This window comes from Phlebotomus papatasi, chromosome 2 (assembly GCF_024763615.1).
Source record: "Phlebotomus papatasi isolate M1 chromosome 2, Ppap_2.1, whole genome shotgun sequence".
Taxonomy (NCBI): Eukaryota; Metazoa; Arthropoda; class Insecta; order Diptera; family Psychodidae; genus Phlebotomus; species Phlebotomus papatasi.
The window spans coordinates 100,523,618-100,595,706 of record NC_077223.1 but is presented as its reverse complement, the minus strand read 5'-3'; the positions used below and the strand labels follow the sequence as shown (position 1 = coordinate 100,595,706).

At 32.7% G+C, this 72,089-nt stretch overlaps 2 protein-coding genes and 1 long non-coding RNA gene across 3 annotated transcripts in view; all 3 read left to right on the top strand.

Moving 5' to 3' along the window:
* The first annotated feature begins 13,103 nt into the window (after positions 1-13,103).
* Positions 13,104-47,554, top strand: LOC129801104 (cuticle protein 8-like). Its single transcript, XM_055845866.1, has 5 exons — positions 13,104-13,115; positions 17,445-17,645; positions 17,723-17,944; positions 46,230-46,340; positions 46,614-47,554. The coding sequence occupies exons 1-5, from the start codon at positions 13,104-13,106 to the stop codon at positions 47,076-47,078; spliced, it is 1,011 nt and encodes a 336-aa protein (XP_055701841.1). The 3' UTR covers positions 47,079-47,554.
* Positions 47,555-51,745: 4,191 nt separating this feature from the next.
* Positions 51,746-54,667, top strand: LOC129800421 (uncharacterized). Its single transcript, XR_008751626.1, has 3 exons — positions 51,746-51,782; positions 52,061-52,119; positions 54,147-54,667. It is a non-coding gene; the product is annotated as an uncharacterized LOC129800421 (long non-coding RNA).
* A 17,214-nt stretch (positions 54,668-71,881) lies between these two features.
* Positions 71,882-72,089, top strand: part of LOC129800412 (cuticle protein 19) — an 8,007-nt gene continuing 7,799 nt past the window's right edge. The window contains exon 1 of the mRNA XM_055844764.1: positions 71,882-72,088. Within this exon, the coding sequence (XP_055700739.1) occupies positions 71,987-72,088 (102 nt within the window). The 5' untranslated portion in view covers positions 71,882-71,986. The remainder of the gene's footprint in view (position 72,089) is intronic.

Below are 72,089 nucleotides of genomic sequence, written 5' to 3'. Positions count from 1 at the left end.
ATTAATTTATGTTAATAGTGATTTGTTCATTTGGCCTGAAATGGGATTTGTCTTGTGAATTACGTTTTTCGTGTAAGAAATGGGCAATCGAGATTCACCAAACATGTGATTCTTATTGGTTTGGGTCTTTTTCCTCGATTTTTTTTTTAATTTTTACTTTTTGTAATTAGTAGGTTGTATAAATGAATAAAGAATCAAGGGAACATTGACTCTACGAACGAGGTAAAGTGCAAAAAGTCCAAAAAACAAGGAAAGTCGTAAATTCAGGTGTAAACGTTGTGACGGAGTCAACTCTATGAATTATATGTATATGGAATTTCCGGGATCTTTGGGACAGCCTACGGTTTCTTCTCATAAACCAGAAGAGGACTTTGCAAGTTAGGTTCTTGAAGTGGACAACAATGGGCATCCTGTTGAGATTGATTAGCTGTCCAAAATTACAAGCAATGTGTCCAAAATTACAAGTAAACTGTCCAAAATTATAAGCAAGGTGTCCAAAATTAAGTCAAACTCATCTCTACATATCAAATCATTTTTAAACATGTTGATATTAATTTTGGAAAAAGCAAAGACGATAAACTGCTTAGTGATAAGGATAAAAGTCAATTGTAGAATTTTTTAAATATCAAGATTGTAATATCGGTCTCAAACTCAGATCTCTTGTTCTATAATAAGTTTTTAAGTTCTGGAGTAAAAGGCTTCTGGAAATTGAGTAATAGAATTTAATAAATAAAATTTTTGTAGTTTACTGGAATTTATATTCATTGACTTCATTCATGCTCACCGTATCTCGTTAATTTACGCATTTTCATCGTAAGGGCAGAATCACATTGACAGTAAAATACTCGCCGTAGTCTCACCGTATTTTGTTAATTTACGCACTTTCATTACAATTCTTAAGAAAATTTTCGATTACCGTATTACCTTATCTCATACTAGGTAGCACTATGTGAAAATAATATAAGAAACTTGAAGAAATAAAACGAAAATTCGATAAACGGTGAGCAAAAAAAACTGTACGATTAATTTCTCTTACATTTTTTTGCTCATCGTTTATCGAATTTTCGTTTTATTTCTTTAATTTTCTTATATTATTTTCACCTAGTGCCACCGGGTATGAGATAAGGTAATACGGTAATGGAAAATTTGCGTAAGAATTACAATGAAAATGAGTAAATTAACGAAATACGGTGAGGTTACGGCGAGCATTTTATTGTCAATGTGATTCTGCCCTTTAATAAAATCTAATGATGAATAATTTTATTGCTCCCTCTGCAAACTAGTGCTTAGGGATAATAAAATCTAAGATCGATTTCGAAAGATAAATAAAATATTTATATTTTTGCTTCTCATTTTGACCGTTTGGCTGAAATAATTTCTGTTCGAATTTAAAAGTCTTTCGAATGTCAGTCTTCACTATGTCGTCAGGAAAATGAAAGTAATCAAGCTCACAATGTTCTTGAATCTTTATAATTACCCTTATAATCGCTTTTTATTCTTTCAAGAGTTTCTTAAAGTGATTTAATAAAATTTTTCTACGTTGTGCGAAAATTTAGTTTGAAAATTCGAAATTAATTTTGAATTTTCTGAGCATTAACAACATTTTGTGTAAAGAGTCCCGTTTACCGTCTATCAAAGTCAGTCTGTAAATGGGAAGAATATCTATATTTTTATATTGTTTAGATAATTAAAACACTTCTCTGGGTGTAAACACAAATAGATTTTGATTCTCCATTAGTGTCTTGGATAAAAGGTAAATGGAACTCTATTTGAACAAAAAGTCGTTAATGTTCGAAGAGTTGAAATTCAATTTCGAATTTTCATACAAAATTTTCGAACAAGGTGGAGAAAATTTATCAAGTATCACACTAGAAAGCTGGCAAAAGAGTTAGTCAGTAATTATGGAGTGACTAAATAATGGGACAAGAACAGTATAAACGTCGTTGTTCTGTTTTTTCTCACAACAATGTGAAGTCCGTCACATTTTGACACTTCAGTACTTCGAAATTCGAACAGGATGTATCTCAGTCACTTTGCAGAATTATCAAAAAGTAAGAAAGTCTATTTTTTGGATCTTCAAATAGATTTTCGAATTTTTCAAGATCTACTTGTGGATGGTAAGTCTGAATTCATTACCGATTAATATTCGTTTATATCAACGAATAGGTTAGTCTAAAAGGCTTAAATGGTTTGACTTGATTTTGTTTTTTATTTATTTCGGATACCCGATGTTACCTGTAAATGACACAGGGTGTATCTTTTAAATAAAATCCACTTGATGGAGTTTCAGTATATTTGTCCTAAAGAAGACTAACCTATAAATACGTATGATGAACGCAATTAGTAACAATCTCCAATTGATGGAGCACACAATGTTTCCCTAATGATGGGACTAACTTTTGGAATTATCCATGGACACCCGAGATATCCAGTGAGTTAAGGAGCAGAGCATTCTCGTTAGGATGTAATACCGGCTTCAGACTGGAGGTTTAGCCCAGTTCCCGAAGATCTCAAAAATCCTAATAACAAGCAATTTTATTGATTTTTCAAAATCTAATCAATCATTTGCCCTTAATATTCAATCTTAAACTAAAATTTACTAAGAAATCATGTTTGATGAGGAATTAACGGAGTTAAGCCAGATAGCTAAGCCTTAGGTCTGAAACCCGTATAAGGGTCTGCATCTCTTTTAGTTTACTGAAAATTTTCAAAATTTTGCTTAGGACCAGATGCCGTTACTGCCATGGTTGATGAACTTCTAAGAGAGGTTCACGTTAGAAGCTTAAGTGTTGGCAAGCAGACAATAATCTGTACTGTAAAAGCCTTTGATAGTTCTTGCACACCTTTCCACTTTGCATTTTACAATCTCTCATTTTGATCTTCTTTGGAGCATTAAAGATAAATTAATTCGGCTGGAAACACTCCAAAAGTATATTGCTCAATTTTTGGTCCAAATTCACTCAATTATCCTCCTCTTTCACCCATTCTGTCTGATGATCATTAATTGTTTGCATTCAATTTCTTCCCAGTCACTGTGAAACACACAATTTTGCCATGGTGATTAAAATCTCTCACATAACAACCAACAATTTGCAATTTTTGGCCAGAAATCACTCGTCAAGTTGCTCAATTTTGTGGTTCTTATTGCTCCAATTAATTCCCCCAAAAAATAATAAGTATTTTCCGATAATCTTTCTCTCACTTCATGGATTGCGAATTTCTGCGAATTTAATCGTTTGCAATATCTTCAACAGTTACTGTTTGGTCACATAATTTTTGAAGAGGTATATAACACCAATTATTCTCAATAACAATGCATTTGAAACACATTGGATTCATGTTAATTTTGTATTACAAATAATATAACAATAAATAGATGGTATTTCTGTAGCATTTTCTCTAGCAATTCCATCACAAAGAATCTCATTGACTATAATGAGAAGAAGATTTTTTTTTCTGAAGACATTTTGATGACTTTAACACGGTTTCTTTCGTCACTGAGAGAGATATTCATTTTGTGGGTTAAATATCGAAAGATGAGAATTTTAATTTCTTCTCTTAATCTGCAACAATTTCAATGAGATTCTGGTGCTTGCCAAAAGATTCGCATCTGAAAAATTGTGAGCAAAATTGTGAAATATAGTCAATTTTTCTGCAAATGATGCAACAAATATCTCCAAGTCTCACACAAAACTTCAAGTCAGACTCATGAATCACAAAACCATTCACTTCATGCATTTTAATATTAGCTCAGCAATTAGAGTGCAACACTTGTATTTGAACATTAAAAAAAATGCCCAGAGAGATTTAGTGGTAGCAATAATTTATTTTTCACCCAAAAGACATCAATTGAATTTCTTTTTGATTGTTGAATATATTGCTGGATTGCTAAATTTTTTCTGTCTTTTGAGTCAATTCATTTTTTTAACTCCCTTTGATCATTATATCGCGAAAGTTGTCGCTGTTCTTTCAATCAAGAGGGAAATTATTGAATTTTCCAGAGAATTGTGACTCAATGAGGGACACTTACCAGAAAAAGTGTGTCTTTTGTTGAAGGAAATTATAAAAGATTAATTAGACTTCTTCAATCACAACCATTAGATCCAGTCAAGAGATACTGTAAAATAATCTTTTCCGGTATTATTTTATTAAATTTTACTACACGGCTATATCGATTTTTTAAATACTGTCGCTCTCACTATTTTTCTCTCTTTTCTTCCACCGTGAAAATCCAATTGATAATCAACAATTGATTGATGAGACATTATATCTACACTTCACGATTGTAGATAATCAATTAATTAAATGTACAGTGTATCGTCTTCTTTATTACAAAGCGAACTTCATTGAGTATTTCGGTTTTGCGATGTTTCGATAAATAATGCTTTGAAATAAGTATATTTTTAACAAAAAATTTTAAATAGGTTTTTACTTGCAAAAAATAAACTAATTTCATCTACGTAGAGGCAATTTTTGATATAGGGGAAAGGCTCATAATTTTGTCCAGTTTCTTATTTTGGACACTTTGAGGATAAAGTTAAACACTAAAAATAAATTGATTAAAATTGTGGATTTTTATTCCAATATTTGATGAATAATGAATTCTATTTAAATATTTGTTCTTTTTGGAAGATTTTAACACTAAATACGTTAAATTTTGAATATGATTTGAGTTGAAATTGCTTTATTGAAAATTCACTGTTAGCAATTGCTTACGAGAAATATGACAGAACTTCGTGTTTACTTCAGTCTTATTTAGCTGTGGTGAAGTACTAACAATGTTTCTTCGCTTTTTTTCGAGTGATATTCATTGAAAATTGTGTTGATTCACGTTAGTAGTGATTTGTACATTTGACCTGAAGTGAGATTTTCCTTGTGAATTAGATTTTTCATGTGAAAAATGGGAAATTTTCTACGAGGTTCACCAGTGAGGTGATACTCCTTATTTTGGACAGGTGTTTTTCTCAAGAAATTTCGTGAAGTTTTAGCTTTTGTGATGACTAGGTTGGACAAATGCCTAGAGAAACAAAGGAGCATCATCTCTACGAAAGAGATGTAGCGAGAAAAGCCTCGAAAGGCTCCCGGAAAGGCCAGGGAATGAGCGAATCCGCACGTACTCGGATTGCCGAAGTCAACTCACTTTAATGAATGATATGGAAAGTTTCCGGGCTTCTTGTGACATTCTACGTTTCCCTTACATGAACAGGAAGAGGACTTGGTAAGATTGGTTCATGAAATGAAGAACAATGGCCATCCTGTTGAGGCAGATTAGCTGTCCAAATTTACAGCCAAGTTGTCCAAATTAATAACCAAGTTGTCCAAAATAAGAGTCAAATTCACCTCTACATATCAATTCATTTTTAAACGTATTAAAACTAATTTTAGTAAAAATGAGATGATAAATAGCTTGCCAAGTTTCTAAACAATCCTTCTGAAAAGAGAGTAACAAAAAAAGTCAATTAGTATTGAAAATATCGCACTTCAAACTTGGAACATCGATGCTTATAAGCAGACTGGTCAAAATTATGAGCCCTTACCCTATTGCCCAATCTAATTAATTTATATGATTTTCTTTATTATTCGAAAAGTGGAAACTCTTCTTACAATACGGTCCATATTGAACAATTTTTACATTTTACATAATTTTTACATTTATTAATTTTAAGATTTACTTAAAGATTTGAAACATTGAATCTCATATATTAGGTCAAGTATAAAGTGAAATTGAATTGAATTGAAATCGATAGATAGACACAATTTTGCGAAAAATCTGCAGATCGGAATGAGATTCACAGATTAAGACGAGATCAACAGATCGGCACCATATTTGAAAAATGAACTCGGCAGGGTTTGAACCCTTTTCGCATGATTTCTTTAGTGAGCAATATCTCTCGATATAGAAATCGAATCGGGTCATACTAAATGGTGTTTGCAAGGTGCCAACGTGACAAAACACTTCAAAAGGCTCACTGACAGTTTTGTGTATCAGTTTTACAACAACAAAACGGTGATTCAAACGATTTGGTTCTGGTAAAATGGCCGTCAAAGTTGAAGTACGCTCTGGTAGGCCGATTGTCGAAAATGTCGATAAAATGATGGAAATCGATGAGTTGGACCGGCACAAGAGCACTTATTCCATTGCCCAAGAACTGTAGATTAGCCAGGAACTAGCTTGGTACCATTTTTCCATGGAATAGCTTGGTGTATGAAAAATGAGCATATTCTTTAGCACTTTACTGTTCTCAAGTGCTTCTACATTATCGTTTTTTTTATTGGTTCCTGTCTCGACTATTTCGTAGTTTTAGAATACGATGAGAACTGTGGGAAAATAGTTTAGACAGGAACCAAAAAGAAGAAAAGTCGATAATGCAGTAGGACTTAAGAACAGTAAAGTGCGAAAAAAACATGTTCATTTTTCATTGAAATAGCACCCTGGCTTGCCCATGCTTTCGGTGGATCTTCATTCATATAAAACAAATAAGTCACAACCCCAAGAATACGATGGGCACTGATTCCGTAAAATAATTGTTACGACTGTCAATTATTTGATTATTTCTATGTTTAAATTTTTAAATCCTTTTTCTAAACACAATCAAAAGTCACTGCGAGTTTCGATAAAAATATTCTTAGAGACACGCCCATGAAGAGACCACGCCCATATGCAGTTTACGTTTTCCTCAGTAAGAACTAAATTGATCATTTCAGAAAATTGATAATTATATTGCTGAGTTTTCTTTTATATGGGTTTTAAGTGAAAAACTTTTACTTATTTGTGGGTATTTTTAAAGTTTTCATTCGAAAGGCTTAAGGACAATGTGACCAAACTTTTTATACAGCAACCTACCCAAGAAGCAATTTTTTTTTAATATAGTCTTATAGAATTCCTTAAGTAAGGCACTATAGAACCAAAAAACTTTTTATTTGCTTATAACGCTCGTGGTTCCATCACTGAGATTACTATAAGTAAAGTGGCGCACTCTTAAGGATCTTAAGAGATTCTAGAGGAATTTCAACAGAAAATTCTCACTTTAAGTCTTTTAAGAGTGCACTAAAAGACTTGTTTAATACTTGGTTCTATAAGGCACCTATTTTGCTTCTTGGGTATCAATGTTTATCAGTATAAATGAAATAGGTGACTCCAGTGATTTGTTATGATTGTTCAATAGTTTTAACTGTTAGTCAATAAATGTTAATAAAATAATTATAATTGAACCCTTGGTTTACTTACACTGAAAGGATATTTTCATTAAATTTTCAAATAATATTCAAATATCATTCTGCGTATTTTCAATTTAATTAATTTATTACACTTTAAACTGTCAGACTAAAAATTAAAAATTATAATGCTCTTGTAAGTAAACATTTAATTAACACTCAAATATTTTAATGGTATGAAGTAAAATAAATTGAAATGTTAAATGTGCACCTAAAATTCGAAATTTGCTCTAATTTACAAATGGCGACATTTATCTTGAGTACAAAATTTATGATACCTGAAACTTCACTTTTTGATTTGCAAGAAAGTGTGAAACATGACCTAAAGGTGCCTTCCTAGTCACCTCTATCACTAAGTTAGTAAATCAATTTTGCAAATTCCGACGAGACAAAAACAGCCAAGAGCATCGGAAGCCACGTGCAAAAACCAATAAAATAAATCAGGTAATTATCTCAAATGTTAGCAGTAGTTTAGTTAATGGGAACAATAGTTTAAGACCGACAAAATAAAGCTTTGAGTACACAACGGAAAATGGTTTTCGTGTTTCAATGAAAATATTTCATAACAAACATAAATCATAACATTTCCGCTGCAGATGGAGATTAAATTGAATAACAATTTTGGAGAAAGCCAAAGTAGAGCGAAAATGTGAGGTTTTTCGAGAAAATCCACTTCTTTTTTTTATCTTTAATGTCTCAAGCTCTAAATCTCACTTTTCCTCTAGGTTCAAACATCTTAAGTGATTTGTTGGATTTTTCACGTGAACAAGAGTGAGATGGGGAGATAATTAATACCAAAATTGTGGATATTTATTGCAAATACTATTTCAAAGGGAGTGACGGAGCATAGAAGTTTTGCTGAATGCTCGAATTCGTGCTTTGGACACTGCGCTTTAAAAATTGATATTAGATTAATTGTTTGGACGAACAAAATTAGGGGACAGTGGAGAAGTTTTTAATATGCATGGTTTTCGAAATATGCTGTACCTTTTTAAAGAGCTTATACTCAAGAGAAACTAGCTGGACTTAGCCTAAATAATACAGACCGTAATTTTTTGATAAGAAAGTCTTGAAAAATATTTATCTGTTGGACACTGCCATGTTCTTCTCTAAGTAATAATAATAATAATAATAATAATATAATAATAATAATGCTGGCACAACATTCCTTTAAGGAACCAGACCGTCCCGCGCAATAACAAACACGAATTATTATTTTTTTATACGGGATGAGGTTCAAGTGCAATGTGGAATCAAGTGCAGTGAAGCTCACTGGATGCAATACGAACCGGTGGCAGCCAAAATCCCGAAATCCAAAATCCCGAAAGTCAAAATCCTGAATGTTCAAAATCCTGATAGGAATAAAATTATATGGAGGAAAATGTTTAGAATAATTTTCCAAGACACAGAAGATTTCCCTTTGCCTCCAGCAAGCGCGGGTACAATCGTGGGAGTAGCTATAACACTTTTAAGAACGGGATTTTGGCTTTCGGGATTTTGGCGTTCGGGGTTTTGGCGTTCGGGATTTTGGCTTTCGGGATTTTGACCGGGACCCAATCCGAACACCTTTAAAGCCAGAAAATTTCCTAGTGACCTAAAGTGGATTCAAACCCCGGACACTTGCATTATAGAGCGAATGCTCTACCACTTGACTCATTGTGTGCCCGTCTAGGTACCAAACCAGTACTTATAATCAGGTTTTGAAAAATATTTTAAAATCATAAGGATTAATCCTTTGACGTTAGGATTTCCAAAATCCTGGGATTTTTTAAAGTTTGGGATCCTGGGATTAAAATATATTATTAATTTCGATTTTGGTGTCCCGAAAGCCTAGGTTTTTAAAATGCCGGTTTTATGGATCCCGATAGGGGAATGTAGGCATGGTTCGCACAGAGTAAACTTTCAAACGATGCGAATTTTCTCGTTGTTCCCAAAGAGCTGACTTATCATTTCTCGTCTTGTCTCATGAGCTTAATAATTATCTCTCTTATGACTAAGAAATGACGAACTAGCTCTTAGCAAATAAAGAGAAGATTTGCGTTGTTTGAAGGTTCACTCTGTGCGAACCATGCCAACATTCTCCTACCAAGAACCAATCTATTTTATCATTGCTTCGATTCCGTGATTAATTCCGATGCTAAAAAATGTTGACATCCCAGCATTTCGGTAGGGTCGAGTCTACACATATGGACAGATTAAGGGTATAACGGTTTGTAATTCGTTTTCTTTTTGACTAAATAAAATGAAATTTTAAGTGTAAGTTCTTTAATATAGCTCCTTTCGATAACCACCAGCGAATTTATTAAAATATTCCCCTAAGCCCCCCAAATAATTTGGATCTTCTGATCATATCAAATTCTCCACTTGTGGACACTTTTACACACTTATGGATGCTTATGTACACACTTATGGACACGAGTTAAAAAGTGTTAGAAATCCAAATTAATGATAATAAAAAAATTACTGATAGGAAATGTTAATAAAATACTATAATTTTAAGCAAGTTCATCAACTTTTATTCATTTTTTTCTTTAAATTTGTTTGAACAGTTAATTTTCTTTTGTACCTCTTTTCTTTTTATCTTTTTATTTTTTTAAGTTTTCTTCTTTCTTTCTTGATCTACTTTTCTTCATTTATTCGTCTTCTGTATATTTCATCTTCCTCAATTTTCTTGTCTCACTTGTTTGATCTTTGAACAACTTCCGGATGCCTCTTTAAAATTCTGTAGAATGATTGATTTGATGGTCTTGCGTTCTTAAAACCCTGTTTGGAATTGCGTCACTGAAATGATTTTTCTACTGTGGCTAGTATCATCTTTAGTTATGGGATAGGTTAGCAGAATAGAAAATCCACCTCACAATTTCCTCTCGCGTTTTCTTTTTCAAAGCACTGTGATATCCTCCATGACCAGATACCTTATTTGGAGACTTTCTGTGTAGTGTTGTACAGGAATGTGCTGAGAATCCTTCGTCAAGTTCATTCCATTTACAATATAATGACCTTTAAGGCCTTCGTTACCCTCTGGCAGGAATATAGGTGCTGTATTTTGTTGTTTTATTTGCACTTTTAGGAGGTGTCATTGTTCTTGAAAACAAAAGTTAGGTTATGTTGAAAAATATACAAACATTTAGTTTAAAATCTACAATTTTCAGACAATCTTTAAATAGGATTATACACAACACTTTTCCACTTGATATCAGACATTTACCTTAAATTTTACTTGATATTGTTTGCCAGAAATCTTTTTCAACACCATGGAAAAAACGTATCACAACGATTGACAATGCTTCAATAATAAAATTTCGTGAGGGCGCCACTCGTAAAATATCACGTCCATAAGTGTGTAATCTCCTCAAATAAATTTACGCTTATGGACATCTCTTAATTTAATATTTCTATACCAAAATATCTAAAAAATCAAATAAAAAAGGAAAATTAGTAACTAATGAAAGAGTATCAGAAGCAACATTAAATATTTTCGATAAAATATATGAAATTTTGGCATTAAAATTTACAAGTGCGTTAGCAAATATCTTAACAATTTCATGTATTTTTAATCAATTATCGCATCAGCAAAATATTTTTCTTAAAGCAATTAGAATTGTGATTAAATATTAAAGGAAATTAGTTCTCAAGTTGTATTTAAAGATAAACCATCAAATAGTGTTAATATTGTAATTTTCCAACATTTATTTTATGTAAAAAATAGAGATTTCTACGAGCTGTCCATAAGTGTGTAACATCCACAAGTGTAGACTCCACCCTACCCCTGGATCCCGTATTGAGGTCCAGAAGGTCACCGGTCAAAAACAATTCTTTTCACTGATTATTAAGAAAGAAAAATTTACTGTAGTTAAAACAATTGTTTCTGTTTTTAGGTCACCAGTAACACACTGGTCCTTAGAGGGGTGAACTGAAGTTTTAATATTTTAATAATTATGGTAATTCTTGAGCCCCCTTATACGGGCTTCAGACCTAAGACTTAAGCGGTCTTCAGACTAGAGGTTTAGCCCAGTTCCCGAAGGTCTTAAAATCCTAAACAGCGAGCAATTTTAATTATTTTTCATAATCTTATAGGTCAATTATCTGTAATAATCCCCTCCTAAGTTAAATTTTTCCGAAAAATCGTGATTGATAAGAAATTATAGCAGTTAAGCCATATGGCTAAGCCTTAAGTCTGAAGCCTGTATTAGGCCCTTGACACACTTACGACTTAAGCCAAGAGACGGCTTAGTGGAAAATGATAGAAATGTGGTTTAACCATTATTTCGAAGATAATTACGCTTAGCCGTTTCTCGGCTAATCCTCAGATCTGTCAATGCCTTTAACCTTCCGATTTAATTTCTCTAATTATTTATCACTCAATTTTTTTTGGAAATTATGTTTTAGGTTTGGATAAATAAACGCAAATAACCTGATCAAATTGTTAGTATTTAGGATTTTCAGACCTTCGGAAACTGAGCTAAACCTCTAAGCTAAAGACCACTTAATTAGTGCATAATACGGGCTTTAAACATCAGACTTAGCCATATGGCTTAACTGCTCTAATTTTTTATCAATCATATTTTTTTGGAAAAAATAATTCAGGACTGGATTATTAAAGATAAGTGACCTATATATTCTCAAAAAGCAATAAAATTGCTCGAAATTCAGGATTATGAGACATTTGGGAACTGGACTAAACCTCTAGTCTGAAGACCGCCTAAAGGTTCAAGACTCAGGCTGATCCTCAAGAATAAGATTAAGCCCAAGCTTCGATACACTCAGGGTTTAGGATCGTCGATTATTGATCCTTTACATAAATTTCCTTTACTTAATCCTTTAATGCCAAATTTTACAGGCTAAATATTCTTAAGGATCAGCCTGAGTCTATTTGAGTCCTAACGTTACTTGCAAGGGTTTGAAAAATCAAGGATTAATGTAAGCAAATTTTCGGATTAAATCACACAGAAGACAGTGTTTCTTGAATTACTGTAGAGTCTCCTAAATTCGAACGCTCGGGGGGTATTTTTGACATTTCTCACCTCCCAAATTCGAACGATTTTTTCAAAAATAACGAAATTTGTGTAAGATTAAATTGTACTTTGAATCAAGTTTTCGCACTTTTTCGCAAGTTTTAGTGGTAACATACTTCCTTTTCATTTTATACAATAATAATGTATGCAAACATTCAGGAAGAAGCACATAAATATGATTTTCATTCACCTAGAATACGAACTTTCTAACATAACCTCACAAATGACATTTTGAATCCAAACGGCGTTCGAATTTAAGAGATTCAGATTTGAGAGACTCTACTGTAAATCAATTTCTCTAGAAGATTTCTAGTTTTAAGAGTCCTTCGATGACCTAATAATCGTTATCGCTAATGTTAGACCTCTGGATCTAATAAATGGAAAACTCAGTCTATATTTTCATCAAATTTCAAAATATCAAAATTGTGCGTTAAAATTAAATCTGTTGAGGAAAAGGGGTTTGGGCGGAAGTTTCAAGCTATTGAAAAATAAATAGATTAAATGTATTGCTCTCTCCGTGAAGTTCGAGCAATAAAACAATGTTTTATTGGGAGAGGGAGTGAAAGACTGGGTAATTTTGAAGCTGCAAAACCGTGTAAGAAACATACCCCACCTATGGTCAGGGGCCATTTCTTCGGACGCCCCAACAGGTGAGGAGAGTTTAGCATGGGATTTCGCTTTCTTTCGTTTGGGTAAAAAGTATATAAGACGCCAGGTTACCATCTACCATCATCATTCAGTGCTTGAAAGTTGTGAAGTGAAGAAGAAAACACAAGTTCTTGGATTACTCCTCAGCTGTTTTTTTATATTTTGTGCAACAACAACTTTACTTTCTTTTTCATCCTCCCACAAATCATAAATCAATCCATCAAGATGGTGTTCAAGGTAATACCGCGGGTCTAATGATGCGTGATTCGTGAGTGTTGAGCACATTAATTTAATGAAGAGCACCTGTTGATGCGCAAATATTGCGCCAGGTAAATCAGGCAGATAAACAACTGAGACACTTCCTAAAATCGGAGAGAATGGATTTAAACCTCTAGGCTCAATGGTGTGTGATTTCTCGTGCAAGCATCCCAAGAAAGTGCACCAGTAAGAGCCATCCAACTTGGTGCAACACGAAAGGCAATTAAGGAGCCTCTCCACCAAAGATGAAATTATTACTCACAATGTTGCGCGTGCGATTGAGCAAATGAAAGTGAACTTGACTCGAAACTCGTTCGTGGGGCATGTTGTATGTTCATTGGCCTCTTCTGGCTATCTCAACATGGGGAGACGCCAGCTCAAGAAGTGTTTTGAAAATGCCTTGAAGGCCACGGATTCAGAGCGTGTGCTTGACAAAAAAAATTGAAAGTCTTTTCACTTGGCAGTGTTTCCGCAGAAATTGCTCATTTCAACCGATTGCAAGTGGAAAAGTGCAATTGCGATCATGAAAAGCCAGAGACATTTCCGGGATCATTGGGTGATGGATTTACATCTAACTTTGTTCAATCGCTGTGGTTGAGTTGAATTGGAGATCATTGGATTAAGACAATGGGCCGACTTTCAAACGTATTTGGATAAATGAAAATTTTAATTTGACCGATAAAATCCGTTAGATTGAAAAATACCTTCGGTATCGAAAACTTACGTTTGTGATTTCAAAGTAAATGTCCGGGTTTAATTTTGATTATATTTCTTGTATGCTCTTAGTAATTTCGAAATCCTGGACTTTAAATTCAAAATCTCAGGACAGAATTACACCATATTTGAATTTACTTTAAAATTAATTTGGACAATTTGGAAAATAAAAAGGTTTTGACCGTTTTGTCCTTTAGAGGTTTACAGTTGATCACGAAATGAATCATTTTTAAATTCTGAATCGAAAATCTGGATTGTCATTGAAAATTTGTTTTGATAAAATGCTCGTAAATCGGAAACATTCGGTCAATTTAGAGTAGATAAAAATAATAATTTATTTAAGGTCTACGTTTTTTTCTCAATGTTTCAACTAACCTTCGCAGCCAAACGGTAGAAAAGTTTCACTGGATATATTGCCTCTATAGTTTTTCACTCAAAGCTTTTCGTATAAAGTTTATAAAGAAATGATCAAAATAAAGTCAGAAATTGTATTTAATTTTCATCTTACTGTTAATCAATCTAAAATTCAAAGACAGTCAATAGGTTTTCGCAAAAACCTTATTAATTTTTTAAAAACGTAATTCGATAATTACAATTTTCATTGTTTTTAACGGTTTTAAAACGGTTAGCGAAACTTGTAAAAGTATTTCAAAAACGAAAATTCCAAAATTTTAGTTTGTAAGATTGAGTATTAGATTTTACTTCAAAACCGGAAACTTTTAACGTATCATTCTTAAAGATAAAATTTGCCTTTTACCTGAACTACTTTTTTAAGTTATATAGGACTAGAAATGTTAAAATCGTATTTTACTGCATTCTAAAAATTTATATGCTCTTTATCTATGGGGGAGCTTTCAGGCTTAGCACACAATCTGGTTTCGAACATTTCATACTGTTCCCATATTCCTTTAATGAATCTGGCCTAATAGCAATATATTTTAATAGCCAATCTTGAGTCACAGATTTCCTAAAAAAAATAGGTCAGATTCTTTAAAGGAATATCGGAAAATTATGAAATCTTCGAAGCCAAAGTATGTCCGATGCCAGAAAGCCCTCCCCTACTGGTTTTATATAAAATTCTTAAATTTTAATAATTTCTTTTTTAATATTTTTTTGAGAATTTAATGTTTTCAAAATTTCTTTTCTCGCACTAGAATATTTCCCTCATTTAACCAATGATTTCTGGTTCAACCCCAATGTTAAGTGTCCGATCTTCTATTTTTTAACCTCAAAATATCAATAAATTAATTTTCATTTTTTTCATAGATAGATTTTCATAGGTAATCCTTTAATCACAAACAGAATCATCCTTTTTCCTTATCTTTAATTCCGATAATTCCTGATCTTAAAACCAAAACCATTTGGTTTAAGTTAAATTGTTAATTTTGAAGGACAGTTGTATACTGATTAATTCATATTATTTTCATTAATTTATCTAAAAGCTGTCAGTTGTCTATCAGTTGTCTTCAGTCAGATTACTTCTGTAAGCCTGAAATACTGAACTTTACCCTTTAAGCTTCTGAACCTGGGAGCCTGTCTCGAAGTGATTACCTTAATCGTTATTTATTAGAGGGGGATGATTTTACTGAACTCCATTTATCCTGGCGCTAGAAAGTTTTAGGAAGGTATCACTACAATTTTTCAGACCAAGAACACTTCAGCAACCATTGCTGTGTTTTTCTCTTATCTCCTATTTATTATTTCTTTAATGTGATTCATTTTAGCCACGCTATCTAATAGGGACGTATCTTGTGTTTTATGTTTAAACTTAAACTATCAATATTTTTAATTTACTAAGGAGAGGAATAGATAATTTTCAAGACGAAATTTACAAGTGCTTTTGTTAACATTTCTAATATTTCTAATTTTTTTCAAATATTTAAACAGCGGCTACAGACTTTGACCCTGTTAGAATTTTAACTCAAATAGTTTCTAATTAATTGGAAATTCAATTTTTTTTTAATTAATAGGAAAGGAAGTTATTCCTTTATAAGTTGATTTCCTTCATAAGTTGAGTTAATATTCAATGAGCCTTAATTTATAAAAAAATCTAGATCGAAAACCGTCTGAATTTAGTTAGATAAAGCTTAACCTTTTAAGGACAATTGGGTCACCGGTGACCCAAAAATGAAATTTTTCTTACGGCCTTCTAAAGTTGTATTTTGGTCTAAAAAGTTAGAAAAAATGATTTTTTTTGACCCCCAATTTTTGATCTTCTCGTCCTTAAACGGTTAAAACTGGTACGCAATGGGTTAACCGTTATACTGCTACACAAATCGTGTGTCCTAGGTTCGAATCTCCTACAACTCGTCAAAAATGTTCTGGTATTGAAGGTGCTTGATACACATTCTAATGTAAACTACCGGTCGGATTCTGAAAGGGGTGATATGGATTGAGCTCTCTTAAGCAATTAGCTGCCACATTTTCTAGCACCCAGCCAGATTTCCCTGAGAGATCCAAGACCACAAGTCCTTCTTCTCTATAAAGCTCTAGACCGGACTGCCTCTCATGGCTCTCCCTAATAGTTAGACAGTGACAAAGACCCAAAAGGCAATGACAACGCAACGGCTTAGAAGCGGCCCAGGAAGGATTTGAATAGTAACGTTTATAACAGTCAGGACTTTTGGAAACGTATACAATTCATTGGAAATAGGTTTACACAATGGGCTTTACTGATATAAATTCCATACCAAACCCATCCTTTCTTGAATTTTGCTAGAACTAAAATTTTGCTAGAAATTGTGCTAGTTATTATGTATGTACTTGTTTGACCGGTGCTACAACCAAATGAAGGTCTTATGCCCCAGGCAGGCTTATGGTTTAAGCCGAGAGATGGCTTACTGGAAAAATTATTGGAATATAATCTAATTATTATTTTAAGGACTAAATTAATGGCCGAAAAGAGAGCGTTCATGTGAAGAACGGGGCAGTCTAGGAAAGCATGTGAAAGGGAGAGTACCGAGTTCTGTGTCCTGGGTTTTGGAGACCGAAATTTTGATTGTTCCGAGCCCCAAGATAACATAATTACATTAAGAAGACTCTCGGCTTAAACCGTAGATGTGACCAGCATAAAAATGAATAAGGACTCGTTACTGTTACATATGTCTCATACTGAAGAATTATCCCGATTTCCTAATAATGGACCATTTTCTCTTAATATACAATTCTCAATCAAAAATTTCCCAACAGTCTTGCCTGATGAAAAATTGGAGAGGTTAAGTCAAATGAGTAAACCTTAAGCCTTAAGCCCGTATTGGGTTACTCGATTGAGCTCAAGGTCCAGCATAAAGTCTAATCGTCATCATCATTTTTAACCACCTCCCTATTGGGGTCGCGGGTCCATTACATCAAGTTTGGCAGACCATGCCTGTCGATCTTCTACTACTTCAGGAAGATGTTCAGATTCGATCCCAAGGCGCTCCAAGACAACATTCTGAATTTAATTCAGCCACCTTGTCCTAAGTCTGCCGCGATGTCGAAGTCTCCTAACAATGGCTTGCATAGATTTTACGGGGAATCTTTCTTCCAGCATAAAGTCTATTCGTGTGAAGTACTCAAGCCTTAATTAATTCGAAATTTATTATATCCTTGCAGTTCTTCGTTTTCGCTGCTGCCGCTACAATGGTCCTCGGCTACCCTGGATACGATTCTGGCTACCATTACGGTGGAGAGGAGCAAGGCCATGAAGTGAGCTACGAGTCTGACTATGGACACCTTGCCTCCGAGCGTGTCTCCCTCGACGGACACCACGATTACGGACACGGACACCACGAAGACGAGCTCGTTGACTACTACGTAAGTAACTTAGTTCGGGTACCCCGACAAGACTGAGAATCAAAGGCTAAATCTTCGATACATCTTTCTTGGTTTAGGCTCCCCCTAAGTATGCTTTCAAGTATGGAGTTAACGACTTCCACACCGGTGATGTTAAGTCCCAGCACGAGACCCGCGATGGTGATGTAGTCAAGGGCCAGTACTCCCTGGTGGAGCCCGATGGTTCAGTCCGTACTGTTGACTACACCGCCGACAAACACAATGGCTTCAACGCTGTCGTTCATACCACAAAGGCTCTGCACGATCATCACGATCACTACTGAGTTCCTCCTTCCCTGCCCCTCCAAGCAAGCATTCTTAGTCACAAACCCAAGAATTTCGCATTAACTTCGTAACTCCTCTTGAAGACTTTAACGTTTATGCTTAGTTGTTGATAATAATGTTTTTAATTTGAATCTCGCGAAAACATCTTCGAGAGCTTCACCTGTTGACTGTTGAAGGCGATTGCTCGATACCAAAAAGAAATGAAAAAAAAATACTGCATTATAAAAGACAAAACGAATGTATTTAAAAAACGGACAAATTAATCCATCTTCGTCATTTTATCATTCAATTCAGCAAGACTTCTGTGATAAAAAAAAACCATGAGCTGTACTCCTCTCTGTATGGCTCAAATCAAAGATTTTTCCCACTATATCTGATTTGTCACAAAGTCAGTTGGTGGCAGAAAAGATATATAATCAATTAAATTTCATTTCCTTCCTCTCTCATGCTATTTCTCCGCGAAAACTTTCTCGAAAAAAAGACATGCCTATAGATGTAAGAATTTGCATTGCCACTGTATTTTGTAAATGAACGAAGGTATAATAAAAGAGATGTCTAATTAATTATAATCCTTCTGTTTTTATTGCAATCACGCGTTAATTTACAAGAAGCAATCAAAAATGAAAGGCTTTTTTAATGGTGAGAACAGCCTGCGGCACTAAGGAAGTTGTTACAATTTGAGAGAAATTGCTTCATATTCAGCAACTTTTGGTATTTTGGCGCCAATCCACTTAACCTCAAAAAGTGCCCAAAATCAGGCAAAACTTCTGCTTGAAACTATATGGATTTTCTTGATGATATTACTTTGCAAAATGAGTCACTTGCCTTAAGGAAAAAAAAACAGTCTTGGACAATGCTTGGCCTTTTTTTCTTGTAATCAAGACAACATCATTTGATTGAGCAAGTGGAGGAGGACAATCGAGTATCAACCTACGCAATAAACAACACAATTCCGGATACAGCGTTCTCCTATTTCTGTACACCAAGAATAAGAACGAGCATTAACCTGAGAAACACTAAACATTCTCACTTTTCACTTAGCCATGGTCTTTTTTTTCAATGCAACAGGGCCCGATGGATACAGATAGATAGAAAAAAAGATCAGGGAGAGCTCTAGATCCATTTAAATGAGATCAACACCACCCACTCGGACATAAAATAACATTTGAATTTAAGAAGAGAGTGGCTCTTAAATTGTTGGTAACAAAGTCACTTTTCAAGGAAGGAAAATTTAATGGAGTTTCAGTGGAATTGGCTTTTAATTGCTGAGCCTGGAAATAAATTGAGCTTTTATCGCTCGGGCTTTTTGAGAGGTTCCCCAGAGCGGTTTTATTAAATCAAATTCAATTTAAATTTAAATTAATTTCTTAGTTCTTTGTTTCAAAAAAGCAATAATTTTTTTTAGAGCTCTTACACTGCAAACATTTTGAAAATTTAAATAAAAATAATAAAGAAAGAGTTACAGGCTTAGCACATGTCTGTACTAAAAAGTGTTTTAATTGAAATAATAATGAGCCAATTAAAATTCTTGGCGCTAGAACTTTAAAGTGAAGGGTCAGGAAATTCATTTTGCATATATTCCTGTCTGTGGTTTATTACTAATAAAATTAATAAAGTTCACAATATACAAATAAAAAACAAAGGCATATTACTGAAAGTACTGGTGCAAGAAATAAACAAAAGCAAATGAAAATTTCTAATGGAACTTTTAGTTGCAAAGAGACTCCTCAGAATTTTTATTTTTTAATAAATTAATTTAAAATTTACGGAAAATCATTTTTGTAATTTGTAAAGACTAATATACTTAGCACATTTCAAAAAGAACCACATAAAAGCGTTTCCATTACGTGAATGTACTAAAATTTTAGCACATGGCTGTACCAAGAAGTATTTAGTTATTTAAGTAGTTGTGATTAAATGAAAGCGACTGTAAATAGATTTTTTTAGTATACTCTCTTGGGATTTTAAGACACATTCCTCAGATATGTTTTATTAAGTGATATTTTAGGGTAATATTTAAATTAAAGAGCTCTTGTACAATAAAATGACTTATAAATTTCATAAAAAGGTGTGTTTAGAGGAAGTAATTGAGGTTTAGCACATGTCTGTACTAAAAGTGACTTTTTATTTAAATCTGATTTATTGTATCAAACAGTTGTCAGTGGTAAAAAATGTTTGTCTATGTGACTTATAGTCATAAAAGTATTAAAAAACATAATTTTATTTTGTACATTTTATTAGAGGTTTCCAAGAAGCTTGTACCGTGTAAAAATTTGATTTTAAATTTATCCAAAAGTATCTCTAAAATGTTTTTAGTACATGGATAAAGAGGACATAGATTTTGATCTGATCCTTCATTATTTCACAACGACGTTTCGGAGCTTTATGGCTCCTTCCATGCTCTCTTTATCCAAAGTTCAACTCTTTACCGATTCCTAAACGTTTTTAACATACTTCATTGAGAAGATTTTTTCAATAATCCTGTACTAAAAGTAACTCAATAAGGTAAAGTGTCTTCACTACGCAGAGTTCCTCGACTCAACCAGCGTTGGGTCAATTTTTGAATGTTTGAAGGTCAATTTCTACGAAATTGTCACTGATTCGTATTATTTATGGAATAATTGACCTATTTTATTATTAGATCATACGCTAAATATTAAAGCAAATACAAATAAATTGAATGAATAATTCTACCGATCGAGCCAAGGAACCGGTCGTATGAGGGCAGTTTACGTTATCTTGAAAGTTTAAGTTTTTTTAGGTTATTGTATCTTTAGTTTTTTTTATTTTCATTGTAATATACTATATTTTAAATTTTTGTATTTTCAGATGAAATACAAATAAATTGTAAGTTCTTTCCTAAATGCACTTAAACCTAAACTAACTTATTTTATTATTTTTAATATATGGAGGTTTTTCTGTTGAAATAGACATTTAGTACATGCATGTACTAAACATAAAAGGCCAATAGACTTTTAGTTTTTAAAAGAAATTGAGAGATAAAAAATTAAATTCGAAATACGAAATCATTCTGTAGTAAAGAATTTTAGAACTGAACTATCAAGCATTCAGTTATTCAGCAATAATGTATTTTTTTTTTTAAATTGAAAGTATAACTAATGAGCAATAGTTTCGTATCTAGCATTTCCTAACTTTTTCTTCTGTTATGATATAATTCATAACGTGTACACATTATTGGACGTTTACTTCTAAAGAAATCTTTTGATCTCTATTAATATTAGAATTGGCTTTCTCAGATCTTCACTTCCATAATTTTCCTTTTAAAAACTTTAAATACTGTAAAATAATTAATGTATCAAGTGTCTACCAACAGCAATTTATAATTTGAAAATGATTTTTAGTACAATCATGTGTTAACTTCTTTAGCCTAATTTATTTAATGTAAGCTTTGATTCCAACATTGTAAAAGCCCATCTAATCTCTAAGAATTATATGTACTAAATGTCAAGCATCTAAGAAAGTATCGTTTTAGATTTTTAGTACTCATTTTGATATTAGATATTTGAATAAAGAAAATCTGAATTTACGCGAAATGTTAGATGTTCAAGTTCACAAATGAAAGTATTTTTTAATACATGCAAGTATTATATTTAAAACCTTTCAGAAAGTTATTGATGGGAGCACAAAATGGTTACGGAAATTTGTACTAAAAACGGAAAATTTAAACTGTACTTAATTTCTCCATATCCAGTAAAATATTATCCTGGATTTATAATATTACTTAAAGCAAGCCGAAAGTTTAGTACCAATTAAAGTTATTGAATTCTGCAAATGAAAAGCATTTTAGTACATTTGAGTACTAGATTTAAAATCTTCTAGAAAGTTATTGAAGAGAGTACAGAATGGTTTCTTCCACTAAAAACGAGAATTTGTAACTGTGCTAAATTTCTCTCTATCCAGTAAAATATTGTCCTAGATTTTTAGTACTGATTAAAACTAAATTGCTAAAAACAGTAATATCTAATGATACATGCTTAGTAGTTTATTAGAGAAAATCTACTACTAACTTAAAGCAATCTCTTGTACTAATTCTTCTGCTCTCAATTAAAGTATAGAAAATTTTTAAAGCACTTATTGTAATTTTAAAGAAATATAAAAGATATATCACTGAAAATATTGAAAGAGAGGCAACAGCTTAAAAGCTTTTGTATTATTATTTTTATTATTCTACAACTTTAATGTGATGGCTATTAATCACGACAACTTTCCTAAACAATCTCGGTTCTTTTGAAGAATTTTATTAGGATTCTTCTCCTAAGACAAATTGAGATTTAATGCGACAAGAGTGTTGGAATAATTTATTGGTGTTAGAATGATTTATTCACACTTAATTCACCACATTAATCCATAATTAAAATGTCAACCTAACCATGACGCTAAGCTCTGCAATCATTTCTTCCTCAACCCAATGAGGAATTTTTCCAACAACTTCATAAATGCCATGGAGAAAATTTTCTAGAGAAATTTTCCGCATCTCTGAACGCTTTACAAATCATGCTACAAATTCAAGAACTTTGTGAGCTTTTGTGAGAGTGTGAAGGAGCAAATCTGGAATTCCTTCGAAATTGCAATTAATCTGGAGATTAAATTCCATTTAAAATTGATTTCATGTAACTTCAATCAGATTTTGTCTGTATTTGTTAAATACGATCAACCAGATTAATTTTTGAGTATATCAGTCTCAAAAGTGTTGAGATTAATACAAGCTTCAGATGTCGCAATTGAAGGTGGGAAGCAGCCAAATACTACAATAAGATCAACCTCAAGTGATCTCCGACATTATTCACAATTCACACACTTCAGTCTCTTTTGCATGATAATTACAATTTGAAACAAGAAGTTGTTAGAGGTAAAAACACAATTTAATCCAGTCATTTGGCGCTTAATAGAAAAACCTCGCGCAGAACTTTAGAGTTCATATTGTTGCACAATAAATTGCCGGCTATTTGTGAAGGTTTTCTTCTTTCCTTAAGACATTTAGGTGAAACATTAATTTAAATATGGTCTTTTTACGTGCCCCAAGAATGCCTTTGAATTGGTCTTTACGGTATTTGCGTTTGGGAAGGAAAGTCTTTTATTAATTTAAATTATATTTGAACAATATGGAAACAACGGTTAAGATTGTAGATTGTATGCCAAGATTTGACTGCTTAACCCATTAGTCTTTTTGTACTGTACATTGTTATCCTATTTTACAATTCCATTTCTGTTTAAAAGGTGTTTTCAGCAGTCAATATTTAAATTTAGCTGAATATCAGATAATAATATCTTTTGTTTAATTAATGGTATTGGCATAAATATTATACTTCCAGAAAGCCAAATGAAAAATAATTAGGTCACGCCCCTGGAGTAATTAAGGGACAATTAGGGTTCAGCTTTTCTCTTCTTCTATGAGCTAATATCAATATCTGATAATGCCTCATAATATGATACAATATCGACCACATAGCACATTTACTCCAGAACATTTACGAGAGAATCCCGAAAGACAAGCCCCAGTGTAAATTAAGCCACGCCCACAATAGGATTTTATTCAATTTTTTTTAATTAAACTTGACTTTTTGTAGAACGATGGTATTATAAAAATCACATAAGGTTAGAAAACTTTTGTATTTCGATATTATTCTAAGGAGTCCCATTTAAATAAGACAAAAAAGGTAACTCAATTAGGAAATTTGGTAAGCAAAAAAATCTTTAGATAAGTAAATAGTAATAAAAATAGGTGCATTCAAGGGGATGACCTTATCTCTGAAAAATGCAACCACTTTCAGTGTAAATTTTTTCCTGTTTTCGTGCATATTTCACGAGATATCTCCATAACTACGTAGGTTGCCAATTTGGGGTTTTCGGTTGCCTTTTCGTTATTAAATTGGCTTTTATTTTGTATCAGTATTATTTGCTAATTCATTCTACAATGACAGAAAATAGATAATAGACTCAAAAGTTTTTCCGGCACGCTAGAAACATATGGGAAACATAGGAAATGTCATGCCCTTGGGTGCATTTATGAAGGAATCAGTGAAAAATTTAATTTTAGTAACTAAAATATGAAAACTATTCTTATTTATTCATTTTCCTTTTTCTAATTATATTTCACAAGTTTTAATTTTTTCTTAGGGGGAAGTGGGGCACCTTTGAAATTGGGATTTTTCTCATATGTTTAAGTGGAACTGAGCCATATTTTAATGTGGCTCAATCTATTTGTGAAACTAAATTATATCACGATAAGGCTCAATTTTATTTAAAAATAAGTGAAAAATCCTAATTTCAAAGGTGCCCCACTTCCCCCTATTATTTTTATCAAAATACTGCCCAATTTGCTGCAACTTAAAAAAAAGTGGGCGGAACTTTAGGTAAACCATAATAGGGTGGTGGTATTAGTTGTGGCCTATCTGTACTTATGCCCTCATCGCAATTTCTTTAGAAAATGATTCCGAAAAACCAAAAAAGTGATATCCTATCATAATACATTAAACATTTTCAATTTTTAGGTTTCTCGAAATTATTTTGTGACAACGATTGAAGTTTTTTGCAAGAATCATCTATTTTGGATTTTTAACCACTTATTTTTGACAATATTGCAAGACAATAAATATATTTGAATCCTTTGAATCAGTGCTAATTAAAGGTTACAGGTATGAATAATCAACAATGTAAAAAACAAATAAGTTTTAGAAGCGACGTAGTATTTAGGTTAACTCTTATCTTTCCCATCAACATCCAAATTATATGCCATGTTTTTAATCAATTTTCATATGTTAGACAATATTCCTATGTTAATATCGTAATATAATTCACCGCCTACGCCCAACAACTCCGGGAGCATGGAAGAAGTATCCACACAGCGAGGAAGGTGCTCCTCGGCGGTCTACAATAATGGACTTAGCAGATTCTTCCAACACGGGATATGGACATAGTAAAAATGATTAACTTGTAATACAATATCTCGATACTATTAATATTAATAATCAATTTTCAACATTTAGAGTAAGTGTACCAAACTTCGACATGCTTGCAATTCCGTCCACTTTGTTTGCTACTCAAAATTCCATGAATTTTTAGTGTTGAGAATGACTTTAGAGAAAATAAAGACGATAAACTATAAACAAATACAAGGGTTCAAGAAAAACTCTTTAAGAAGTAACAAAAAATGACAGACCGCGGAGTGTAGTATACTCAACAAATTTATCTTTTGGAAAAGTGGGAAAAATCAAAATTTAAACACTGAAAAATATATTACATGCCTATTTTAAGAAATTCATAGTCGGATAGCGAAATTGTACAGTTTAAATATGTGTTTACTGTAAATAGTTTTTAAACTGGTCAATAGTAGTAGTCAATAGTAGTTGTAGTAGTAGTTAGTAAGTTTAGTGTTAAACAAATGCTCCATATTTTGCTTAAAACATAGGTTCTAAGTCAAGTTTTAGCATATTTGTATAACCAATTAAAACTTTTGTATTCCATTTACCTATACATGTACATTGTACAATTTATTTATAATTATTTTGAGAAATATTAATAAATAGGTATCATTGCGACCATATATTATGAAGTTCGCATCATCCATATTAAATCAGATCAACAACATATCGTCCTGGAGTGACAAAATAATAAATGGGAATTCAATAAATGAGATGAATAGTAATAAGATTTGTAAAAGGTGACAAGAAAATTTCTTTTGTATAGTGAAATATGAAAAAATCCAATATATTTTAACCAAGATAATTGGTAAACGCTAGAGGAGACTGGGGCAAAAAGTCACAAAACGGATATTTTATTTTTTTACAAGCTACTCGAGCGCTTCAAATATTTCTAATTAGCGCAGTTTTATAGGAAATTTACCGCTCTACAACTTTGTGAAAGTAATTTTCCTCTATTTTGTAAGAAAATACGTTTATCGAGCCAATTTCTAAAAGGTAATTTTGTGAGTATTCTCAAAAATGGTGGGGCAAATAGTACCAGACATGGGGTATTATCATATTTTGATTCATATTAGAGGACATATTTTCATAGAAAATTTATTCACCTAGACCTTTGTAAAACACCGTTTTCTCTACGAGAAAAGTGAGAAAACGAGAAAAGCGCTTTTCAAACTATTTTAGAAAAAAAACACACAAAAGACTGCAAATCGTTTGACCAATGCAAACAAAAAACGGCGACACATGATAATGACGTTTCTTTCCGCCGTGAGACATCAGAAATTACTTCGCTTTTTTGTTATTTTTTGCTCTATACCTTTTGTTACTTTTTACCCCAAGTGGCCATTTTTAATTAAAGGATTTCTGGAGAAAAGAACTTTCGTGAAATTCTAAAATAGATAGCGGATTCGTATTCAAAAGATCCAAATTATTTAGAAAATATTCACTAGTGCATCAATTTTAGAAAATAAATCGGTAGTAGGGTAAAGTGGGATAAGTTGGACAGTGGTACAAGTTGGACAATGGTACAATTTGGACAGGGCTTTTCGTCTTGATAAATTTATTACTTCATTTTTATTTGTATATTTTTAATGCTTTAATTATATAATTTGGTTCTTTGTGTTTTAAAACAAATTTTGTACTGTATTTATCAAGAAAAATGCCATGTCCAACTTGTACGGGCGAATTGTCCAACTTGTAAAACTAATTCCAAATTATACACTTTACCCTAATTGTTATTTTCTGCAAAGAAAATGTTTTAAAAATAGGGCTAAAAATTTCGATATTTTTTATTTTCGAAATTCTTTGTTCAAATTCTAAGAAACTTACGACATTGAAGAAGGTCTATGGAGGCTATCTATAGAAAAAAATTTGAGCCGCTATCTTTTTTACCTTGGATGATATTGAATTTTGAATTTTTCGATTTATGACTTTTTGCCCCAGTCTCCCCTAATGATTTAAAAAAAATCAATTTTTTCTCGGGTTGGCAACCCATCCTGCAAATAGGAAGATCCGAACTGCGTGGTCGATAAGTGATTCTTTTAACTTACTCAGATTTTTAAAAGCTTGAAACTTTTCGTGTAATATAAAATTATATTTTTAAAATTTAGTCATAAGTTCTTTAAATTGTTTCAGAGATTTTCAATTTTTTCAAAAAAAATTTGGAGTTAAATTTTATTAATTATAATTATTTGATGTTATTTAAAATCTAAATTTTTATTTACATGATGTAAAAGGAGTTTATTTTTAAAGTTTTATTTTTAATTTCAGGAAAAAGGATATTTAAAAAGTAATTTAAAGAAAATATTATTCACTATATAATTTGCATTTATAAGATTCAATAAATCCATAGTAGGTAGTCAATCTCTTTAAACTGTTTATTCAAAAAGCTTTGACAACTAAAATAAATATTTCAAAACTTTAAAAATAGTTTTTACTACTAAAAATTAAAAAAAAAATTCTAAGTCATTCAATGAACAAAAAAAAGTGTCCTAAATGAGATCTAATTTAATTTAGAAATTATTTCAACAGGTTCTAAAAGCTATCTGATCCTAAGATCTTTCTTTATAAATTCTAACTACTTCAGAGCTTCAAGTCATTTATAACAAAACCAAAGGGTAACAAGTTCATTATTTTATTTCTAGATCAACATAGAGTTTATTGTAGCCTGAAATATTTTTCCTGACTTATCAAAACCTGCTTCTTAAAGTTCAATGAATGTATGGTAATTCAATCTCATTGGTATATATTTGATTGAAAAATCTACCCACCTTGTTAAATGCTGAGAACCGAAAGACAAGCGGAATTGATTAAATTTGGAGCAATACGTGAAATAAAGTGAGTTTGTCTGATTTATTCATTTATACGGGCTGTTTTTTTTTAGAATATTGAGAATTCTTGAAAAGGAGGAACTTAACGTATCCAATTGTTGGCCTTATCTTAGTTTTTGCTGAGATAACTGGAATGAGACGCAATAAAACCGCTACTTTAGCGTCAGAGATGCCTTCTGTTTTGAGCCAAAGAAAAAGAAGGTGCGCTTAAGAAGGTTGAAACCTGAAACCAGAAACGTGGCCAATTTCCTCAATGTTTCAGAAAAATCTTTGATAGTATTTTGGAGGGAAAAAAAATTGAAGCAAATGATCATTAATTTTGTGTGACAGAGGAAAATGCGTGGTTGTGACGAAAATATCAATAATTCATTAATTTTTGCGTTGTCATTAATATTAATATTTTTACAAACGATTGAGAGTGAGAGTAACATGGAGTCAAGTGCAAAAGAAACCGTCCGCGGATAGTTGAAAATTTTCAAGATCAATACCATGATCTCTTGCGACAGATTTGTACAGTACATGCCTTGGATTTTTTTTGCCATTCAATTACATCTCTCTCTCTTCAATTTCACAGCGAAAAACCACGTGAATGGGTATTTTCATTGTACAGAGAACCGGTGAGGTGTTCAATTGGCACCTGAAGAGGTGGGAGAACTTAATGAGGCGCAAGAGAACTTTGTGGCGACCTTCACATGATCAGGGTGTGGCTATTAACTGATCGCACAGAATCCTAAATCCGGAAAAAATTGATCATTTTCCTTCACCTCAGGCTAAACTTCTCTTTGCGTGATTTCTTTTTTTTTCTTCTTCAAATCCAAACCGTTTTGTTACCCAGCAAATTCAATATCAAAAAAAAAAACTATTTGGCTCCAAACACCATCAACTTCTTGTATATCTCTCGGTGGAGCCAGAAAAAATTGTCTGCCAGTCCGAAATGGCAAGATCGTGGTCTGTAAATTTATAGAGTTGATCTACAAGGAAGTTATACTTGGGAATATTTTGTAAAAATTTCATTTGTTTAATTGCCCAACTCGCCTAACATTGGATGGAGGTTCTAACCAAGAAATGGGTCTTTGGATGAGGTGTGGAAATTTATTTAATTCCAACGCAGCAAGTGATCTTTGTCCGAACTGAAAAAGGCACCAAATGACCACTCTTTTCCTCCTCCAGCAATGGGGACAATAAGAATAAATTACAGTGTGGGGGACTTATTAAAAAAATAAAACAACTCGATTTGTACGCCAATTTAAGAGTCAAGCAAAAACTTCTTGAAGATCAAATTGAGTGATCGAGATCGAGAGTAGGGGTCTTTTGCTTTGATTGCGATCACAACACGAAGAATATAGTTATTAAAGTTGTTCAACAAGAATTCTTACGCTGTAATTCACAGATATTGAGGCGTTCTAATTATAGGGGCTTCACCGTAAATTTGTCGTTTGATTTTAAATTTAGGGTTAAATTATAACGAATGCAAACTAATGAATTATAACGAATTGTAAGGCATACTGGCCCAAGGATAACAAGTAGATGTCGAGGAATTTTTGGACCAAATTCAAGTTTATTTTATTGCTATTTAACAATTTTAAAATCTAGATTTTTGTAAAATTCTCGATGGGAAATTTTCTTCAAAATTAGTGCAATAAAAGGGGTGATTGGGCGTTTAAGTGGACCGTAAACGATCGACATATCGTTCATATAATGATTTCCGGCCAATGAAATAGTTTTTAAGAAGTGAAAACAATTACCCGTGTTTTCACTTTTTAAAGACATATCGTTCTTTAATCGAACCGTAAAAGGCATAGGGGAAAGCGCGCTACCTTCGGACGACTTATTCTTCGCACAAATCATTTTTTTTTTCAATGTGTTATAAATGAATTTGGCCCATCATAATATCATATTTTAATAGCTAGTTCAATGCCTCAAAGTTTCAGAAAAGAGCTAGGGAAAACTGGGGCACCACCAAACACTAACTTTTATTTCTAAACTACTTGGACTATCTCGACCATTCCTTCAGTGGACAAGCATCCCTATAGTGCCTATAAATTCCTATCGGTCTTATCCTCTGATATCCAATATCTGATTAAAAAAAAGCAGTGTTTGGTGGTACCCCGTGTTTGGTGGTGCCCCAGTTTTCCCTATGGGTGAAATCCATGAGGAACATAGAGAAAAAATAAGTTGTCCGAAGCTTGAGTCGCCCGAAGGTTCGACTCAAGACTCTCGCGATCGTATTTCTAGGCACCGCAACATTCTGGTGGGAGGAGTGATCTCCCATCACTCCTCCGTCAGAGAGCGGTTTCTTTTCTGTTTCGTCTGATTTCATCGGGTCGTCGGCGCTACTTGACCTCACTTCTGACTCCTGGGGCCTCTTCTAGGGTGCCTAGACTCTTCGTGCCGAGAGCTCACTCTAACCAGCTATAGCGAACTATCTTTGTCGACGGGGTTGTCCTGTTCAACTCCCTTCCTTTGCATGCCAGATCATCTTGGATCGACATCGCTAGATTCTACCAGACTGGATCAGGCTAAATTCGTTTCTCTTTTTCCTTTCTTTCTTCTGTTATTATTTTCTGATTTTCTTTCTTTTTCAAACCATGTAAGAAGGGCGGACCCTATTGGTATTGATTGAAATAAATAATATGAAATAAGGTAGCCCGTTTTACCCTACTCATATCCTTGTTCCAAGATTAGGAATAGAGATTACACAATACAAAATTTGGAATGTCAGACACTTAAGAATAACATAATGTCCAATGCAATTGTAATCAGAATATAAGTTTAATTGCATTCTTTTCATAGTGTTATTTGGCACCTCAATGGGCCATTTCCATTGAGAAATTTCTTAATAAATTTGTTGGAAATTTTTCAACTCCCTATGAAAAAAGGATGTGTAGGGTTCCCGTTTTTTTTATTTATTGTTTTTCCTCAACATTTTTTTTAGTTTTTAAAGGATTTTCAACACAGGATACTGGTCAAAATAGACCTAAAGGCCTAAGACCTTGAAGAAAGTGAGCTTTTATGAGGAAAAGTTCAATGTGGTTGAACTTTTTCAATTCTGCAGAAATTCGGCGTAAATTCCAAAGAAATTCGGCGGAAATTCCGCGGCAATTCCGTAGAAATTCTGTACAGTCTCCATACAATACAGATACTCTAAAAAAATACTTGTGCTTTACTCAAAAAATCCTTATAAAGCACATTTAGTAGATTTAGAATAGAGCTCTCGAGGAAAAAAAGTTGAAATTGATAGGAATCATAAACTGCAACACATGTGATAGATCATGAACTGCAACACACTGCTTCTACCTCCTGCAGACCACTTTTCTCATGAAATCTTCGCGTTTCAGACGATTTCTAAGAAATATCGTCACGCTGTTTGTCCGTCTACCTGTTTGTACGTTCGGCTGTCGCCAAGAGGCCAAACGGTTAGAGATAGCGACTTGGGACCGGGACCTAAAGAGACCCTCGTAAGTCGACCCAAGAATCATTAACATGGTCCTATTTCCCCCCACCAAAATCACATTTTTTTGGGATTGCTGGAAAACGCGTCGTGCGATTTTTTTTCATTTTTGGATATGATTTAGAGATTACCCAGGTGGACAATTGAACATTTGCAAAAATACCGTTGAATCATTCCTAATAATGGTTTTTCAAAGTCAAAAGTTAAAAAAGCACTAGAGAGCGCATTTATCAGACGAATGAGGTCATGTTTGGGCTCACGGGAAAGGTTTTGGAACTTCCGACAAAACTGAATCGGTTTTGAACCGGTTCCCAACCGATAACTACACTCAAAAAAATCCACGGTTAAATGGGTAAGTAAAACAGGGTTTGTCTATCAAACTGATGCCAAACCCTGTTTCAACCTAAACGTGGCAAGGTTTGATATACACGTATTTTTTAAACCCTATTTCAACCAAACCTTGAAAGGGTAGAAAGTCAAATCCTATCATGGATATTAATTAACCTTGCCGTCAGTAAACCTTGGCAAGAATGAAGACCAATGCTCGGCTTGATTATATTTTAAACCCTGTTTTCGTCAAACCCTGGCAAGAGTAAAGCTTAACTCTTTCGCGTCTTTAAGGTAATGTCATGACTCGGGGAAAAAAGTTTTTTTTGGGTATTTACATTAATTGAAATCTATCTGTTCGTGCACGACATCATAATAGAAGGATGTAAGATTCTTGGCTCATTTTCTCAAGACTCCAGTTAGATTTCAATTAATGTAAATAGCCAAAAAGAAACTTTTTTCCCCGGGTCATATATGACCCTAAAGACGCGAAAGAGTTAAACCCTGTCAAGGGTGTGTTCTCAAACCTTTTTTTAAGTAAATCTTGGCAAGAGTAAAGCTTAAACCCTGTCAGGGGTATATTCTCAAACTTTTTTCAGTAAACATACATTAAATAACATCGTAATCTTGACACGGTTTAATATTCACAGTTGCGGATGCTACACTGAATAGCATTTTCATGGATTTTTCACTAAAATATCGACGATTTTCACCGAGATTTCCTACAAAAATGTACTTCTCATCATTAATTTATGCATTAACTCTAAAATTTACCCCGAATTCCCTGACAATTCCGTGAAAAGCGAAGAAAACCCCGCACTCTGTTTTTTGATACGCATGCTTTTGTTGATATGTGGGAAGGAAAAAATAAAATGCATCACTTACCATTGAATTTTGGGATGATTTCCTCGTCGATGCCCCAACTTCTTAGCACATCTTCTAGGGAGTTCATTAGGGGTGGTGCTTCGGCGCACTGATCCTCAATAAAATCCAAATCAGGATAAATTCCAGGGATTTCAGCAGCCGTCAATCCATACGCCACCATAGTTTGACTACGCACTAAATATGTTTTTCGCTCTGTTTACACTTGACAAGTTTACACGAAAAACCTTTTAATCAGAGGTGTGCAAAAACCGTTGAAACCGAATAAACGTCAAAATAAGTTTGTTCAGGTAGCGTTTTGACCACTGACGCACATGTTTTATTTGACGTTTATTTGGTTTCAACGGTTTTTGCACGCCTCTGCTTTAAATGCATAAGAATCCCGCCATGATAGAAATTTTAAAACCATTGAAACCTTGCGCAAGATTTAAACCGACGTGTTCAGGGTTAATATTAAAATCCTTCACTAAAAAAAGGAGTAAAAATTGCTGAAACATGGTTAACTCAGGTTTACAGTTTAAAACCATTTTAAAATTAAACCGTGGCTAACCCTGTTTATAGTCGATTTTAAACCTTGCCACAAATAAGCTCTTTTTTGAATGTAATTTTTATTCGAAATTAAATTACATTTGTTCTAAATTATTTTAGGCAATGTTTTTATTAATATTCATCAGTCCATTCAAATCGGTTTGTGAAGCGGTAATTAACCGGTTATGAACCCATAAGTATTTTTGTATGAAAATGAATTTTATTACTCTTAAAATTATTTTGTGGGATTTTTCGAGTGATTTACAAAACAGTTTAAATCAGTTATGAACCAGTAAATGGTAAATGATGCGAAAGTACTTCTTAGGGATATAAATAGAATTAATAACTCTTACCGATCCAATTAGGGAACCGGTCGACTTGAGGGCACTTTACCTTAGTATCTGAAACGGTCTTCATACTAGGAATTTAGTCCAGTTCTCGGAGGTTTCAAAATCCTAAACAGCGAGCAATTTTATTGCTTTTTGAGAACCTAATACAGTGCCCGCTTTGTAATCCGGATGATTGGGAGACAATATGATATATGTACGCCTCGTTATCCGGATGGATTTTTTGAATTTGTTTAACGTCTCGAAAATAAAATACGAGTTTTATTTATAGAATTAGATTAAAAGTTTTAAAAAGAAGATTTAAAAAACATAATCAGAGAATTCTATGTTATTAATACTTCATTTATTAAACAAAAACATCACAGGATAATTCATTTTCATTGCTGAAAACACATGCATACAGAACCTCAAAATTATTTTAAATGTAACCGTATAATGTAATCGTGTAATCGTAAATGTAACCATGTCAATCATGTAATGATAATTCGTCCAGATTACACCGATCCGGATTATAGAACGGGTACTGTAATATCATTTAATTTTAATGATCCCATCCTAATTTAAATTTTTTCAAAAAATACTGATTGATAAGGAACTAGAGCAATTAAGCCATTTGGCTAAGCTTTAGATGTGAAGTCTAAATCCCGTATAAGTCACGAGTTCGAGCACTTCGCAAAGCCTGAGACGCTTTGTCATCCCTTTTTAACATCAATAAACCATTCTCAAATAGACAATGTTAATGAGTGCAAAGTCTTGAGATTCCTCGCTCTTTGAAAAATATTTGATTTTTTATTAATACTTTTATATTAAAAAGAGAATATGAAAAATAATATCTTTTTAAATAGAATTAAAGACAAAAATCAATAGTATATATTTATATATGATTATTTTTATTTTAATTCAGGCGACTACTGCGGGAATTTAGAAAATAAAACAATATGTAATATTATTATTATTTAAAAGAAAAAGATATTTTTGCGTCTTGAGTAACTTTATTTACATTCAAATACTTGTTAAAATATTCTCAATCTTTTACAAATTTCTCTAATGAAAATATCTATAAATTTTATAGAATTTCTAGATCAAAATTCTTAAAAATTTTTTACGTACATATAATTTAGGATATATGTCATAAAAATTGCCTAACAAGACTCCATCCGTATGTCATTGAAACTGAAAGTTGTCTAAATTGGCTACTTTTTGCTTAATATTTGTTATCTCAAAAATACCACTAAATCCACTTTGAGACGCAGCAAAATAAATTCATTCGCGAATCGAGTCTGAAAGTGTCCATTAAACTTCACTATCTCGTCACATTGAATTAACTTCTTAACATCTGAAAGGTTAATTTGGGATGCAAATAAAGCGTCAACAGGCACATGTTGAACTTTTTGAGCGTAATTGACTTGACGGTGTATCAGAAGCCCTTCCCCAGGCACGAGCAAACAAAGAGACCCAAGAACTGAAAGTCCTTCCAATGTCTGCGGATGAAAATTGCCTGACCACAGGTCTGCGTGTCAAATTGAGGTGTGCAAAAGGCGTGAGAAAACCTCAAAGAATTTTCCACCATTGCGGCCAAATTGGGTGGTTTTGTGTCCATCGTCCAAACACTAATTGAGACAATATCTATCAGCAAAATGCGTGAAGAACAACCTTCTGCGGAGTAGCGTGGAAAGGGGACGACATTGAGGCATCGTGACAACGACCAGCAAAAATTTGTGGGCTGTTTTTTCCTGGACAGTGACACAGAGCGCTCTCAAACGAGATCATGCCAAGAGTCCAAGAATGTTAGGTGGCTCAACTGCTGAGTAATACAATCCGACAGGTAAATTGCGCCCAAGTCGCAGTCCAATTGGCATCAAGGGACTTTGGAGACGGGCAGTGTAAGATGACTCGACTGGTGGTGGGTGAAAGTAAAAGTCTTCTGAGGAGGGACGGGTCTCAATGCCCTTTGGCTGCTGCTCTTCCTCACCTCGCACTCTCCCGGGATAGAACTGAAATGCCAAGGAAGCCTCTGCAGACAACAATCTCAATGATCCAGTTCAGGAATATGCCATTTTCTTCCTGAACATTGCTTTTTTTAATCCACTTCTTCGCATTCTGTGACTATTTTTTCGTTTAGGAGATAACAAAGATAAGAATAAAACCACAGCTATTGTAATCATATCAAAATACTTGGGCGTATTTATTTATTGCTTTGAAATAAACTCAGTGGTGATTCTGACTTATGGCCTCTACACACTAGAGAAATTTATGTCCATATTGAAGAGTTTTTCTTATACTAGCATACGAAATTTGCTTCAATATGGACATAAATTTCTGTAGTGTGTAGAGGCCATTAGGTGTTAACAAATTTTACGATTTTTGGACCCGAAGAACCAAATTAAACTCAGACTGATCCTCAAGTATATTTATCCTGTAAACTTTATATCATTATCAGTAATATCAGTAAAGAATTATTCGAAACTGCAATACACTTGAGAGTTTAGGATCAGCAATTAAAGGTCCTTTGCATAAATTTCTTTTAACTAATAATCTTTTTGTAAATTTTAAAGACTCTAGGATCAGTCTGAGTCTATTTGGGCTGTAACACGTTCATCGTCCGAACTGTGAAAGTAAGTTTCAAAAAAATCAGAAATTTTATTTTTGATCCCCTGCAGCTTTATAACTTTCCTTTTTTTATAAACAAAAAAATGTTTTACTTAAAACTAAAAACTAAACAAACTATAAAATCGATAGTGTGTGTCCTGGTTAATTTTTTTTCATATTCCTCATAAACAGATTTTCAATTCTGAGAAAATATTTTATTAATAAAGAAAAATATTCAACTGCGATTATAAAAATAGGTTCATATGTCTTTAAAGCGAAATACAGCAAATTTCGAATTCATAGAATCTAAAAACGGAAACGCACAACTCATATTTCAAAGTTATTATCAGAGATCTTTTAAATATTCAAGAAACAAAAATATCCAGATGAATTAAAAAGAAATGACCTATGAAAATTAACATTTAAATAAAATATTTAGGGTAAATTAAGCTAATTCAAAATCTGCTCCAAATGGAAATTTTTCGCTACTTCAAATGGAAACATAATTGTTTTCACGATAAATACAGTACTAAATTATTATATTTATATACTTTCCATATAACAGTTTCATTATTTAGTTAATTTTACTCCAAATAAAGCAAAAATCTATTCATATTCACAAATTTTAATTTGTAAATTTCTCAGAAAAATTAAAAGTGTACCTTTTCGCCATTGAATTTCTCTTCGATCGACCATGTTTTCCAATGAAAAACACAATGAGGTGACTGTTGTTTATTCGTTTTGTTTAACATTTAATGACACATTTCTGGCTAATTTTAGTTAAATTAAGTGCTAATCCTTATTGTTAACGGTACACAAAGTTTTCAAATGAAATAATTACTTATTTCGTAAACAAAAAGGGTTTTTCTGAAGTGTCTGCAAATGCTTCAATAGGAAATCCTGGAAATATGATTTTTTTGCGAGATTGTCCTATTGCTTTAGATGGAAAAGAAGAACAGACCAGGAATAAGAAAAAATCCTGCACTCAAGAGCAACTCAACAAGGTTTTGGAAGCCTTTTGCCGCGGTTTCACTTGCACTGTTTGTCTCCAATTAGAAACTTTCCCTTTTCTCCATTTGAATTACTATGTTTCCAATAGAAGCATTTTACGCTTGCGTATTTTTCTTGTATTTAAGAAGTTTTCAAATCTTATTTGAAGAATTTTCACTAAATAGCAAGATACTAGAAGAGTCAAGGAGCAAATTTATGTAATTCTCTTCAGATAAGAATTGAACTTAATGTGTTGAATCTTCTGTCAAAGCTAAAGTGTCTGCTAATGGTTTTGAATTAGGACATTTACCCTAAGATTTCTTTGATTTCAGAATTGAGAAGCATTATTTGTATCGAAAAAATATCGAATTGAACTGAATTTAAAATTTTTTAAACCCTTACACTTCCGGTGCACCAATTGGATCGAGAAAATTTCGTGAAATCAAAATTCATTATCTCTTTCTCTTTTCAAAGTTTTGCATATATTTCTTCCGTTCTTTCGCATTTAATATTGGATTGAACCAAATTGATTTTGTTGTGGCATTCAAAAAAAGAAGAAAAGAGTGGAAGAGTAGGATAGACATATGAATAACTTTTAGGAATGAAAGGGAAGCAAATTTCGATTTCATGAAATTTTCCTGACCTAAAAGAAAGTTTTTATAGATGAGGAAAATTTCAATAAATCAAAATTCACTTCCTTTTTTTCTCAAAAGCTTTGCATGTGTCTATTCCATTCTTTCGCACTCTTCTTCTTCTTCTTTTGAACATCAGACCAAATTAAATTTAGTTCAGTCCAATTTTCAGGCCAAAAGTGTGGGATAGACTTATCCAGATCCTTTATGAAAAAAAGGAAGTGAATTTTGATTTCAGGAAATTATACTTAGATAAAAGTTGTGCCGAAAGTATTAGTGATCACTTTTCATTTTTTGCTCACCAAATTTTATTTCTTTCACTATCCGTTTCTGGCTAACTGTTTTTTATTTTTATTTAATAAAATAAAATAAAAATTCCTTTTCATCCTTTTCCAAACGTAATTCTCATGTCTATCCCATTCTTACGTTCTCTTCTTCTCGTGAACATCACACCAAATTCAATTTAGATTTAAGTGCAAAAGAGTTAGATAGACAAACGTAATATGTGAAAGACGGGGATGGAAATTTTGATTTTAGGAAATTTTCCTGCGACCGTAAAGTTATATCAGATGCATTAGTGATGATAATTAGGTTTTCATCAGTCTAGTCTTATTATGATGGCACACCTTTTCAATTGAGTGAATTTCAATCCGTTGAAATATTACCTCTTACTCTTTCAAACTGAAATAAGATATGTTTGTCTCTTTCTATCAAATGAAAATTCAAATTTCAGTTTCATTTTCAGTTTCAATTTTAATTTTAATTTGACAGAAAGAGACAGCTATATTTAATTTCGGTTTGAAAGAGTAAGAGGTAAATTTTCAATCGATTAAAATTCACTTATTTGAAAAGGTGTGCCAGCGCCATTATGTTTTAACTGATGAATTTAGATTTCGTTTACTTATCACAATGGCTTCGTCACACCTTTTAGATCAGGAAAATTTCATGAAGTTGAAATTCAAAACATTTTCTTTCTCACACACTTTGCACAAGTCTATCCCATTTTTTCGCACCCTTCTTCTTCTTGTAAATATCACAAACAAAGTCTATTTAGCTCTGAAGAATTTGGAGTGCGAAAGAATAAGATAGATATATGCAAAATGTGTGAGAAAGAAAGGGATTCAAAATTAAATTGTGATTTAGTGAAATTTTACTGATTGAAATTTAATAACTTTTCATGCTTTTATTTTATATTTTCCAAAGCATTTTTCAATAAGAGTAGGGTGAAAGGAACACCTATTGACACATTACTATGTACGATTTGGAATATGAAATTTAAACACTTATCTTTATCGAGAAACGTAGATTAATGGAAAAACGCCACACTACTTAAGTTTATTAAATACATTAAATAATTTTCAACATTTGGATAAAAGTGTCAATAGGGGTTCCCTGTCGAAGAGGTGTTCATTCGACCCTATCTTGGTATTTTACATATTCAACAACAATCATTTACTTTATAAATCATTTGTGATAAGAATCATTGCCCCTACAAGCAACTAAGGCTTATCTGTGATTTTTCTTGACTTTTTCGCACTCGATCATCGCATTTTTTCTTAGTGAGTGTCTGAAAAACTCTTGATATTCTCCCTTCACCGTCCCGCTAAGTGGCCAAGTGGACACATAATTGCTTTTGTGGAAATATTTCTTGCGGGGAAAACCAACAATATTGCGCATGTTACAATATTTCCATGCAATTCTGCATTGTGATTTGAAAACTTAATGGTTAATTGTGTTTTTTTCTTCTTTTGCACAAATATATCTCGCCATATCTCTGACTCAAGGAGCTGCAAGTCGTAAAAATGCAAGCAAAAGAGCTTGAAGGAGCTTTCGATAGCTTTTAAGTATAAGCCAGAGTGTTGAAAGAGGGGGTGGATATAAAGTGCAAAATGATCACAATTGCATGATAAATTGAAAGAATTTTATAATGCAAAAGGCGAATGAGGAAAAGTATATTTGGAGGAAGCATAAAAGTCACTTTCGAGTCTTGAGCAAGACCCACCAGTGAATGATCTTTTGGGGGCATAAAATATTCAAAATCTTTTGGCTGTTGTCGAGGTGGCCCAAAGTGCAAGCGAAAAAGCCATATAGACTAATTCGGTAAAAGACAAAAAAATAAACATGAAAAAATGTCGAAATAGTATCATTTGGGAGTTTGGAGTAATTTACCAGTTTTGAACATGACCCTGGATGAGTCTTATTCACTGGCCAGTTCCTGGGCAGCTCCACATTGCTTCTCATTCGAATCACCCAAGTTTTCATGGGACTTGAATGGGCAAGAAAAATGCTGGTTTATGGTCATACACGGAAATTCTTTGCGGTGATCGAGAGAGGATCCTCGTTCCAAATAACGCAACTCTGCTTTGGGGCGTTATTGTTGTTATTCCCTTTACATTATGTTGCATGCATAATTGTAACACTTTATGTGACATTTCATAATACTCCAACTCCCTCACAATGATCTTCGACGGTCACTTGGTGATTGAGTGATCTTGTACCAATCAATCAATCAAAGTCTAAGGTCTCGATTAAATAAACTTTATACTGCAAGAAAAACAACAGACTTAAGATTTAAGCGTGATCTTTGACTAAAAGATGCAATGTTTTTGATTATAACGATGATGATTTTATTTAAAATTATTTTTAAAATGATATAATCTTTTGAAGTGAATAGTTTCTGACATTTTAAACTTAAAAAAAAAAAACAATCTAGTAAATATTCTTAAAGCAGAAAAAAAATTAAAAAAAGTTATTTTATGAATAATTAGAAACCAAAATAAAAAGAAAGAACATTTTTATAATTAATGCTTTTTTGCAAAATTATATTCAAACTCTAATTTTAAATTTTATTTTTTTATTTGTTTTTTTTACTCATAATCTTCAAGTTATTTCAGTGATCTTTCTGATAGATATATATTCTTCGTTATTCTTTATGATTTTTTGAATATACATATTTTTTAATTACAATTTGTAGAAGGAACTCTAAGAGTAATTTCTGAAGCTCCTAAAAGCTTTTCAATACATCAAAGGTCCCTTGAAAAAGGGTTTTAAAGCATAGTTCAGGCAAGGTAATTAAAATTCTAGTACAACTTGATATAAAATCTATATTGTTTTTTTCTTATATAAAATTAAGAACCAGGCAATGGAAAGAGTGATCTCTTATTTCAAGTGTCATACACAAGAGTTTTGAGCTTTTGAAGTTTTGCGGAGCTTTTCTAATGTTTTGTTTGATAATTTTTTAAGTTTTGTAATATTTCAATAAATTAATATTTTTAAAGGTTTTCTTGTTTACTCGATGTATTTTTTAAATTTATAAGCTTGATTTTTAATATATATTATAAAATTTATTTTGAGTTTCTACTGTTAAATTAATTTTTTTTTCTAGGGCGACATGAGAAATTCTTTTAGATACTATCGACTATCGATTCTACAAAATTGTAATGAAAACTGCTCCTTTTGTAGCGAATATAAATTATTTATCCGTCATTCACTAAATCTAAGAGACACAGGTTTATCGATACTATCGCTTAAATTTTATCGAAAAGTTATCATTCCATTCTTGGTTTTACGAAACTTTTCATAGATTTTTCTGTATTTCCTTTGGTTTGTAAAATCTTTACCGTTGATTTTTGAATTTTCCTTGAGTTTCATTTATCATATTCCCAACAATCGCTATGGGTATCTCCTTATGAGTTATCTTTTAAGACAATCTATTTTTCATAGAAAAACTGATATTAAGTTAAATAAAAAAGGTTTATTCCTTTTTGCGATCGCAAACGCACAACTTTTGAGATCTAAGAAAATGTCTTGATTTTAATAAAGGTTATGTTATAACCATTTAATTAATAACGCAGGATACACAGGTGATAAGTTAGCTGAAAAGATATATCAGGAGCTAGGCAATATTCCGATCACTACGTTCTATGGAAATCACAAGGACCCAACTCATTTTGAATTTAGAAAGAAGGATTTTCAGCATGAAAGATTGAATTTTGTGTAATTAATTATCTCAATTTACGCTGATGATCAAAATCCTGAACCTTAAAATTTCTCAACACCAAAATACCCAAAATCCTGAAGAGGTCGAAATCTAGAAAAACCAAAATTCCCAACGCCAAAATCCCGAAAAGCCGAAATCCCGAAAGCCAAAATTCTGAACGGTCGAAATCCTGAAAGGGACGGAATTAAACGCAGGATGCAGGATAATATGTAGAATAATTTTTCAAAATCTGGTGAAAACAGATTAAGACCTCTTTTTCGATTCTATCAAATTTTTATTCACTACAACGTTTCGGGAATAAGATGTCCCTTTAATCAGGTCAACAAAAGGTTTTGAACAATTTAGTTATATTTTTGTTTTAAAGAATTTTGGCATTTTCAAAGGAAACTTAGAATAATTAAGGAAGTTACACGTAAGGTATCCTTCTTCCTGAATTATTCTACGTAAGTTTCCTTTGAAAGTTCACAATTCTTCAAAAAACAAAAGAAAAGAAAGAAAATATAACCAAATTGTTCAAAACGTTCTGTAGACCTGATGAAGGGGACATCGTATTCCCGAAACGTTGTAGCGAATAAAAATTGAAGGAAGAGAAGAAAGGTCTTAATCCGTTTTCCCAGATATTGCAATCCACCAAACCGTACATAATCGAATTTATCAAAATATAGAAAATTTCTCTTTGCCTCTGAGAATACGGGATTTTGGTTCACGGAATTTCGGCCTATTCAGGATTCTGGTTTTTCGGGATTTATGCTTTCGAGATTTGAACTTTAGGAATTTTTGCGTTCGGAATTTTGACCGGGACTCTCAGTTCTTCTTTAAGCTTGGCTCCCTGTAATTCTATAGATGGACAAATTATCGTGGAATATGAAAGAGAAGGGATCAACTTGCTCGAAATAGTCCCCTGTTTCACAAAAAATATGGCCGATAAATCAATTTTGTGCCCTTCAAATACAGAGCATAATCAATGAAGACAGAGTAAAATTTTGAAAGTTATTTATAATGACAAAATTTATTAACTTATATCAATTGAAAATTGATAAAATTCTCTTTAGAAATGCATTGATATCTCAAAATCGCAAAAAAGTTAGTCCCTTGTAATTTCTAAGGAGCAAATTGATTAGGAAAGAGCCTGAATGTTTGAGACGCGATGGATTATTCTTTGATTATTTAAATAAATATCACAAAAATACTAATCGAGTTATTTTAATAAAGTCTATACTAGTCTATACTAGTCTAAACTAAGCGCTATTCAAAATTTTAAGATAATTTTCTAAATTTTTAAAATATTTTAAGATCAAAACATAAAAAAGTGTCGCAAACTTGCCGGCTCATAATTATTAAAATGATTCTTTTTAGAAAGCTTCATTTACTCGTACCTACTGGACTTGGAACATTTACCGTAGAAAGTACCGTAGATACACTGAGAGAAATCCGAAAAATTTAAAATAACATTCCGGAAATGTTAATTTTACCTTGCATTATGTATCCGAAATCGGTGTAAATATTATGCTTTTTAGGTATATTATGGGTTAAAGTTACCCTTTTTCATGTTAATTTCACACTTAAAAAGTCTAAAATTAACATTAAAAAATGTTGATATATTTTTACACCTAAAAAGTGTTAAAGTTACGAGGAAAAAAATAATCGCACTCCCTTTTTTTCTCAGTCACTGAGAAAAAAACGGGGGTGCGATTAACTTTTTTACTCATAACTTCAACACCTTTTAGGTGTAAAAATATATCAAAATTTTTTATTGTTAATTTTACACCTTTTTAAGGGTAAAATTTACATAAAAGAGGGTAACTTTAACCCCTAATACACCTAAAAAGCATAATATTTACACCGATTTCGGATACATAATGCAAGGTAAAATTAACATTTCCGGAATGTAATTTTAATTTTTTCGGATTTCTCTAAGTGGTGTATGAGTGACTTTGCATCCCTGCCTTTCTTGAGCTTTTCTTTAATTATAGCGCTGAATGATGGCCTAAAGACCACAAAGGCATTAAAGAATGGTCTAAATGCCATTCGTAAGTGCAAGAATTCAAGAAAAGCTTAGGAAATGTAGGGGTGTAAACTCCCCCTCGGAGTGCAAAGTCATCCGTATCTACGGTATCAACTTAACCATTAAAATAATTAAACAAAAAATCCACATTAGTAAATATTCAAATACAAAACTTTCTTTATAAAGTTTTTTGTAAGATAATAAACATAATTACTATTTTATTTTTAACAATTGCTGTTTTAATGATTTTCAATTTATGTAGATGAATGTCCAGCTATCCTAATAATTACTTTTTCAATTTACAGAGGATGAATCAAAGGAATAATCAATAGGGGAAAGTACTCTCCCTTCGAACATTCATGCCTTCGAATAATGTAAATTTTCGTTTAGTTTTCCTAAGAGACTTACACATTTCTATTAAATATTAGTTGCCTTATCATCAATTGTTGATAATTCAGTGATAATTTAGTGTAAATCTCTTACGAGAAACAAAAGAAATTCACATTATTCGAAGACATGAACGTTCAAAGGAAGAGCACTTTCCTCTATATGATTTTTAAACTTAAATTCTTTTGCTTATCAAAAAATTGTGGATTAGTTCACGTAAAAATCCTGCATAGGATTAGAAAGAAAAACGATCTTTTTTTTTATTTTACAGTGGTCACAAATTCACAAGTAACTAATCAATTGCAGAAGATCGTTTTAAAAAAATCAATAAATTTGCAAATAGAACTTAAAACTCATAATTTCAGAACATTGATCACAAATTAATAAATAAATTCTTTTCTCTAAGGATTGTGTTTTTATTTATTTTAATTACACACTTTTGTTAAATATTAGTAACCTCAACAATTTTTTCTTCAAGATTCTTATTTCACTATCATTAAATTTGTTCTTTTAGCGATCTTTTCGGTTGTTTTTCCAAAAATCATAAAACAGCAGATCGAATTTCCTGTTGTAAAACAAACTAATTCCTCTTGAGGCATTACTGCAGTCAGCTAAAGTTCTCAATAACCACCAATAAATTGCAAAGATCACTGATAAATCCTCCACGATCACTTGCGATCGCGCGTGAACTTTGGCAAAAATGTGCAATCACCAAGAAAGATCAAGAAATTCTCTCGAACTGATCGCCTTCCGTCACCCATATCCTGGTCTGGAGATGGGGATTTGCGGCAGAGACGAGGAATGTAGGATCTGAAAATGGTCAGCGACACGTATGGTTTTGGTGTCCAAGTGGGAATTCCTCATGAGTGAACGAGAGAAACAAACACCACGCGAGAAACATGAAGCTTTTGGAGTCAACCTTGGGTAATTGCAATCTCCTCCACAATAGAGAGACATACCACACAACATACGTGGAACTGTACGTAATGTATTAAATCACTTCTGTGTGTATATGATAAAGTTGAAAATTTACTAGTGGACTTTTTTTTTTCAAGTGTGACTCGGGTGGAGTGAAGTATAAAAGAGGCCCAGAGTTTGATTCTAGTTATCAGTCACTTGAGCTCAATCCCAGAGATCAGTTCGCAGTTTTCCTCATTTGTGAAGTTAACATTTAACTAAAAAACCTATTTGAAATGGCTTTCCTTAAAGTGAGTGAACATTTATAAAGTTACTGTGACCAAGGGCTACATATCTTGAAGGAAAAATCGATCCTTAAAAATTCTTCGTTGAGTTTGATTTTTTTGGAAATACTTTAGATTTTCGTGAAATATTTCGTCCAGTTTTTTTTACTGATTGCGATACTCAAAAAAAAGTTTGTTCAGTTTCGTAAAAAAAAGCGTGAAACAAATATTTGTGAAAATATGACATCTTTCGTTAAGTTTCCGTTCTGAAAAGTTTCGCAGAGAAAAGCATTCACATAGCTTATTTTTCTCTGAGTTATTAAATTAATCACAGGGTTTCGGATTCCGTATCAATTTCTCTAAAAAAAAATTCGTTCAGTTTCAAAAATGTTCACCTGATTTTTTTTTAATATTCATGAAACGTGCCTTGAAAATTTTCTTTGAAACAAGAAGATGTTCGTCTAGTTTCCTTTCTCCAAATGTTTGTGAAGAAAAGCATTATCTGCACTTCTAAAAATCGTTCTGTATTAAGAACAACAACTTTCGTCAAGTTTTCTTATCGCACTTTCAAACAATTTTCATTTCCAAACTTTATTTTAAAAGAATAAAAATATCCACATAATCTCCTACCAAAACTGAACAATACTAGTAAAACTAGTTTCATTGCAATAATAATCTTCGTTCAGTTTCAAGAATTTAATATCGTTGAAGTAAAATATCTGCCCAGTTTTAGTCAAAAATATTCATCTTGACAAAGTAATTTTGATACAATTTTGCATACCTTCGACAAGGTCTGTTACTTTTCTGGTTTTAACGAACCCTTTGTGAAATTTATTACACAATCGTTGAGTTGCAATAAAATCTTCGTTATTATCAGCATAACGTCTAAATTCGATCAAACAAATGCAAATCTTTAAGCAGTTTTAGATAATTTTCCGATCAATTTAATAATCGTTAAGTTTCAAGATTCTTCGTTAAGTTTATGTAAAATATTGTGTACAACAAGCTTTAATCTATATTTCCAATATTTCCAATTTAATTTGAATAATCACAATAGATGTGGTTACATATTCTCAGATATGTCCCCCTTAATTGCAACTGATCTTCAATTGAATTAAAGAATTGAAGAAATATCGAGAAATATTCAACGAAAGACAATAACCGAGAATCTAATCAATGATTTATTGTTTCAGTTGGCTGTCTGCCTCGCCATCGTTGGTGTTGCTGCTGCTTCCGTTGCTCCTCTGGCCCATCCTGGTCTCGTCGTCAAGGCTTACGATGGCCACTATGCTGGAGACTACTACGTAAGTGCCAATCCCCCTGATCACTAAAATTCATTTGCATTCTGATTCATTGACTGGAGTCTTGCCTCCTGCATTTGAGCCACTGTTGACTTCTTTGTCTCGAGCCTCTGAAGTAGACCCCCTTGGACCTTGATCGAGCCAATTTGTGACCATTTTCCGTGTGCCACAATTGCTCGACATTTTAATTGGAATCCGCATTTGAAATTCATCCATTGAAGGCCAACTTCTGTGGTGCCAACAATTAACCTGTCTTATTTGTCTCTTCCTCTGCAGTCCCACCCACAGTACTCCTTCGACTATGGAGTCCATGACAGCCTCACCGGAGATGTCAAGTCCCAGGCTGAGGTCCGTGATGGAGATGTCGTGAAGGGACAGTACTCCCTTGTTGAACCTGATGGTTCCGTGCGCACCGTCGACTACCACGCTGATGATGTCAACGGCTTCAACGCTGTTGTGTCCAAGAGCGCCCCTGCCGTCCATGCTGCCCCAGCTGTCGTTGCCCACGCTGCCCCAGCCGTCGTTGCCCACGCTCCTGCCCCAGTTGTGGCCCATGCTGCCCCAGCTGTTGTTGCTCACGCCCCAGCCGTGACTGTGGCCCGTACCGCCGTTGCTGCTCCCCTCGCCTACTCTGGCTACTCCCACGGCTACCCCTACGCCCACGGTTATGCCGCTCCCGCTCCTTTCCTGAGGTCGCACTACGCCGCTCCCTTCAACTACGGCTACGGATACCACTACTAAGCTCTCCGTCCCCCACAAAAAAAAACACCCTTCAACCCCACCCGAAGCTGCCATTTAATATTTATTCCCGCGACCTTTCTCCCTCCAAAAACCTCCCTCAATGTTTCTTGTGACTAACTCTATCCCAATTTTCCCTTCTAAAACCCAAACCTTCGAATCTCAACTCATCCCCTAAATCGAACTATATATATTTTTTTAATGTAAACATTTTATTTCCTGTTGTTTGTGTTCTTCATGCGATAGACCAATGTGTCCACTGCCAAAAAAAAAGTGCCGAATTAAATCATGTGTAAAGTCTTTGCGATGTGTTAAATGTCAGCTTTCAATGTCACGAAGAAAAAATGCGAAATGGGAGAAAAAATGCTCTAAACTGTTGGAAAAACAAATAGCGGAAAACTTGTAATTTACACTGTATAAATTTTTATTAAATGGAAACCGAAATGGAGCAATAAATGAGCCATTTTCACAATTACAAATCAATTTCTTTTAATTGAAGGTCAATGGTGTTTTAGAGTTCTTTCTGAATGCTTGGTATCTCTAAGACAAACATTTTTTTTTGGAGATATCGAGAAGAATGGTGAAAAATATTGGAAAACATCCTCAAAAACGACCAAGAAGAATTGGTAGAAGGTTACCCACCTTTGAATGCGCAGCTTTTGAATATTTCATTTTTTTCTTATTTCACAAAAAGCAAAAATTGAAAAAAAAATTCTACAAACTTATAGTCAATGATACAAACTTCTATCAATAAAATAGAATTTTTGCTTTGAGAAATAAGAGAAAAATTGAAATATTCCTTGGATGTAGCGTATTCAAAGGTAGGCCCCTTTGCCCTAAATCGTTTCAGAGGCGTCTACTTTAAAGTAATTTAAGTCAGGTATACAGACATCATCATTAAAATAAAGTTTCTGGATCCCTCTTTAATCCATCTAAATGAGTTATATAATGAGTCGGCATATCATTAGGGGAATGTTGACATGGTTCGCACAGAGTGAACCTTCAAACAACGCAAATTTTCTCTTTGTTTGCAAAGAGATAGTTCGTCATTTCTTAGCCATAAGATAGATGATTATTAAGTTCATGAAACGAGATGAGAAATGGTAGTTCAGCTCTTTGCAAACAAAGAGAAAATTTGCATCGTTTGAAGGTTCACTCTGTGCGAACCATGCCTCCATTCCCCTAAGGACAACAGAAGATGAAAAAATTTCCCTATAAAAAAATTCTTCTTTAAAGAAATTACCCTATTTTGAGTTGGAAATTTCCTTGGAATGTCATAGGTATTTCTGTAATAGGTTCCTTCCTAGAATATCCCAATGGATTTCCATGGGAAATTGCGATGATAAATTACGAGTTTTAATAGAATTCTCTGGGAGATCTCATAGAAAAGCCAGTGATAAGACCAGATCAGTTTATAGAGGTGCGATTCTCTCATTGTAAATTTGGATTGTGGCAAACTCGAACGATATTTTTACATAAATAATGCAAATTTCATTCAATAATTCTTAAACTGTATGTAACTTATTGTTGTTAATATACCGAGAAAAAAAGAGGCTACGATTAACTTTTTCCCGTTAAAACTTTCGGGTGTAAAAATATATCAACATTTTTTAATGTTAATTTTACACCTTTTATGGATAAAATAAACATTAAAAAGGGTAACTTTAACCCATAATACACCTAAAAAGGGTAATATTTACACTGATTTCGAATCAATGCTGTAGGGTAAAATTAACATTTCTGAAATGGTGTTTTGACTTTTTCGGATTTCTCTCAGTGTAATCAGAAAAATTGGATGATAAATACATAAAAGTATCTGATAAATTTTAAATTCGATTATCTCGAAAAAATCCACGAAATATCCATTAGAAATAGAGTCCGGTCCGGTCAATTTGCATACAGTAAGGGTCAGAGTACATTGCGTAGTTTTCGAAATATTCGACATTGAATTTTCAAAAAACGATTTTTCTATTAATCAGACCTTTGGTTAAATCCAATGAATATAGAGTGTTTAATTAATTGTATCATTTAACGAAATCTTTACAAAATACCAATTTTTTTTTTAAATTCTGACAATTAGAACCTGAGATACGGCCATTTGGAAATTCAATTTTTGACCCCTTATAGCTCGGATCAGAGTCGGTCGGAAGGCCTTACTTTTTTTTTATTTGAAAGGCCTTAAGCCTAGGTATCAAATACTATAATTGGAACCAGATACATGCCATAGAGGCTGAGTAATTAAGAAAAGAAAATTTGGGGTGTGTCCAAAATGGCGCAAGGGATGGGGTGGATCTGACATCACCTACTTCTAACCGCCAATCGACATTTAATTCTTTTCAAAAACTTCTTGTTGATATGTCTCTCCGTTCTCTCTCCCGAAATGCTTATACGACAGACGGGACATTCCCACCACGAAAATTGATTTTTGGTGCATCATTTTCGTGATCTAGAAATGTCAAAAAAATTTTGTGCGATCTGAAAAGATCAAATTTCACCTCAAACCACGAACGCTATGATTGTAAAGAATCTCAGCAAATATGTATTAAAATCATCAGGCACGTAGAAGAGCTCTTGAAAAAATTACTTTAATAAAGCGCAAGTATCCCAATATTAACAGTACAGAGCAATTATTGTTAGGGTGGAATAACCGGCTATCGCCATGTTTAGGAAAAAATTAAATACATTTAATCATAACTTTTGAATCCTTGTTACAAGATAAGTCAAATTTGACACCAAGCTACTTAGATGTATTGGCTCAAGATACGTGAAAACAATAATCCTAGAACATAACGCTGGACTACTTAAAAAACTGATTTTTATTAATAATGCAAAAATAACCATTTCGTCGCCACTTTTTACCACTTTTCGCCAGTTTTGTAAAATTTGTAACCACTTCTCGCCACCCACTTGAAAAGAACCACACTCGGTTATTTTAGGCAATGTTATGAAAAGAATACATTCACCATTTCTCTTTCCTTGTGATCACTTTATTATTACTCTCTTTAAATGATTTTTCTTCACTTTTATTTGAGAAATCAAATTATGGGGCTTTTGCAGAAAGTAAACAATGCAGATTTGACAACTGAGAATGTACGAAGTGAAGTTAGCGTCGCCTATTGAAAAGATATGGCGACAGGTGGTAAAATCAATTCCAGAATATTACCACTTCTCGCCATGCCTCATTTTTATACAAAAATAATATAAAATGAAATATTAATTGACTAAATACAAATTTTATGTATTCCACAAGTGCAATTAAATATTCAATAGACAAATTGTTTACCCAAATAGGTATTTTTGGCCTGATGAAAATTTGACGACACTTAGTACATTTGGTAAGAGATGTTGGATTCGATGCACTTGCTTAAAATATTGCTCTAAAAAGTGATCAAAAACGTGAATCCAAAACGAATAATTATTATTTTTCGATTCTATGCGTAGAAGCAGAAACAATACAAAAAAATTGCGACTCATTTATTTCATAAATTGCGAAAAATAGCGATTTCAATGTAAGTGGCGAGAAGTGGGGCACTGACGAGAACTGGTGATTCCACCCTACATTAATTAAAAAGGGCCACCGATAAATAATGGCCAACGCACAACAACTTCTGTTTGTAAACATGTTTTCAAAATTTTCCATGAGAATGAGCGAGGTGATTAGATCTAGATCTCACTCACTCTCATCGAAATGTCAAAAACATGTTTACTAAACAAAAGTTATTGTGCGTTGGGCATAATAATGAAAAATAAAAAAAATATATATATATCCGATTAAAAAGAAAATAAATATACAATAAAAAAACATAGCAAGAATCGAACCCGAGATCTTTGCTTCGCGGCGAAAATTTCCCAATATTCTTTTTTAAACTTAATGATATACTTCAGTCTAGATGCATTTCTTCAGGCGAAGTTCATAAGGAACATCGAATTCTCGTATGCGAATTATACTTCTATAGAGTACACACGTGCCATATAATGGCATTTCATCGTATTAGGGGAAAAAATTGTGAGAAAAGCAAAAAATGACAATTAAAAAAAAAGAAAAGAGATAAAGAAAGAAAAATGAGTAAAAAAAAATTAAAATAAAAGAGATAAAATAATATTATCTTACTTAGAGTTACCTGGGAAGGTAACGTAACGGTGAAGTTTAGTTTTCTTATTAACCGCTTCCGGGAATTCATTACGACTAAAGTGCCGAATTTTCAGTGGGAAGGCACGGAAAATACTACGAGATTTCTTTGCTATTTCCCCGTGACATTTTTGATGGGTTATTTTAAGCCCTTTTTAGCCACTGAGGAAGATTCATTGAAGCGTCAAAAGCTTTGGCAAAGAATTTTGTATTTTGCTGTCCTGAATGGATTATACCCCCTGATACAACCGCAGGGAGTCCATCTGCTTGACCTTCTTATGCTATTTTAAAGTCTATTCAATTTCAAGACTTCTATACCCTTAAAAGAGGATGAAGATAGCGTAAGTTTCTCTTAAAATGATGTACCTTTGCCAGAGAAGTTGAACTGTTAAATGAGGTTCTTAGCAAGTTCATTACTTTTCCCACTTTTCCATTTCAAAAGTCATTAGACCTTTTAACTGTTAGTCTCTACAGTTAAAAATATAAATTTGGGCAAAATTGTCTGATAAAGCTCAGTCTGTGTCAGTCCTTTCAACTTCTAACGTGATACACTACTTCTTTCCAAGCCAGATTTCTGAGTAAGTTTCAAGTTTTCAAGTGGTATTAAAGAATATATTCTAAATAATCATTTTGTATCGTTGAAATACTTTCAAAATGTTCTAAAATAATATCTTAATTCTAAATTTACTTAAGAGAATTAATTGTTAACAAAGTCGCGAAGCAATTTAATTGTTTTAATTGTTTTGTATAACCCGAACTTTGGGCACTCACCTCAGTTTTAGGTTTTAATTAATTCTTTTAATATTCAAAATGCGTATTTGTAAAATACTTTTAAAAGTTTTTTTTATCTTTGCAGATTACTCTAAAGCTTGCTATTAATTTGTCATCATCAATTCATCTTTTAACTACAACATGGTAAGAGATCTTTGCACTTGAGCAATTTAATCAATTTCAGTAATTTAATATTTCGAAGAATCCATTGCACGTTGTTTTACTGATAAATTGGGAAAAGCGGGGCTACTTTCAGTTGAGGGTCTACATCTACGTTGACATACGATTTTTTTAGCATATTTTTAAGTTGTTAAAACAAAATAAAATAAAATTGTACGGTCCAGCTTCCTCAAAAAAGACATAAAAAATAGTATAGGGGAGACTGGGGCAAAAAGTCACAAAACGTATTTTTTTTTTCAAGCTACTCGAGCGCTTCAGAAATTTCTAATTGGGCAGTTTTATAGGAAATTTACCATTCTACAACTTTGTGAAAGTAATTTTTGTTCTATTTTGTAAGGAAATACGTTTATTGAGTCGATTTCTAAAAGGTGATTTTGTGACCATTCTCAAAAATGCTGGGGCAAATAGTATCAGGAAATGGGCTATTATCACATTTTGATTCGCTATGATACCTAGAGGACATATTTTCTCACCTAGAGAACACAGTTTTCTCTATCTGAACGAGAAAAGCGTTTTTCAAGCTATTTTTGAAAAAATACACAAAAGACTACAAATCGTTTGACCAATGCAAACAACAAACAGCGAGACATGGTAATGACGTTTCTTTTCGCCGTGAGACATCAGAAATTGCTTCGCTTCTTCTTACTTTTTGCTTTATACCTTTTGTTACTTTTTACCCCAAGTGACCATTTCTAATAAAAGTATTTCTGGAGAGAAGAATATTTGGAAAATGCTAAAACGGATAGTGGATTCGTACTCAGTGAATCCAGATCATTAAGGAAATATTCCCAAGTGCGTCAATTTTGGAAAATAAGTAGGTAATAATTCATATCTCTTGTAAGGAAAATATTTCAAAAACAGGCCTAAAAATTTCAATATTTTTTTTTTATTTTATAAATTCCTTGTTCGAATTTGAAGAAACTTACGACATTGAAGAAGGTCTATGGAGGCTATCTATAGAAAAAAAATTGATCCGCTTTCTTTTTTATCTTGGAAGATATTGAATTTTGAATCTTTCGATTTGTGACTTTTTGCCCCAGTCTTCCCTATCAATGTAGTTCAACAGTTTCAAATATCCCCACCACAATAATACAATTGTTTTTTTTTTGTTGGAGCTTGAGCCTAGAAAGACAGAAATAATAATTTAAAATTTTGATAATTAACATTATTGTTCTAAAAAAAATTGCAAAAGTACCTTTGCGGTATGTTAATTTACTTAGGACTCTTTGTCACTTCTTTTAATTACGCACATTCCCGAGAAATCAATCTGTTTGACCTCAAAGAAATTTAAAATTTTAAAGGAAGAATAACAGAGACACAGTTTGATTAAATTACATGATGAACATTAAATTACTCTGCTTTCCCGCATGAAAATAAATTTAATTAGGCTGTGATTATTAAATAAAATCAATAAGCATTTTTTTTAATTATTCCTTTAACCCTTTAAGGACGAGTGGGACACCGGTGTCCCAAAATCAAAAACAATTTTTTTTTACTATAGAAATTTGTTTTGTCCTCTAAATAGTCCGAAAAAATGGTTTTTATTTTTGGGACACCGGTGTCCCATTCGTCCTTAAAGGGTTAAGCGAATGGGATCATGTTTGGGCTCGTTGGAATGGTCTTGGAATTTCCTATAAAAGTGGATCGGTTACAATCTGTTTTGAATCGATAATAAACTGGTTCATAGCCGGATAACTATATCTGAAAATTAATTCTATTACTTTTAGAATGATTTTGGGGGATCTTTTGAGATGTTTATGAATCGGTTCAAATCGGTTGGGTACCGGTAAACGGTAAATGATGACAAAGTACTTTTGAGGTGTAGCATCTAAAAGTCATGAGTTCGAGCATTTCGCAAAGCCTGAGACGCTTTGCCACCCTTTTAAACAAACTTCTTTAAATATTATATATTATATAATTTCATTATTTGTATCAAATATTATCAAATTGAAATGCCTCCATTGATACTTTTTTTCCTTTAATATTTGCAGGATCTGGAGAAATTATGTGATTATTTGAACGAAACTCAAAAACCTTCTGACAATATTGACACATTTCCTGTTAATAAATTTTACAAGATTCGTGGAATGCATCGTTCTTTAAATCATTTCTATGGGTCGAATGAAATTATTTTACTTATAGACAATGAAATTAATATGAAGCTCCCGTTATGGTACTCAGAGGAATTTCTTAAGGACGAGGAAAATTTTAAAAAAGAATGCGAAAAGAAAATTTGGAAAGTAGCGTATATAAGGAAAAATGGCAACGAAACAAATCGCAAGCACATGATAAAAATTAGACGAATTCAATCTTCGCCACTGGACTAAAAGTCATATGACTAAAAGAAAATTAAACATGCCAGAGTAGCTTGGTATCTTATTGCAAAATTGTATTAATATTACGTATTTTTCGTACTAACTTTCATATCATATTAGCTTCTATCACAATTTTATTTGAGAAATCTCTTCAAACTCCTTCGTGGAAACTCATTAATATATTTTCTGATAACCAAAATTTAATCAGGTCAAATGAAAAATTATTTAATTTACTTTTTACCTTCCATCATGTATCCAATTAGAGATTATTATTAGCAACAAGAAATTTGTAAAATCTGTTTTTCTTTGTAAATTCAGAGGTTTATGTAAAATAAAAGATTATAAAAAAAGAAATTCTTCTTATTTTTGACTATCAATGCTCTTATAAACCAACAAATTACTTAATACATCAACTTTAAGCATTAGAATTTGTTAGAATTTTCAGTGAATCGAGAATTCTCCTCCAAAAAGCGACAAAGTATTTCTTTTGCAAATCTCGTGGAGAATAAATTGTAATGTTATGTGACCATAATGATCAATGACAAATGATCATGGAAATGAATTGTTCTTCCAGCATAGAAAACACATCATTTGTATGACGTTCAAATCTTTTGTATCTCCCGCGCGAGTTTCTTTCCTTCTGGTCTCCAATCTGAATGCAATATTTGGACTTGTTGTGCAATTTCAGCATGCAGTAGATCATGAAATAATTTATAATATCCCCATTGATCAATAATTCATTGAAGTGGCCATTCGTTCTTGAATCAAAAAGCCCCATTGAAATAATCTCTGCGGTCAATCGCGCAATTTTCTGTTAGTTACTTGCCCTCCCGAAAGGATCCAAATTGCACGTTTTGTGATGCATTAAATATTAAATATGAGTGATATTTTAATTATGGGGAATAAATGGAATGCAAAAGAAGTGGCAAAAGTCGTTCAGGTGCACCAAAAAAAAAAGCGCCTTAGGAGTATGCAATGTGCAGAGCTGGGACACCAGGCGTCCCCATTGGGCGTCTGCATCGTGTTTGTTTTATCAATGGACATAAATAATAAATAAATAAGTTTGCTGAAAGAATGGGCAAAATGTGAGTGAGAGAGAGAAGACGTAGAAATGTTATAAAATCTGCGTATGCATTATTTTCCATATGATACAATAGGAGAGTTATGAATATGAATGATCTAGAGCTGAAGCTCTGGAGACATCAAACTGAATATTTCGCATAATGCAGCTAAAGTAAAAGAGTTATTTAGTGATGTCTTCCTTATTATTTCACATAAACCAGTTAAACTTGTGATTATCGTGCATTTTTGCCTTTTCACTGCTAAATCCAATTGTGCAATGATCCATGTTTTTAGGTGCTCACATAATTTTTTTCGGTTTTACCTCAGACAGTATCCCCTCGCACTATACCACGCCGTGAAAAAAAAAGAGTCTCCACGACTTTTGTCTGAGAAATTGGGTCAAAATCGATTGAAGTGGAGGATAAGACTTTTGTGTGTTTGTTTCCCAGTTTGTACCACAAAACCAAAACAGTCTTAGAAGAAGAAAAGTACTCTTAATTTTTGTGGTTTGGCACAAGGCGAGAGATACCATAAAAATGCAAATTAATTAATTGTTATACTCACTGGATTTTTATTTCTTTCACCATGAAGGAGCACAAGGCGATCGCTGATCTTTCAGCTACTGCCTCAAAAACTTAGCCATTTGAATTCTTCAAAGCACTTCCCACAACAAAACCAGAAGATTTAAAGCTTTTGCGATTATCAATGAAGCTTTAGGAACTATTTTGCAAAAGCGATTCTTATCGTACAGCAAAGGGCTGATGGAATTCAAGTTATTTCACGTAATTTATGAATTATTATTCATTTCAAAAACCTCTTACAAGTATTTTATTTATTTTTATTTTTCTGAAGTTCACTGAGATTGTACATAAATTTAAATACTTAATTACTCAATCGTTATTTGTCTTTTTTATTAATCTCTCAATCCAAAAATGTTTTACATATTCTTTTAAATGAGGAATTCTTGCACTCAAGGTTTTGTTTACGGCCTTATCAGTGCCTATAGAATTATGATTTTAATAGTGTCATTTAATTGCTTCAAACATTAAAAACAATAAAATCTTAAAACAATATGCAGCTAGAAAAATAAAAGGATAAATGGTTGGTTAACGTTTTTAGCTAAGTACAGAGGAAGTCTCGCTGGCTTCGTACTACTCTGGCTTCAAACACTTTATATTTTTCCCATATTCCCTTAATGAATCTGTCCTATCTATGGCAGTCTTAAGTCCTAAGTCACACATTTCCCGAAGAAAACTATTTCATTACTTCAATTCACATATGAAACGAGTAAAAATATCGTTTAGCAGTGATTTCGCGAGGATTTCGGTTGTTTCCATTCATTTTCACAAAAAAAACTTAGGGAAATGTAGGCATGGTTCGCACAGAGTGAACCTTCAAACGATGCGAATTTTCTCTTTTTTTACAAAGAGTTGACCTACCATTTCTCATCTCGTTTCATGAGCTTAATAATTATCTATCTTTTGGCTAAGAAATGACGAACTAGCTCTTTGCAAATAAAGAGAAAATTTGCGTTGTTTGAAGGTTCACTCTGTGCGAACCATGCCAACATTCCCCTAATAGAAACAACCAAAATATCAGCGGGATTCCCATTCAAAATTGGGTTTTTTTGCGAGCTTTTTTGTAATGAGAATTACAAAAGCCTTAAATTTTTTCACTATTAATGATCTTAGAAAAACCAAATTAGCGAAAGTCTGCTGTACATTAATAATGGCAAAATTTTGGAATTATGAAGTTTGTGTTTTTTGACACCATAGTGTTAATTCGTTTTTTCGTCTCTCTGTTATCGGATTAGAGGCTAAATGGTAAGAGATAACGCCCTTCGGTTTTCGATGGCGCCTCCAAAACTCTATATTATTTACAACTTCGTTCTTCTCTTTCAAATCCATATGTTTATTTACTTTATTTGGATAGTTTTCTTTAGAAAACTTCTCCAATGATTTTTAATTATTTTATATGTGTTTTAAGGATTCTGTACAATCAGTAACGAACTTCAGTGAGCATTCCACAGTGAGCATTCCATCCATACATACCGATGATTGAAAAATTCTGAATTTTTAATGTTTCAAAATAAAAATGTAACCACCCGGCTAATACATTGAATTCTTTTTTTTTCCCACCTTACCTATAATACATTGAATTCTAATTAAATAGTAAAAAAGTTCTTAACTCTATGACTTAATTTTAAGGTTGTAGAATATTCAACTACTTAAAAATGATATGAAAATCATTTCCTATGTTTTTCATATGTTTCTAGCGCGCCGAAAAAACTTTTGACTTCATTAGCTGTTTTCTGTCATTGTATAATGAATTAGCAAAAAATAATAATACAAAATAAAAGCCAATTTAATAACGAAGAGGCAACCGAAAACCTCAAATTGGCAACTTACGTAGTTTTGAAGATATCTCGTGAAAAGTATACGAAAACAGAAAAAAATATACTAAAATTGGTCGCATTTTTCAGAGCTAAGGTAACCCTCCTGTGAAAATCATACAAACGTGAGCACTTTGTAGCGAATAGCGATACTAATATGGAATGACCAAAACTCCATAAGTACTTAATTAAGGCCTTTGTAAAAGTCCTTAATTAAGTAGTTTGTATTAAGGACATGGAAAGTAATTTCACTAAGTACATAATTAAAGACTTTCGACTGAAAACTTTTTAAGTAGTTGTCCTTATGTCAATAAATATTATTTATTAAATTTTTTATAGGAGTACTTTTTATTTATCAAGGAATAGCAAAAAAAAACATTTTTGCTTAATTTAGCTCTGTTATGTTGTTTTTTTTTGTTCCCCCCCTTACCCCTTTGTAGGTCTAAAGCCCTTCGGCTTATTATGACCAAGAACCATTTCTAAAAAAGCTAAAATTCTAAATAAATAAATAACAAATAACAAAAATTACAAATAAATTACAATTTGTCTGTTAAATTAGATTCTAATACTTTTATTATTTAAAAACATCACAATTTTCTTCAAGGTTTCCGACAACTGTTATATTGTCTGGCACTACACTTTTTCGCTGATTGCAACAGTTGCTTTACGGAACTGTTGTTGTCATCGTATCTCTCAGAAGAAGTGTTTCAGATGCATTTTGGAACAAGAAATCGAAAATACAATCGGGTAAAGAATAACAATTTTGGTAGACTCCAGGAATATGAGTTTATGGGACTCAAGGCTACTCGACGCTTCCGAATTATTCGCTGGTGAGACTGGAGAACACTAGAGATAAGATCATCAACATTTGAAAATTTTGTGTGTAATTTACACTGCCGGATCACACACTGAAGAAAAAATTTAACAGAATATGATACAGTTGCTTGAAATTTACGGTTCCGTACCTCAAGTTGAGGATATTCAAGGAAAGATTTAACAGGTTTTTGGATACTTGTGAGCAAAATAACATTCCCTGATTAGGGTTGAAGAAACACCTCTTCGACAGGGAACCCCTATTGACACTTTTGTCAAAATGATGACATTTATTTAATGTATCTGGTATAAACCAAGTAATAAAATATTTTTTCTGTAATCTACCTTTTGGGCACTCAATGGGTCAAGTGGTAGAGTACTCGCTCTATGGTGTAAGTGTCCCGGGTTCGTATCCCCTTTAGGTCACCAGGAATTTTTCTGGCGTTAAAGGTGTTCGGATTGCATCCAGTGAGCTTCACTGCACTTGATTCCACGGGCATAGGACTGACAACCTCATCCCGTACAAGAAAAAAATAATAACCCAAGAAGCAATTTTTTCTTAATATAGTCTTGTAGAATTCCTTAAGTAAGGTACTATAGAACAAAAAATCTTTTTATTTACTTATAACGCTCTTAGTTCCATCACTGAGATTACTATAAGTAAAGTGGCGCACTCTTAAGGATCTTAAGAGCTTCTATAGGAATTTCAACAGAAAATTCTCACTTTAAGTCTTTTAAAAATGCATTAAAAGACTTGTTTAATACTTGGTTCTATAAGGCAGCTATTTTGCTTCTTGGGAATGCATGTCTAGAAATCCCCTTGCGGGAAGGCCTTGTTCCTTCATGGAATGTTGTGCCAGCATTATTATTATTATTATAATCTACCTTTTCTTATAAAAAGAGATGTTCTAATTTCATATCCTAAATCGGTACTGAAAGTTTCAATAAATATGGCATGATAAATTCTTAAAGTGTCAATAGGTGTTCTTTTTACCCTAAATGCTGATGGAAATAAAGGGAAAACCTTGAGCTATCGAGCTGCACTTACCAAATTAAAATGCAAATAATAATGTTAAATTAAACTACACTGATATCACTAAACTTACTCTTTTATAGATTTATTACTAAAAGAAGGAAACTTATGAATGCCTTTTACGTACTTATTAGTAACGTTTTGTTGTTATGCTTTTCTGAAACGTCGAATTGTTTCATCTTTTATTATCCAATGGTTAATATGTGTCCATCGCATTCTCTATTTCAGATTCCACTCTTTGTCACCAGATAGCGCTACATTCTCCTAAGAAATACCTTAATTAAGGACTTAGTAAGTACTTATCAAGGACTTATTTTATGCACTTGGAAAAGGCCGTTTTTAAAGAAATTATAGCAATGCGCTATAGTTGTCAATCGATTTGGACGAATTGGGATTCTTTTGAAAGATCTTTAAATTTATAATTCCGTCCATAATTTCCTAACTTAATGAATCGGTAATAATATATTGGTAATTGATTTATTTAATTTAAATATTTTTATTTATTTGCCATATATATTTTTGTCGCCTTGAGGCGAAATCCGTTTTCGATCTCCGATGAGCCCCATTAAACGAATGCTATTTAGGGGCGTTTTATCTTTTTCTGTTAACGCTCTTTCTATCTGTAACAATTTTATGTCTCTCGATATTTCTTGTGTTTTTCGATATTGGATGAGATTCTTTATAATCTGTTTTAAAATAAATTATAAGTTCTGAAGAACATTTATGCTTAAAAACAAAATAAATAATCTTGTAATACATGGATTTTTAATCTGATTGCATATGATCAAAATTGAATTTTATATAATGAAAGTGAAATAGATATCAGTAAGTACCAGAAGGAGACATACAGATAAAATTAATCCCACAATTCTTTAAAATTAAAAGTAAAAAAAATAAATAATGAATATATATCTTCTTTAGGAACTATTTTTAAAAGTTTCTTTTAAAGGATCAGACGTTGTTACCAACAAGATCTAAGGGAGATTAAAGCCTCTCTTACACTTTAATTTTAGCAGCTATTAAAAAAGTGAGATAAGATTATTCAATTATGGTAATGCAAGCCACTTGCTCTGGAATTCACGCCACAAAATTCATTTTCGAGGAGCTAAAATATTCGAGTTTAGAGTCAAAATATCAAAGAGACTTCTTGCATACTAAATAGACTCCGTAGTAGTTCAAAAGCGTGAATCATTCTCTTAGCAAGTCAATCCGCAGAGTTTCTTTCTCTTCAGCAATCACCCAGCAAAGTTCTCAAAAGCTATCCAAGTAGAAATGAGACCCAAAATCGAGACAAAGGATGGAATTATTGCATTCAATTATAGACATTTTGCCACTCTCACTTTTTCCACAAAGCTCCAAAATGCATTTGGGAGGAAAATTTTCGATGCAATTGTGAAGATTTCCTCATGCTAAAATTACCAAGAGAGCCTTTCCGCGTTATTGACCAACGTTTTGTGATGGCATTTTTTTTTCTCATTGGATAATTACAAGTTTCACTTTTGAGAATTTTTACAGCATTGCACGGCATTTGGTTTGGAATTTTGCGAAATATTTCCCATCAAACAAAAATTTTTTAACCGAAAATAACACATGATATTTTCTCTCGCTCAAACTTTTTGAGATATTTCCAATGAAAATTCATGAATCTCATCTTAAACCTTGAGCTGGATATTTTCGCGCCTCATAATTTATTGTGCACGTTTCGCTTGTTAATCGAGGAAGTCAAAGAAGTAGTTTCATTTTTATTTCGAGGATGTCTTCTTATTAGAAATTTAAAGTTTCAACCGATTACAATTTCAAGATTGGCGCTAAAATATCAGACGAGAATGTTGAGAAATAGGAGCTTGGATACAAGAAAATGATCTCAACTTTTTGGACTTCCTCAATGTCAATTCTTGACCACATAACATCTAAATTCCCATCAAATTCACCAAGCAACACTCCATGAAATTGCAATTCTAACCATATAGCGTTTTTTTTTCCTCTAGTTCACCCAAGGGGCTTTTCACTGGGGAATTCAAAGCACAATTTCCACGATTACTGGAAATATTTTATAATTATCGCGAATATTTTAATAAAAATTTGGAATATTTTGTGAATATTGTGAATATTGTGAATATTTTAATCAATATTCTGAGTATTTTGTAAATATTCCAAATATTTCAGTGAAAATTGAAAATATTTTGTGAATATCTTAATGAAATTTGGGAATATTTGTAAATTTTCCGAATATTTTAAAGACAACTGTGAATATTTTCTGAATATTTCAATTTTTTTTTTGAAATTTGAGAATAGTTTGTGAATATTGGAAATATTTTTTTGAAAATTGAGAATATTTTAATGAGAATTGGTAATATTATGCGAATATTCTGAATATTTTAAAGACAATTGAGAAAATTTTGTGAATATTTCAATGAGTTTAATGAAAATTTAGAATATTCCGAATATCTTAATGATAATTGAGAATATTTTGTAAATATTGTGAATATCTTTATGAATTTTGAGAATATTTTGTGAATATTGCAAATATTTTAATGAAAATTGAGAATTTTTGAAAATATTGCAAATATTTTAGTGAGAATTAGTATTTCGTAAATATTTAATGGATATTGCGAATATATTTTTAAAATGGCTCTGATTTCCTAAATATTGTGAACACTCCAATTCATTTACGAATATTTTGATTACTATGTGAATTTTGGAAATATTGAAATGTAAATTGTGAATATTTAATGAATATTGCTAATATTTAAAGCAAGTGTAGAATATTTCTAAATATTCTAAATTTTCTAAATATTGTAAATACTATAAATAATTTATAGTATTTACTTAATATTATAAATACCTGGTAAATATTGCTAATACAATATTCCGAATATTTAATTAAAACTGCGAATCTTTATTAAATATTGAAATGAGATCAGTACGAATATTTTGTGGATATTATTAATATTTAGTGAATATTGTTAATTTTTTCTGAATATTTAATAAGTATTGTGAATATTTTTTTGAATTGTTCAAATATTTTGCGAATATTAAAAATATTTTAAACCTCCCAAATACCTTGCACAAAACAATGCAGAATACTAATTTCTTTTCACTGATATTCCCCTTGAATTCCCCAGTTGACTGAATTTTATTGACTATTGAAAAATAAGAACCTTTTATTGCGTGCTAAACCTTGGAGTACACATACCAAATTACCATCATTACACTAATTTCTTTCACACAAATCCTCAATGGATACCTCGGTGGATTTTTTTTGGGACCATAATTGTACGTTTTGCTTTTCAAATAAATATACCACAAAGAGATCCCAAGTGCCTGATATAAATTGATGTTTGACATTTTTTCCCTTCCATGCTCTTGCAAGAGAGTCAGGGAAAATCTTCAAGACAGAGAGAGAAAATGTGACGAAATTTATTGTAGCGACAATCAAGTACATTGTTTTATAATTACAAAATTCACAAGAGAGAAAGAACGACACTTGATGTTAAACCGAAGAGGTGCACATGGCTGAAGTAAGGCAAAACCTTATCTGGGAGACCTTTAAAATATCCCCTACATTTTGAGTGGACTAGTTATTTTGCATGGAGCAAAATCAAAATTGAACTTAGTATAACTAAGATCAAAACATGCTTAAGTTCATATTGAATGTTAATAGCTTTACTGTACTTAAGTTTATGTAAGATGTAAACATTAATAGATCAGTTAATGGATAAGCCCCAAACTCAGGCTAATTCTCGAGAATATTTACCGTGTAAAACTTGGCGATAAAGGATCAGGTTAAAGAAATTTATGCAGAGAACCTCTAATCCATGATCCCACATTTTCAAAGTATGATAGTTTTAGCTGATCCTTCACTGTCAAATTTAACAAAATTTTAGAATCAACAAGGGTTTTATTTGAAACTTTACACAGATTACAGATTAAGATTTAACCTCATTCCCTATGCCTGATTTCTAAATATCAAATATGGTCAATGAATTCTATGTATCTGAAGAATTGAATGCTATTTTTCCTATCTCAAGTCTATATTCCTCTAAAAAACTTGCCAATAATAGTACTATTGAAGTTAAACCGCAAAAGTAATCTTCAGATCTAAAGAGGCTTTACTATGCAAGTTTAATTACAGATAAGTAATAAAAGATATCAGTCTGACAAATCTAAAGCCAAAATTTTAAAAGTTAAAATTCCAAAAGCCAAAATAAAAAAAAAACAAAATCCCGAAAGCGAAAATCCTAAAAGTTAAAATCCTGAAGGCCAAAATTCCATAAAACCAAAATCCCAATACCCAAAATCCCAAAATCTAAAATCCTTAAAGCTAAAATCCCGAAAGCCAAAATCCCAATAGTCAAGATCTCGAAAGCCAAAATACCGAAAACCAAAATCCCAAAAGCCAAAATCCCGAAGACCAAAATCCCAAAAGTTAAAATCCCAATACCCAAAATCCCAAAACCCAATATCCTTAAAGCCAAAATCCCGAAAGCCAAAATCCAAAAAGTCAAAATTTCGAAAGTCAAAATCCCAAAAGCCTAATCCCGAAAGCCAAAATCCTAAAAGTGAAAATCCCGAAGGCCAAAATCCCAAAAGTTAAAATCCCAATACCCAAAATCCCAAAATCCCTAAAGCCAAAATATGGAAAGCCAAAATCCCAAAAACCAAAATCCCGAAAGTCAAAATCCCGAAAGCCAAAATCTCGAAATACAAAATCCCAAAAAACAAAATCCCGAAAGCCAAAATCTTAAAAGCCAAAATCCCGAAAGCCAAAATCCCAAAACCTAAAATCCTGAATGAATCGAAATCCCGAATATCTATAATCCCAAGAAGCGAAAATCTCGAACGCCAAAATCCAGAAATAACCAAAATGCCGATTTCCCGTCCTACTCCTGCACGCGCTTTTGCTGGACATTTTCTGTGTTTTGGGAAATTAATTCACAAATTATTCTCCGTATAATTTCGTGCCTTTCAGGATTTTGTCCCTTTTGACCATTCGATTTCGACTCAACAAATATACTTAAACTTAATAAATTTGATTTATTTTTTCTTTACTTTTGTAAAAAAAAGGATTTATCTAATAAATAAGTTTTATAGATTGGCTGACTTAGTTTTAAGTGTTTTTTTGACTTTTTCTTATATTACACTTTTTTCTAGTAAGCCTAACTGAATGAGTTTAGGCCAGCGCGCTTTTCTACTTACTTGAACAAATATTATTCTGACAGTTCCTAGTAAGTTTGTCTTACAAATTTTAGTATGCCTAAGCCTATGCCTAAAGTTTAGCTCATTAGGCAAACCTATTTTTTCGTATTTACTTACTCATTTCTAAAAAAAAGATTAGTCTGCCAATTCTTAGTAAATTCATCTTATTAACTTTGGCGTAGTAAATCTAGATGATTGAGTAAATTTATTATGGACTATTCATTTACTTTCCTTAGAAAAATTTTAGAATATTTCTTAGCAAGATTGATTGGATAAAATTAATCAGGCGTATTTAATTATTTTTATAAAAAAAATTAGTTTGATATTGGTAAATACTTTGGTGTATTAGAATAGAATTACAGTGAATTATATGATATGGTAGACTTAATACTTGTAATTTATAAGATGAACTCATATACTTATTTACTTGCTAGTTCTCAAAGCTTAATAGATACATTTTTTCTAAATGGGTTGACTTTTATTTACTTAGTACGACAATCTAAGGTCATAATCCACCTAGTCTTCTTCAAAAAGCTTAGTATTTCTGTTAGAAGCACTACCTCAACACTTAAAACATTGCGAGATTTGTAACATAGTCGAGAAATATGATTTCTTCCTTGCTTCATAAATGTGCCATTGATGCAATTGAGATATTTTCCCATCCCATGGCCCGAAGACGAAAAAAACTAAAGAAATTCACTGCAGTGACACATCTCTGGCGAGACAGTTTCTCTGTGAACATCTGTACGATTCACTTGCCGATTTTATTATTCATCGATTGCATAAAACTCACGCGAGTCAAACAAAGAATGAATAAAAAAATGAGCGGGAAATTCGATCATTTCCGATATTGAATTTGAGATAAGTTACTGCTGAGGCTTTTGGGCGGTATGTGTCTGATGGCAACCTCACGATGGCCTCAGGGAAATATTTTGGCTTTGATCGCAAGAGAGGGAGTTTGGTTGGCAATTAGTTCTTGTATGGTTTCCATATCGTCTAAACAAATGTGGCTCATACTCCAATTTCCGCTTGGCTTGGCTCCCCAAAAGAGGCTTGATGGGAGGCAAAATGTGAATTACTGAGCTCAATTATCGCCACATGATCATTTTAATTGTGTGCGACCTTTCAAGGAATTTTCATTTCGGTAGCCTTTCAAATTTAAGAGAGAAATTGCAGATTTGGTAAACAATAGTACCAAGGAGTACGCGGGTTGATCAAGAAGTGGGTGGGTTTTATTTAAGTTTCATTGCTCAAAGCAGTGATTAAAAATTACTTCTTATAGACCAAAAAATGTTTTTTTTTGCATACAAGAACTGTTTGTTTTTCCAATCTACAAAATATTTTTTTATAAGTTACCGAAATCTATTTCTTACTGACTGAAATTGAGTTTTTTTATAAACCGAAATTTTACCGACTGAATTTTATTGACCAAATATGGTTTTTCACTAAGAAAAATATTTTATTTAACGACTTATGGTGCTATTCCAATGAAAAATGAGAATGTTTTTAGCAGTTTACTGTCCTCAAGTGCTTCTGTATTATCGACTTTTCTTATGTTGGTTCCTGTCACGACTGTTTGATGATTTTAGAACACATCGACGATTGGGAAAACAGTCGAGACAGGAACCAACATAAGAAACCGAAAGAAGACACGAAATACTTCGCCAATTTATTTAGAAATTTAGTCAATTGTTAATTCATGGTACTATTGCAGTGAAAAAAGGAAAAACTATTCACCTGAAGATCTTTTTCAGAATGTTACTTTTCTTAAGTGCTTCTTAATTTCGGTGGCAGCCAAAATCCCGAAAGCCAAAATCCCGAACGCCAAAATTCCGAAAAGGCCAATAACATTCTTTGTATTAGTTCTTGTCCCGACTGTTTTCCTCAGTCCTTGTTGTGTTCCAAAATCATTAAACAGTCGTGGTGCGTACCAATACAAAGAGAAGTCGATAATGCAGAAACACTTGAGAACAGTTAATTGCTAAAAGTATTCATTTTTCATTTTTGAACCCTTAAAAATTAAGCAAAGATAAAAGGGACAGATAATCCTAACCGGCTTATGTAGGTGAGATTCTTAACGTGAGCTAACTCGGAGTGCATGCAAATTCGATTTGGAGCTGAAATTGTGAGTCGCCATTCAGTTATCTTGAATCAAATTCGTGAAATTATACAAATTTTGTATTTAAACCAAAATATCAAGGATTTGGATAAACTGGCACAAAAGTGATATATGGGTGAAATGTAGACCAGAATGTTCTCTATAATTTTTCCATAGAACATGATCTCATCGATTACTCAGAAGCCAAGATAAGCGAGGTTTTTTGTTTCTTAACTTGTTTTTTCATCCAGAGTGCCCCAAGTAGTCATTTCTTGAGCTTCAACTATTTCAAAGAATTGTTGTATTTTGTGGGACTTTCCATTTAAAACCCTATTTTAAGTGTCTCGGTGGAGTAGAGGCAGTCAAATTGGCATCTGAGGGATTTCAAAGCGTTATTATGGGAAAAATCATTTTTTTCACACTTAAACGGCAAAATCGGAGTGATAGCGTAGTCTGATCGGAAAATGATGTATGGACGAAATGTAGAGACAAATGTGCTCTACAATTATGTTGAAGTAATCATCAAAATCGGTTCAGCGACAGTCGAGATAATTGAGGTTATGTGATATTGAAATTGGTTTTTCGACTGTGGCGCCCCTGGTGTTGGTCCCACAAAGTTCAAATATTCTAGAAAGTTGTAGCATTTGGTGAGATCTTTCGTTTAAGCCCTCATTCATCAAAATCGGTCACATAGAACCGGAGATATGATTTTTTGAATTTTGTGAACTTTGACCCCTCATATCTCCGGTTCTATTGAAACCACAGCGCGCATACGCACCATTTTGGAAACGTCCTAGACTGGACTACAACATACTAAAATTTCATTAACTTGCACAAAGGAATTTTTGAGAAAAATAATTTTGAATTTCGATGAATTTTGACGCTATCACAGCGCCACCTATGGTAACTTTTTGAACTTCCATCTGAAAGTGCTCATTGAGACGAAACCAAAAAGGTAAAATTTAGGTCGCTATGTTAATTAGAACCGGAGATAGAGGCCGGTCAATGTTCGAACTTTGACCCCTTATAGCTCGGGTCAGGGGTTATGGATCGACTTAAGGTTTTTTTTGTTTGATAGGTATAATCAACGGCTACAACATACTAAAATTTCAGCCCGATGCACAATGGAATTTTTTAATTATTTAACTTTTAAGATTTAAAAATTTTCTTTTTAAAAAAAGCGCCCCTAGCGGTGGTTTTATGAACTTGCGATGTTAGAAGGGAAAGTGGCATTTCACGAGAGCTTTCCAAAAAGCCCTCACTTTTTAAATTCTGATAATTAGAACTGGAGTTATGGCCATTTTAAGAAATTTTTTTTTGGACCCTTATAGCTCGGGCCAGGGGGGTCGGGGGACCTTAAGTTTGGTATTGATGGAAAGCTCTAAGGCCCAGCTATAACATACTAAAATTTGAGTCCGCTGAATGCCATAGGGGCGGAGCTATTGAGAAAACAAAAAAAGGGGGGTCTTCAAAATGGCGGAAGGAGGGGTGGGGGGTAGGGGGTCTATGCACCAAGTTGCAATTTTCACCCGATATATAACCTTTGCCGAAAACCGCAAGTCGATATCTTTTTTAGTTTAGGAGCTATTAAGCTCCAAAGAGCGGCCGGCCGGCCGGCCGGCCGGCCGGGAACGTAAAATAGCCACATATATATTCGTGATCAGGAAGTGCTGAAACACATTTTGGCCAAGTTTGAGGTCGATCGGACGACATGAAATTTTGTTAGGATTATAGTAGGTGAGATTGTTAAGAATCTCACCTAATATTTAATTTTATCTAGAACAAAATTGTTTTAGGGTGAAAGGAACGTCAATTGACACTTTAAGAAGTAGTGTCAGAACTTGACACCCTACTCTGAACCATTTGGGATACGAAATTTGAACATCTCTGTTTGTAGTAAAAGGTATATTACAGAAAAAAACGTTATATTACTTATATTTTACTAGATACATTATATAATTTTCAACATTTTGACAAAAGTGTCAATAGGGGTGCCCTGTCGAACAGACGTTCCTCCGACCCTACCAATAATTATAATAATTATTTTAATAATTATCAAAAATCTCTCAGATTTTAAAATATATTTTTTCTTAAAGTTTGTTTTCATTTCAAGCTTTTGAATTGAAATAATAATAATTTCTCAAATATTCTTAGATGCTTTTGTTTCGTAAATTTTGAATTGCGTTCAATGAAATTTTTAAATGCGTAAATTTTCAGAAGAGCTCTTGCCGTTTGTTTTTTTGGAAAATTCTAGAAAGATCATTTTTTAAAAATTTTTATTCCGAATTTTTGTAATGTCCCACAAAATTTATTTATTTATTTTTATTAATTAAAAATGTTTTTCAAAAGTCGTTGGAAAATAAAAATACACTTTATAAAAGCTTTACTGCGTTATCACTTTTGCACATTAAAATTTTAATGTGATTCACATTAATTGTCTCTTGTGAGCGTCCAAATATGTTATTTGTGTCTTTGAGTCACTCAGTATTTGGGATTTTTCTATTTATAGATAAACAAGTGGACTTGGCCTGCAAAAATAAGTTTAAATTTACATAAAGCATAAATATTTTTCACATTAAAAAATAATGCGAGAAAATCGCATTATTTTTTCGCATTAATGCTATAAATTAATTTATATCAAATTTTGCGGGCCAAGTCTACCTTTTTATCAACAAATAGATCAAATTTTGAATATAAAATGATTCAAACACACAAATTACACATTTGGACTCTCACCAGCGACAATTAATGTGAATCATATTATAATTTTAATGTTCAAGTGTGATAATACAGTTGATCTCACTTGCAGTTGATTTTTAGCATTACATAGTTTAATTTAAGTCTTGTATTGTTTGTCATATATTTTTTCATTATTCCTTTAATAAAGATCGAGAAAACTTCAGGAGTTACTTTTCTAAAATCTTTTCACGAACTTTGGTAAACTTCCAAAAATTTCGAAATTCATTTCAAAAGAGTTTTTTTTAGATATTCCTTTCACTTCTAAATTTTAAAAATATTTCTTGTGTTGAAATTTTATTTAAATTCAATAATTTCATTAGAGACAATCACTGAAAATTTAAGAAAGAACATTTTTAACTCTTCTTTATTAAGTATTATTACTATTATCTACTATTTCACAATTGTAAGAGGGATAACCCTATTATTCTGAATTAAATAATTTAATTATTATTAAAGAAAAAACTATTATTTATTAAAAAAATCAATTTAAAAAAATTATAGTTTCTTTTATTCCTACAGAAAATATTTTTTTTTTAAATATATTGTAAAAAATAATTCTCATTTTAAATTTATTTTTTTTTTAAGATTTTCTGAACTCTAGGGCAAGTGTGCCAAATTCCGGCCAGCTTGCAATTTCGGCCACCTTTTTTGTTCTTCAAATTTCCATGAATTTTTAGTTTTTACATACTCTAAAGATGCGCCTCGAGTGGGTCAGTGGATAGAGCAGTGGCTCTGTGACTGCGAGGTCGTGGGTTCGGAGCTGAGCGGCAACAGAAAAAAGATTTCTCATGCCATATCGGCTTCGAATTCGTCCAGTGAATGAATGAATAGTAATGCCAATGGTGCATATTGGCAAAAAAGTGAACCGCCTAAAAACAATAGAGGCTGGTACGAAAACGAGTTTCGACATGAAAGTGGTACTTCAGTCGATACAAGTATTCGCTGTCACTGATCCCAAACACACACCGAGAAGGGATGCTGTGATATAGTAACGGCACTGATTGTCCACACAGAGCTGCGATATAGAGCGGTTGCCCGTATCGGGGGATAAGATAGAATAGGAGTGGGGAAGCATAAGGGGCCCAATTGGTGGCCTGGATGCATCGGAATATCCGAAATGGAGAACTGACCCCTGGCAAAATCTTATCTTATCTTACTCTAAAGATTATACAATGCAATAGAATAACAAAAAATGTAGCTTCAGCAAATGAGATGACGTGAAAAAGGCATTGGAAGAATTCCTGAAGGGCAAGGAACTATGAGAATAAAGGTGACCGAAATAGGGCACCAAAGCTATATCTACATTTTTATTCAATTTAAAATGTATTAAGAATGATTTTGGAGTAAATAAAGACGATAAACTGTCTACAAGGTTCTAAGCAATACTCCTTAAGTAGAAGGAATAAAAAAAATCAATTTCTATTAAAGATATTACATTTCAAACTTGAGACTTTGGCGTTTGCATGCAAGTATGCCGAAATTTGGCACACTTACCCTATGCTTTTTCCATTTCAAACTTTTGTAAATGTTCATTGAATTTCGTTTTTTTTTTTTTAATTTTATTAAAAAACTAAAATTATTGATTTTAATAAATATTTGTGATAGTGTCAGAAGGTCTTTTTGACTAATTTTAGGGCCAGGAACGTCCTCAAACTTTGGACTTATGTCTTTTTTTCCGTGGAACTTTAATGATCTTCATGTTACTAAACACTTCTTTAGAGTAGTCCACACGCAATCCGACTGACCACATGAGCTTTTTTCGTAAACTGTGCGAAAAGAGTGCGGAAAACTCACAGGAATGCTTACAATTTTTTTTTTCTGTATAGTTGTCTTAAGCAATCAAACACCAATTTACTTTGACCTCATGAAGAACATTCTGGTGTCTATGTCTCCCACCCCAAATGCACCCATTGTTGAGCACCGCGTGTACTTTGGGAGCTTATGTTTCGTCACTGTTGGATCTCGCGGGAGGCTCTCTGTGGCCACCTCACGACATCGCGAATGGCCAAATGCTTTTGGCTCTCCACCTGAGATTCCCCTGAGACTATAAAATCCCCAGCTCGCTGTACAGTTCTGCACAGTGTCTTCGTGATTTTCACGCCGTGAACATCTCAGTGTTTTGAGAAATTTCCCACGAGTTTTCTTTAAAATTTTTCATTTTCTTTTCCTTTTGTACAAATATGGCCAAACAAGTGTGTGCTGTGATCTTTGTGGCTCTGGCTATGTTTGGAAGTTGTGTTCTTGCACGTCCAGGATATGCCCATGGATATGTTGACTACTACG

What these genes read in the sequence shown, in the direction of transcription:
- LOC129801104 (XM_055845866.1), top strand. An exon ending in ACGATCATCACGATCACTAC is followed by an intron (nt 17,945 to 46,229) that starts TGAGTTCCTCCT and finishes TTATTGTTTCAG; the next exon opens with TTGGCTGTCTGCCTCGCCAT. An exon ending in ACTATGCTGGAGACTACTAC is followed by an intron (nt 46,341 to 46,613) that starts GTAAGTGCCAAT and finishes CTTCCTCTGCAG; the next exon opens with TCCCACCCACAGTACTCCTT.